This window comes from Leptodactylus fuscus, chromosome 7, assembly GCF_031893055.1.
Source record: "Leptodactylus fuscus isolate aLepFus1 chromosome 7, aLepFus1.hap2, whole genome shotgun sequence".
Lineage (NCBI taxonomy): Eukaryota > Metazoa > Chordata > Amphibia > Anura > Leptodactylidae > Leptodactylus > Leptodactylus fuscus.
In genome coordinates this window covers 59,811,052-59,883,140 of record NC_134271.1, presented here as the reverse complement: position 1 = coordinate 59,883,140, position 72,089 = coordinate 59,811,052, and the positions used below count along the sequence as shown (strand labels likewise).

Sequence of the window (72,089 nt, the reverse complement as noted above, 5' to 3'; positions counted from 1 at the left end):
GCTATTCTACACATATCTTTTGTATGTAAATTGCCTCAGTAGTGTTTGAATAAGTCCGCTTTTATTCATATGCTAATTAGATTCTCCGTGCACTCCGGAAGTCTCTTCATGCGCTGTATTCTGTATACACAGCACAGGCTGCTGCTGACTCCTCCTCCCTGGTCTCACACACAGCAGGGAGAGGAGCGCTGGCTGACAACTTCCAGTGCACGCCGGAGCCTAATTAGCATATGAATAAAAACTGACTTATTCAAACACTACTGAGTCAATTTACATACAAAAGGTAGGTGTGGAATAGCCTTTCTAAAGGGTATGCAAAGATGTGATTAGTTAAAAATGACTTTTGCCAATGATAGAGTCCCCTTAAGAGTGGGTTCACACTACCATTGTTAATGTCCGTTGCTGTCATCTGTCATAGGACACAGAGCCCTGTCTATCTGTGTCCGTTCCCACTGATACTAATGTAAACAACATGACAGACGCTGTCTTCCATCAAGTTTGTTTAGATTTGTAACAGAAGAAAAAGTCCTCCATGCACAACTTTTTATTCTGTCATAAAAGTTTAAAAAAAAAAACACGATGGAAGAAAGCTCCTGTGATGTTTCTTACATAGGGGTGAATGCAGACGAACACCTGGCCAAGGGCGTTCCGTCGGCATCTGTCATTTATTGTCTGTTACTCTCATCCTATGACAGATGAGAACAACAGACATTAACAACTGTAGTGTGAACCCACCCAAACAAATAGAAATTGATGGCAGCAACACCTCTCAAAAATGTTGGGGCAGTGCTGTGTCTTATTATTGTATGGCATGCCCTCTTCTTTTTATAACAGTCTGTAAACTTGGAAGTAGGGAGACCAATTACTGCAGTTTTGGGAGAAGATTGTTGTCCCTTTGTTGTGTGATGTAGGATTCTAGCTGCTCAACAGTCCTAGGTTCTCTTTTCTGGATTTTATGATTTATAAGGCACCAAATATTTTCTATTGGTGAAAGGTCCGGACTGCAGGCAGACCAGTCCAGCACCCTGGACTCTTCGTCTCCAAAGCCATGCTATTGTGATGGGTGCAGAATTTGGTTTAGCATTGTTTTAGTAAAATATGCAAGGACTTCCTTGAAAGAGATGTCTGGATGGGACCATATGTTCTTATAAAACCTCTATATACTGTTCAGCTTTTATAGTGCCCTTTCAATATATGTAAGGTGCTCATACTAATGCAGCCCCCCTACCATCATAGATACAGGCTTTTTAACTATGTGCTGATAACAAGTTGGATGACCCATTTCCTCTTGAGGACACAGCGTTCGTGGTTTACACAAAGAATTTCATACTTTGATTCATCTGACCACAGAACAGTTTTATATTTTGGGTTAGTTAATCTTATATTAATTTTGGCCCAGACAAAATGGTAGCATTTCTGGTCTGTGCTGATATACACTCAGTGGCCAAAAGTCATGGGAAGGCGTGTCCCAGTGCCGCCTGTGTCAGATATGACGCTCAAACAGTGTGAACATGGGATGATAATCTGTGCAAGACGCATGGGGCATGGCATTTTGGAGATCACCCGGGAATTTGGGTTACCGAGGTCAACAGTATCTCAGGTGGACCTGCAATATCGCAGAGACAATGCTGGCAGCCGAGTAAACAAGCGCACCGGTTGACCACGAGTGTTCGATGAACGGACGTCAGGTCACCTCCGCAGAGTCGTACAGGGCTATCGACGGTCTACTGTGGGTCAAATCACCGCTAATTTGAATGTTGCGCACCAGGACCCCATTTCTACCAGGACTGTTCACCGAGAATTGCACTGCATAGTCTTCAACAGTTGACGCCTGACCTGTATCCCTTTGCTGACGCCACAACACAGAGCTTAAAGACTGGTATGGGCCCGCAACCATTGTCTTTGGACCATGGAACAGTGGCAGCATGTGGCATGGTCTGATGAATCACGGTTCCAGTTGTACAAAGCCGATGGGCATGTGAGAGTGTGGCATATGCCCCATGAAGCCATGGATCCTGCATGCCAACAGGGACGTGTCCAGGCAGGAGATGGCTCTGTCATGGTCTGGGTCGTGTTCACATGGTCGCAATTGAGCCCCATTGTCTGGGTGCAGGGATCAATGACCAGTGCTCGATACATGCAACTTATGGCAGACCATCTGCACCCCTTTCTGATGTTGGAGTTCCCTGATGAGGATACCAACAGGACAATGCAACATGTCATCGCTCGTTTGTGGCACGGGACTGGCTTAATGAACACACTAGTGAGCTCACGACCCTCGATTGGCCTGCCCGTTTGCCCGACCTCAACCCCATAGAGCATTTATGGGATGCTGTGGATACCAGTGGCCACACCATGGACCCAGTGCCAACTACACAGGACCAATTGTGGGCTGCAGTGCAGACTGCATGGATCAATATCCCTCCAGAACTCTTCCAACACCTCGTGGAGTCCATGCATCATCATCTTACTGCAATTATCAGGGTTTGTGGAGGGGCGACCCTCTATTAATGGCACAACCAGTACGTTCCCATGACTTTTGGCCACTGGGTGTTTGTCTTCCTCTTTACATGATACAGCTTTCACTTGACTTTTTGGATTGTATGGTGAACTGTGTTCACAAAATTGATTTCTGGAAATATCCCTGAGCCTTCGCAGTGATTTCATTTACTGATTCATGCCTATTTTTAATGCAGTGCTGCCAGAGGGCCTCTGGACCATGAGCATCCAATATTGTTCCTTTTGCACATGGATTTCTCCAGATTTTGAATCTGTTGATGATATTATACACTGTAGATGGTGAGATATTCAAAGTCCTTAGAAATGTATGTTTAGGAAGGTTTTTCTGCAATGAACCATATTTTTTTAGGCATAGTTTTTCAGATTGGCGAACTTCTGACTATCTTTGCTTCTGAGGGACTCTGCCTCTCTAACATACCCTTTGTATACACAGTCATGTGACCATCTAGTGGCTTTTCATTACTACCACTTACTTTTCTAGCCTTTTATTAACTCTTTTTTGAGATGTCTTACTGCCATGGATTTCTAAGTACATTAATGTTTTCAAATAAAATGGAAAAATGTCTTTTATTTTCTGATATGTGTTGTATGTTTTATTGTGTGACTTTTATCTTCTGTTATGTGTTTTATGTGTTTGTTTTCTTTACGTTTTACAAAATTTCCCAGCCTTTTTGGAATTGGGGTTGTACAGTGACAGCAAGCAGGGAGTTAGAAAACCATAATAAATTGATACAGAAAGCAAATTGCATAACTTTTCAGCATACAAAGGATAACATTTATTTGGTGTAAGTGTGCAATCACACGGAGTAAAGTGCCGCGTGAAATCAATGGGAGCGTATACGGCGCTCAAAGTCTCACACGCCGTATACGTGCCACATCACGCGGCACGTTACTCCGTGTGAATGCACCCTAAAAGGGCAAATTTTATTGGCTGATCACAGGTCTGAAAGTAAACTCTTTTATAGGGAATAGAAAGATTATGCTTTAGAAGGATCATAACAGATGAGGAAGAATTGGTTCGACTTAAATATGAGTATACAGCAAATATCTGACTGACTGGTCAGAATGTGTAAATCCAGCCTGAGTCTAGTAACATGATAGCTGTTACATCAACCCAAGGCTTAGAAATGCTTCCTCTTATCTGCAGATGGAAAGGAGGGAGGAAAAAGTATAATGAATTGATTTGAAGCAAGGTCTTGTTGACTCAGCATTGACAATATAATACCACCCGATTGATCCATTTCCATCCTGTACAAATACAAGACTACAAACTGTACTGACTACATTTTGATTCATTTTTCCATTTATATTTAGAAATTTAGATAAAATAAAACAAGTAATCATGCCATTTTATGTTTCTTCCCAAGGCGATTTGTTGTGTAATAGATCATAAAGAATAATGTGTGATCTTATTGACTCATCATCGGCACATCAGGTTCCTGTTATTATGTTTTATATTGCAGCAGACTATGCTATTTTTGCCATCAGGAAGCAACAGAAATGTGTCAGAAAAGAGTCTTACAAAGGTGGCGAGCCCGTGGTTAGCCTGACATGTCTCCATTCTTGTCACTTGTTATGTACATCTCTTGCTCTAGTCAATATTTTGGCCAAAATATGCAAGTTTGCAAACCAACATCAAGTTTCCTAATGCCTCATGGTTATTTAACATTTTTTTGCAGGATGCTGCCAGGCCTTTTATTTTCACAGGGTGCTATTACTGTTGAGGGGCACATATTAAGGTGATGGGCACCCCGTCTATTCTAATTGTGTGGGGCAAGACCAATAGGCTGTTCTTTGGCGCTGTGCGCCTCACATTATCATGTGACAGTGCCGTTTATAAGTTTTAAGTTGTGTGCATTTGAAGTGCTTGTATCCACCTCCCTCATGGATTGTAGGTGTGTGAGTGGATGTTTCATTTGCATTTTATACCTATGGGCTTTTTTTTTGCACAGCCATGTATCATTTGATAGTGGGTAAGCGTGTTTTTTTTCTGCAGTATATTTTTGCATATGATGTCCTTTTTATACTATAGCTTTCCTCTTTGGTACTTCAGTTTCCTCCCACACTTTAAAAAAAAACAAAATACTAAAAGACACATTTAGAAATTAGATTGCAAGCCCCAGTGGGGACAGGAACCATTGTAAGTGATAACAGTCTCTGTGTATCTCAGTAGAGTATGTCGGTACTACATAGAGATATTGGAGTCTTCAACCTAAATCAGATCATACGATGGTTTTGGAATTATGTGTTCATTTGCACAAATGTTATTACTCCTTTGTCTGCATTCTGTATTGTGCTTCTATTTTGTTTGATCATGAAAATTCAATAAAACTCGATTACATCTTAATTTGATCGTATGATGAAGCATAATATCACACAACTGAAGCCATTGAAAGTAGTGGAAAAAGTCGAGTTTAGGTTGGTTGCAATTGTTTACTTACTGTAACTCATTAATGTAAAGTTAAATGTAACTACATCTGTAAATGAATCGAATAAGAACCTTCCTGACATCTGCCGTACATGTATAACGGATGTCGGGACTTTATACATGGTGCATGCTCATTTACACAGTGGAGGACCAGCATCAATGCCCACAATCAGACATTATTTCATTTTGGGTGGTTAACTCTTTAAATGCCTCTATCATATTGGGTAGGATCATCACATGATGTGTGATCTGGGGCAGCAGTTCTTTACTATGACAGCTAAGGGCATATTGAAGGCCAGTCATCACTACACTTCGGTTAGGGCTTCATAGAGCTACGATTGCCAGTTCTATTGAGGCTTGGTTACAGTTCTAACTAAAGCTGTGATCACGGTGTTTACAGCGCTGTTACGTGTGACATGTGACAGCTGTGAATATCCTGGAGCTTGTTTCCATATTACTTCTTTGTTCTCTTTGAGAATGAGCTTTCTTCATACTGAAAACCCTGTGATCCCATTATAAGGATATTAAACCTAAATAGATATTGAAATCCCTTCCCACCTTGAGTCATCCTCTTCATTCTTGTCCACTAGAATTATTATCTTGTCTGTTATATCCGTTTATTGGAAATCTGCTTTTTAAGTAATACAACCTCTATTATACCCTATCATCCGGTAAGGGGTGTAGATGGTGAAGACTCAAAGGGCTGACAGTAGAATTCTATAATGGTATGACTACTGACATAACGTTTGGGAAAATCTCTGCCCACATAACTAGTGACTAATATTAACATGTCATGCTGAGATACTTCTAGCTCGCAATATTATGTAATATTGCCTTTTTTACATGTTTTGCTACAAATATAGCATTTTATGGCCTTTATTAACAACAACAGATTACAATATTTGCCTCCCTAACATCTAGTAATATATCAGAACATCTAGTAATATACCAGCCTTTCAGAAGTAAGAACTAGTAATAATAATGAAGAGTTCTGTCCTACAACACAGGAACATCACTGATGACATTGGGCATCAAATATGCTTATGGAAATTGATTTACAATGATAAAGACCTTAGTGGTCCACTGTGACAGTATCTGTTATGGAATAACTAATATGCCATCATTTTTGCATTTTTATTGGCCATACTATGTACTATTAGCTTTGGTATGGTGAACTGGCTGACTAGATCATTGTAGCTGGTGATATTTTGGAAGCACCGTGATTAGCAATTGTTGGAGAGCAATGTGCCTGATTCTGTTATTGGTGTATTGGAATCTGCTGTTGTATGTGATAATGCTGGCTGTGTGAGGGATTTGTGACTGGTCCTGTTTCATAGGCACTGTACTAGGCCTGGTTCACATGTGCGTTTGGTATTCCATTTGGGGAATTCGCTTGGGGACCCCCCGAACGGAAAACTATACGCATTAAAAAGCAATTAGCTAAGAAACCACATGGACCCCATAGACTATAATCGGGTCCAGGGGCGTAACTACCGTGGTAGCAGCAGTAGCAGCTGCCACAGGGCCCGGGCCATTAGGGGGCCCGGTGACAGCCGCTACCGCTGCGTTTTTTTTAATTCCGTTACGGGCCCTATTCACTTGCCGATTCTGGCTGGGCCGGGATCGGCAAGTGACACCACGGGGGCCACAGAGGCTATCATTGTACTCGGGGGTCTTTGCAGACCCCCGAGTATAATGATCGGCGGACCGGAGAGGTAAGGTAACATAAAAAACAGTGTTACTTACCTCTCCACGATCCTGCCAGGCCTCCGTCATTCGTGTCTGACGTCTCTGACGTCACATGACCCAGGCCAGCTTCCCGGGTCATGTAACGTCTGACGTCATTAAAGCTGGACAAGAGCGGCGGCCGACAGGAACAGGTAAGCAACTGTCTCTGTTCTTTTAATGGTTTTAATCCCCCGGGTCTCCGATTATTATACTCTGGGGTCTTTTCAGACCCCAGAGTATAATAACTGTTTATAGGTGTCCACAGTGGGACATATGGGGACACTATTGGGGATAATACTGTGTGTAGGGGACACTATGGGGGATAATACTGTGTGCATTGGACACTATAGGGGTTAATACTGTGTGTGCATTGGACACTATAGGGGTTAATAATACTGTGTGCATTGGACACTATAGGGGTTAATACTGTGTGTGCATTGGACACTATAGGGGTTAATAATACTGTGTGCATTGGACACTATAGGGGTTAATACTGTGTGTGCATTGGACACTATAGGGGATAATACTGTGTGCATTGGACACTATAGGGGTTAATACTGTGTGTGCAGGGGACACTATAGGGGATAATACTGTGTGCATTGGACACTATAGGGGTTAATACTGTGTGTGCATTGGACACTATAGGGGTTAATACTGTGTGCAGGGGCCACTATAGGGGTTAATACTGTGTGTGCAGGGGACACTATAGGGGATAATACTGTGTGCATTGGACACTATAGGGGTTAATACTGTGTGCAGGGGCCACTATAGGGGTTAATACTGTGTGCATTGGACACTATAGGGGTTAATACTGTGTGTGCAGGGGCCACTAATGGACATAATACTGTGTGCAGGGCTTACTAAGGGACATAATAGAGTGCGGAGGAGGGGGTCAGTCGAGGTCTTCGGCATCGGTTTGGGGAGGGGGGGCCCCATGTCAAAAGTTCGCCACGGGGCCCCGCCATTCCTAGTTACGCCACTGATCGGGTCCATGTGGTTTCCGCTCAGTTTCTTCAAGCAGCACTTTTCTCTCCACGTTTCATGCAGAAACCACAAGGACACCATATAGTCTATAGTGTCCGTGTGGTTTCTTAACTAACTGCTTTTTAATGCATCAGGGACCAAGATGAACCAGGAGACAGCAGACTATCGGCTTTCACGTTCTGTCCCCCTGGTAAAAAGCTATTGGTGCCAGTACGATAGCTCTTCACTGTCAGAAGGGCGTTTCTGACAGTCGGTCAGGAACGCCCTTCTTCACAGCAGTGTCTATAGCGTTGTACTGTGAGAGTGGTGAGCAGTCCATAGACGAGTACAGGAGGGGCGATTCTCACCGCTCAGTGTCATGGCTGGGCGATAAGGAACGCTCCCCCTCCCACAGTACAGCGCAATAGACAGTGCTGTGAGGAAGGACATTCCTGACTGACTGTCAGAAGCTCCCTTCTGACAGTGAAGAGCTACGATACCGGCACCAATAGCTCTTCATTGTGGGCACAAAACGTGAAAGCCGATAGTGCGCTGAATTCAGCACACTGTTGGCTTTCTAGCATTGTATTACACCGCATGTGCCCCAGGAGGTGAAAGGTGCTCTTTAAGGTCTTGTGCTCCAGAGTTGTCTAAAGTTGGGTCTTCTCCTAACTATGTTGTGCGTTATGTCCTGTGGACTTCTGATAGGACTGTAACCTGGATTATGAAGAAAATGATTAACAAGTAAAGTCTTGGTCTCAATAGAGAGAATGTCTTCAGATTAAAAAAAAGAGTCTGTCAGGTCCAAAATGTCTTCCAAACCAATAATAACGCCTTTATTAGGTGCAGAAACACACCTATGTGGCCAAAATTTCCATTATAGCCAACACAGTGACCTCCCAGCATCTAAAGCAAACTTGCAGGGGAAGCATTGCCTGGCTACTTTCAGGCATTACAGGAAAAAGTGATGTTACTTGATAACCATCCATCATAAAATAGGAAGGGTTCAGTCTGAAAAAGAAAGTATTTCCCAAGAAGACATCCGATACCTTGGTTTTGGTCTTTGGTAGATATCAAATTGAGATTTTGTCAAGTAGCATATATACAAAGTTGAATTACCTTATTAATTTAATTGCGCTGCTTTCTTCTATGCTGGATTTAGAAGCAAATAATTAATGGTTAACCTCAGCGAGATGCTTAGTATTTAATACATGTTTGTGTATTGGCAAAAGACCAAACTAACAGGATTTTCCTTAGAAAACAAACTTTATTGAATCCTTAAAGTGGTTTTCCAGGATTAAAGGGATTCTACCATTAAAAAACTTTTTTTTCTAAGTAACACGTCAGAATAGCCTTTAGAAAGGCTATTCGTCTCCTACCTTTGGAAGTGATCTCTGCCGTGCCGTTCGTTCGAAATGCCGGTTTGTACCAGTATGCTAATTAGTTCTCTCGCAGCAATGGGGGCGTCCCCCAGTGCAGGAGATGCGATGGGGGCGTCCCCATTGCTTCTCGAAAACCGACTCCAGCGCTGCCTCTGTCTTCTTCTGCATCCTCCCCTTCCTTCTTCGGCTTGAAGTCGGACGCCTGTGCAGTACGCTCTGTTCGGCGAACTTGCGGTGTTGGCACTATGGCCGCGGGCATGCGCAGTACGTTCGGTGAAGTTCGCCGAACAGAGCGTACTGTGCAGGCGTCTGACGTCCAGCCGAAGAAGGAACATGACCAATGTTCCAGCGGATTCTGTGGCTGAGTCAGCTGCCGCGTCCGTGGTTGAAGCCTCCTTCCTGATTAGGACCATTCATCTGGGGATAATCAGGAGCGGAATGCCACAATGGAATGCCAATGCACTTCATCGGCATTCCGCCATGACTAGCCATGCAAAAAAGCAGAATTTCCTCTTCCTTTTCCACCGTGTGAACGGGGCCTCAGAGTAACTTTGCTAAGTATTGTACTGGTGTTCAAAATGTGTAGATCTGTGCTAAGGGGATATTGTCACTCCTTAGGGAGAGACCACCATATAGGTGTGTGGACACTTATTAAGCCTTTAGCACTCCACTTCGCAAAGGACCATGGGAAGAATATGCAAATCTGTCTTCCATGATGTAATTAGGAAGTCAGCTGCTGTTGCCTCAGTGTTGCAAACCAATAGAGGGCGCTCACTGGAATGTGCAAGCCTGTCTTCCCTGATGTAGTTAGGAAGACAGAACTCCAGTGAAATAACCCAATAAAGGTCCCTTTCGCATCATGCTCGACCTGTATCCTCAGTGAAAAAATGGCATTATTTAGGCTGGATTTAGGATTTCCTTGTGCCTCTCATAGAGAAAGTCCAGCATGGGCAGCAGCATTTGTAACAGTAAAAGCTGTGCTGATATAAACTCCAAGCAGCGCAAGAAAAGCAGTTAGCATCTTACTACTCCATGTTACTCCTTGCTTGCAGCACAGAGTGGTACGGTGCTTGTGTAATGGATTTTACTTTGAGAAAAACTTTCCAATAGTTATTCTGTTATTCAGTTTAGTTATTGCCATTTGTATTGAGAGTACAACCCCTTTTAACCTATGTAGCATGGACTGAAAAAGTTGTGCTGACCATCCCTCCCACACGTGCTGAAAGGACACTCTTCTGGCATATGTTGTTAAAGGGGTTATCCAGTTTCAAGTATTGATGGCCTATTTGGAGCCGCATTGTTTTGGTACAGGTGATCTGCAGGAGCCACAGGTATTTAAGGATAGGCCTTAATATTTGAAACCAGATAACCCCTTTAAATTGTGATGTAAACAATCTGTTTTCCATCATCGGATGACTGTGCAGAGCGTGGTGTAAAGACAACCTTCACAGAATGCAGATCACCTTAGCAAGCTCATAGCAGACACTAAACCAGCAGGGAAATCTATGAGATTTCCCTCTGGACATCCACGGAGCAGTAAATACTGCTGTAGGTAATGTAATACAGGGTCAGAAAGTTATGTATTGCATTGTATCTTGTACTGTTTAGATAGATGATTGATGATGTTGGGTAAACTCACATTTCATCTTCTTGGTAACTTACCATTTGATGTTGTCATATTAGGCATGGGTGTTGTCTGCAGATGATCAATAAATCCTTTGTATGCTGAAAACAAAGACATTTATTCAGTAAGAATTTCATCTTCTACAGATTAGTATGGAAAACTAAGGGAGAACTGGAAGCTACAAAGCCACCAATGCTCTGTACCAAGGACCCATAACAAGTACATGGTATTTGTAGCATTGGTGTGTTATTTGGTGCAAAGTAGCAATCTGCCAGCAGGAAGAAAACTGCCTCTCTAGTACCACCTATAGGTGGCTGCCTTATTAGCCGATGTGTGACCCATAGTAGAGGTTTTGGTCCTTATCCTTATAAAATGAAGTTCTGGTTAGCTCTGTGCCTTTGAAGGAGTTTCTGGAAGCTGCGGGTGCAGAGGCTACCGCAGGGTAGTCACAGTTTTTGCTTATCATTAGTAATATAGTGCGGTCTTCAGGCTGCGGTCTCTGGTTTGGCTGATATCTCTGAGTCATGTCATGACATTTGTCTACAGTGTAGTAACCTATAGGTAGCACTGGACAGTCGGTATTCTCTTTTTTGGAGGGGAGCAACTTTATATACTTTTCACAGGAAGGAATGCCTATAAGCAGATCTGTAACTTAAAGCTCCTGGGCCCCAATACAAAATCTGTAATGAGGCCACTAAATACTATGCGTCATTTAGAATAGCCGTACATATTGTATGTGGCAGAAGGACCTTTACGGCCCCCTAAGTTTCAGGACCTGGTAGCCACTGGGACCTTTGCAACCCCTATTGCTATGTCCTTGCCTGTAACATTTCCTATACTCACTGGGTCTCCATAAGGACAAACTGTACCTTCCAAGAACTGTCTTAGGTAGTAGATAAGACTGACCTCTATTTTGAGATACCCTTAGGCCTGTACTAATGGATGGTATCATGCTTGCTCATATTTAAAGGTAAAATCTGTTTCATACTCCTGAATGAAAGGTCTTACTAGGGCCATCTGGGTCACTTTTGCTAGATTATTCCCCTTGCGTCTTCTTCTCTGATTTTCTTCCTGTATAATCCATTCCTCCCAGATGGTCAGTCTTCTTCCATGGTTCATCCTTGGTCTAGGATGGGCCTATTTCATTTGGCTGATATAGTGGATCTGCGGACGCTGGAGACCAGACCCTTTGACTAACTTTCAGTGGAGTTGAATATTCACCGGACTAAGTGGCTACCACCAAATCACACACTTTACATTTGCTTTGTTTGGTTCCCTGAAGGCCGCCTGCCCCTTACAACATTTGAGAGATTATGCAATGCGGGCACCTCTACAAAGGGTATGATTTGTACCATTTATCAAATCTTTTCCTGTGCAGAGGGAATATCCCCCCCTACAGTACACAGATATATGGCTAGATGGGAGTAAGCTCTGGGCCACCCAATTTCCTTCACTCAATGGCAAATTATATGGTTGCATGCTGCAAAATCTTTATCCAGTCTGACATTCCAGAAGACGCAGTATAAGCTTTTCATGCATTAGTACCATACACTGACTTTGCTGCACTTCCTGAATCCCACAATTTCCCAAATATGTTGGAGATGTCTCTCTGCAGGGGGTACTCTCCTCCACATATTCTGGACCTGTCCGATGATATGTGATTTTTGGAGAAGGGTTAAGGGAGTCACAAACAGATTGTTTATACAGGGAGTCCCTCTTGATCCCTTGACATATCCACTCAATTTACCGCCTAGACAGATGGGCAAGAAGTCTGCTCGACTGTTCTTATACACTTCTCACACCATCCAAAACTCTTAATTGCCCCTGCCCCTTCAGACACTGACTTTCTTGCTAGGGTCAAGGATGTCTGTAACCTGAAATGCTTGACAGCCTCTCTCAATAACACTGTACCTGCCTTTGACGTCATCTGGGCCCCATCGGACACCTACTGTACATTGAGATATTTGTGACGTCTCTGCAACCACCTTCCCCGCCCCCACTCTCCTTCTCTCCTCTCCTCCGCTCTTCCTTTTTCTTTCCTGTTACTTCCTCTTGTGTCTGTCTCTAGTCTGGTTGCCTTATTGCATTATCTTGTTATCTGCGGATTGCTATGTACACTTCGAATTATGTAAAACTCCTGATACTTTTCCTTCCTTGTTTTTGTTAATGTTGAAAAATCTGCAATAAACAGTACAGTAAAAAAAAAAAAAGAAAGGTTTTTGTAAAGAGATTATACCCTTGTGACATTGTAGAGGTCTCTGACACTTCAAGTCTGCTACAGCCAGATGGCCCTCTCAATGGCCCTATGCAGTGGCGTAACTAGGAATGGCGGGGCCCCGTGGCGAACTTTTGACATGGGGCCCCCCCCATCCCAACTGACGCCGAAGACCTCGACCGACCCCCTCCTCCGCACTCTATTATGTCCCTTACTTGCCCCTGCACACAGTAGTAACCCCAATAGTGTCCCCTGCACACACAGTATTAACCCCAATAGTGTCCCCTGCACACACAGTATTAACCCCAATAGTGTCCCCTGCACACACAGTATTAACCCCAATAGTGTCCCCTGCACACAGTATTAACCCCAATAGTGTCCCCTGTACACAGTGTTATGTTCCTCTGTGGACACCCATAAACAATTATTATACTCTGGGGTCTTTTCAGACCCCAGAGTATAATAATCGGAGACCCGGGAAATAAAAACATAAAAAAAAAAAAAACAACACTGTTGCTTCTTACCTGTTCCCCGGCTCCTGTGCTGTGCTGTCCTCCTCTCGCGTCCTTCGTTAATGACGTCGGACGTCACATGACCCAGGAAGCATGCCGGGTTCATGTGACGTCAGAGACGTCAGACAGCAGTAGGAAGGAGGCCTGGCAGGATCGCGGAGAGGTAAGTAACAGTTTTTTATGTTCCCTTACCTCTCCGGTCCGCCGATCATTATACTCGGGGGTCTGCAAAGACCCCCGAGTATAATGATAGCCCCTGTGGGGCCCGCGGTGTCACTTGCCGATCCCGGCCCAGCCAGGATCGGCAAGTGAATAGGGCCCGTAACTGCCTATTGAAAAAAAACCGCAGCGGTAGCGGCTGTCACCGGGCCCCCTAATGGCCCGGGCCCTGTGGCAGCTGCTACTGCTGCTACCACGGTAGTTACGCCACTGGCCCTATGCCTAGAGTGCCAGTACACCACAATCCTATACAAAGCCTAGAAGTCCTGCATAATACAACCCATAAGAACTCCATTTCTGGATCCATCCCTATGCTTCATGTAAAAGAATCTGGGAAAGCTGGGTGTTCACAGTGGCTCTGCCTCAGTGGAAAAGGACAATCCTGTATCTTATTTATTTGGATTTTATTGAAGGAACAAGACTCCAAACTTCAACGTCAGAATGAGGTTTTCTTCAGGTCAATAAGAATGGATAAACTACAGATACTGAATGATGACAATTGTGTCTAAATGTTTGTCGCTTATCAGTACAGAGAAGGGTAAGGGTCCCGGAGCCTGGCCAGGGTGTGGCTGCAACTGAGGAACCAATGTACATCACGTTTTACATGCTTGAGTTGTGTCTCACTTTACAGAACAGGATTTTTATAGGTGTGCATTTGGCCCAGGGGTGTGGGTGACACTTACTATACTTCACATGTGCTGTCCCCTTATTTCTAGTTTTTGTGCATCTATAGTACAGTGAAATTTACTCCACAACTGAATGAATTATGAATGCAAGTGTACAATAGTACAGCTAAGAGTGCAGTGTCCCAAAAAACACCCACGAATGAGCATGGTGCATCTGCAGGCTGCTACAGCATACACAGTTATAGTATAACATAGAGGTGGTGAGTTTTGATATGGCCCACACTCACCATCCTGGCCTGCAATAGAATTGATAGTCGTTGGGTCAATCACAGTGCCAAATGTCAGCTATCACTGTTGTAAAGATACAGGGCAATGAAGACAATATAAAATATTGTCATTGAAGGATGAGTCAACCCATAATAACCACTTCACACCTGAGGCATTTTATGATTTTTGTTTTTGGCTCTACCCCTTCCAAACACCATATCTTTAAAAAAAATATATTTTTCTGCTCACATAGCCATATGAGGATTTAATGTTTACAGGACAAACTATTCTTCATAATGGTAACATTTATTATACTGCACAATGTTCTGGGAAGCTGGAAACAAAATTCACAATGGGGTGGAATTGGAGAAAAAGTGCATTTATGTGACTTTGTTACAGGCTCCGTTTTTATGGCATTCACTCTGCAGCCAAAATAACAAATCACCTGTATTCTATATTTTGGTACGATTCCAGGGATACCAAATTCATATAGTTTTAGTTACATTTTAACTCCTTAAAGGGATTCTACCATTGAAATGAATTTTTTTGGCGATCACACGTCGGAATAGACTTTAGAAAGGCTATTCGTCTCTTACATTTAGATGTGGTCTCCACTACGCCGTTTCTTAGAAATACTGGTTTTTACTGGTATGCAAATCCGTTCTCTAACAAGCTGTTACTGCTAGCACAGGCTTCGGGCCCGTATGGTACTGCTAGCACAGGCTTCGGGCCTGTATGGTAATGTCCCAGACCACGTGACGTCTGGGACATTACCATACAGGCCCGAAGCCTACTAGGAGTAACATCGGATCCCGGAGAGGTGAGTAAAATCTGCTTATTATGTTCCCTCACCGCCCCTGGGTCTCCGATTATTATACTCGGGGGTCTGAAAAGACCTCCCCCCCCCCCCCCCCCCCGAGTATAATAATAGTTCATGGGTGGGCCGCTATGGGGAATAAGAGTTGGGTGGGCCAAATAGTTGGGTGGGCAACTGTGAGGCATAATAGAGGTTGCAGGGTTCAGTGTGGCCCCTGCAACCTCTATAATGCCCCACAGTCTATTGTGCCATTGTGGGGCATAATATAGACTGCAGAGTCAAGTCACAGCTGGAATAAGTGGTCATGGCGGTCCGCACCCCCCCTTGCTGCTGCCTGAGGCAGACAATCAAAAGATGAACACTCCCATCCCCCCGGTATTAAGTCCAGGGGGATGGGGGAATCTTTTGATCGTCTGTCCCAGGAAGCAGAGAGGCTAGGTTCACCACTGTGGGTTGGAGTAACTTGTGTTCAGTGTTAGTGGTTTCATTAGTCCAAATCTCGGCCCACTTCTGTGTAATAAGATAATGTGATACCCGGTTCTGTATAATATGCTGATATACCTGGTGCAGTGTAATGTGATGATGTGATAGCTGGTGTTGTGTAATGTTCTGAAACCCAAAATACCAGTTTTTTCACTCTTTTATCATCATCATTGGGAAGGGGGAGATTGTGGGGACTGTACTTGCTGACTCTATTAGACACTTTAACCTTCATTCTGTATACTTCTTTCTTTGAGAGCACCACCCTTATAACAGACCGTTTTTATATGCAAGTTTTGGGTACTTAACTCAGCGTTTTCACTGAATAAATTCTGAACAAATACTGGAATATAATGCTTTAAAATTGTTCTTTGCTGCCATCTAGTGGCCATGTGTATATATAGCATTATAAACAACCCAATATTTGCATTTATAGTGTACTAGCTGGTACCCGCGACTTCGTCTGCGGTGATTGTAGCAGTGGGTATATACAGGCATGGGTAAGGTTTTCGTACTGTGTATAAGGTATGGGATATGAAATGTAAGTTTGTATCTTGTTTTTTCCGTAATTCAGAGAATACGGGAGACTTTTGTGTTGCAGTTACTTTGTATTTGAGCTGCTATATATACGGTGTTGTGAGAAACTTTACATAGTGACTTTGGGACAGAAGTATTTGAAGTTAACCCTTTCCTGCCGATGGCATTTTTTGATTTTCGTTTTTGACTCCCCTCCTTGTAAACCCCATAACTTTTTTATCTCTCCGCTCCCAGAGCCATATGAGGTCTTAATTTTTCCTGGGACAAATTTTTCTTCATGATGCCGCCATTATTTATTCTATATAATGTACTGGGAAGCAGGGAAAAAATTCTGAATGGGGTGGATTTGAAGAAAAAATGCATTTCTGCGACTTTCTTACAGGCTTTGGTTTTACGGTGTTCACTGTGCAACCAAAATGACCTGTCCCCTGTATTCTGTGTTTCGTTACGATGCCGGGGATACTAAATTTATATGGTTTTATTTACATTTTGACCCCTTAAAAAAAGGCAAAACTGTGTTAAATTTTTTTTTTTTTTTTTTTTTTTAAAGTCGCCATATTCCGACAGCCGTAACTTTTTTATACGTGCGTGTAAGGGGATGTATAGGGCGTCTTTTTTTGCAGGACCTGGTGTACTTTGTAGTTCTACCATTTTCGGGAAATGTTATTGCTTTGATCACTTTTTATTCAAATTTTTATCAGAATCAAAACAGTGAAAAAATGGCGGTTGGCACTTTTGACCATTTTTCCCGCTACGGCGTTTACCGAACAGGAAAAATATTTGTATAGCTTTGTAGAGCGGGCGATTTCGGACGTGGGGATACCTAATATGTATGTGTTTCACAGTTTTTAACTACTTTTATATATGTTCTAGGGAAAGGGGGGTGATTTGAATTTTTAATCCTTTTTATTTGTTTTTATATTTTTTTTTCCTTTTTTTTAAATTTTTTTTTTTTGCATTTATTAGACCTCCTAGGGGTATTGACATGGGTGGGCGGTGTCGCGGATTGTCAGAGCGGAGGGGGTCGGCAAACATGGCTGCTCCGGAGCGTTAAAGAGAACCTCCTGGAGTATCGTTAAGGGGAGGAGCAAAGTGGTAAAGTATATGTATATGTGATTGTGTGGGGTTAGGGGCGAGGCTGTAGAGGGCAATATGAATTTTGGGGCTTGCTATGGTCCAAAGTGTGTGAGATTGCAGAGATAGTGGTGTGAGTTTGGGTTTTGTGGGGGTCCTGGCACAAATGTATGTGCGCTATTGTGACGAAAAGTAGCCTATTGCGCAATTGGGTGTATTAACTATGTTTGTGGAAAATTTCAGCCAAATCGGTCAAGCGGGTTTTGCGTGATTGAGGAACAAACATCCAAACATCCAAACACACAAACCCACAAACATCCAAACTCACAAACTTTCACATTTATAATATTAATAGGATTTCAAAAGATGTACCAAATGTCAAAGCACAAACACCCTTTGTGCCCTCCACATAATAAAAGGACTAAAATGAGACGATAGTTGAATTTGTTACAAACACCTCTCAAAGTGTCACAGGTAGTAATGTCCCAGACACTTCTCAAAAACGAAGTGTATAATATCTGGGAACCCAAGAGTTAAGCGCCAAGTCTTGGGACATGCAACCTATTCAACATAGAGGCAATGTGTCATTTAGGAAATGTGCTTCATCGTGCTGAAAAATGAAGCAATACCTTTGTTAAAGCAGTTTGTAGTATTGATGGCCTATCCTCAGGATAGGGCATCGATAAAAGATCTGTGGGGATCTTGGTTGTCACTTGGACCTAGACAGTGTGACTTTCAGTAACGTTTACTTACCGTGAGGCCCGCTGTTCATTCGCTGTACAAATTGTAGGTAGGGCACTAAGAACATCAATACTAGGCACTAGTATAAATAGGATCCTTGAGATGGGACAACTCCTTTAAGTGGTAAAAGTTTCATTTAAGGGGCGATGCGTGGTTGTACAGATATAGTGATTTCAAATCAGGTCTATCTTTTTGAAGCCCCCTGTATATTAGGTTACAGTGTTAAGGAGTTGTTCAACTCCTTTTAAGAAAAATGTATTTGCTGCAAATAGGGAGAGTAAAATAAAAATTAAAAAACAGCTAACTCGCCTCGCCTAGCTCCTCCTTTCCTAGTGGCTGCTCCTTGTCTTTTATTTACAGGTTCCAGTTGATGCTGGCGGTGGCGTTCTGTTTAAAGTCAGGTGACTGCTGCAGCCAATCACAGACCAAAGCCTGACCTTTGCATACATGACATCTAGTAGTGTTGTGGTAGTAGTGGTGTTACACATGCACTTACAATGGAGTAGCAATACCAAACTGAGCCTCCAGTATAACCTTCACTAGCAGTGCCATGTCCCGACCAGTCAGAGCACATGAGATATTAAAGGGATTCTATCATTGGCTCTAGAGATTTTTAACTAAGCATATATTTGCATAGCCTTTAGAAAGACTATTCCAGACATACCTTATGTTTGTTAATCCTCTCAGCCGTTTTGAAATTAGCCTGATTTTATTGATATGCTAATTAACCACCTTGGAGCATCGGAAGTTCAGCTGCTGCTGCTGATGATGATAACGCATCATCCTTCCTGCTCTCACCTCCCCCTTGTTTATATACAGCAGACAGTTCTCACTGAGCTTCTGGTGCTCTGTACTGGTTAATTAGCATATGAAGTTGCATAGCAAAATAAGAAAGACATCTTTGGAAAATGTAGAAGCTTCCCTTACAAGGTCATTAGTCTGATACCACCTTTCCTACTGACAGACTCCATTTTCAGCCCAGTTAGACACAGCAATTTAACAGGCAATTATCATGAAGCCCATGTTTCCGATAATCAGCGTGTCTAATAGTGCCGCTGATCATGCAATGAGTGTTTGCTTGTTCATCAAGTGATAAGTTACTTTTGGCAGGACAAAAAAATCATTGTTGTCTGGCAGCACAACACCATGTCTAATAAGGGCTCTGCTGTCGGCAGACAATGAAAGTATAGCAGGGGGAACAATAGCATTTGTTCCTCCTGCATTTTCTCTGTATTGACCTATGTAGTCCTGCCAGCATATAACAAATGCTATTATATATGACTTTAGTGATATATCTGTTGATAATATGCCTGTAACAAGTTAGTAAACTAGCGGATTAAGTGCAGATTTACAACAGATACCTCCACATTCCCTATAACAAATCTTGTTCCTTAAAATCTTAAAGTTACTATCGAGCTCATGGCTACTGAAAATCAGCTCAGGCTGGTTCACAAAAAAAGCTGGGTAGAAAGGGACATGAAGAAACCCCATTTCCACCATGTTCAAGTAGGGATGCTTTGGACGCCACCAAGGTTTCCACTGTGCTCAAGGTTTGAATCTCTATATCAGTGGATTGATAGAAAGCTCACAAATATAGAGTCCTATAAATACAACATATTTTACAGTTATTCCTATAAATACATTGTATTTTAGAGTTACATGTAGCTTTAAGGGAACTTTTGGACCCCTGTCTACTTGATCGCTTGGGACACTTATCCCCCTGTTCTGTGGATAGGAGATAAGTGTCCATAACGGAACAACCCCTTTTTTTATTTTTACAAAATTTTACAGAAAGTAAGTATATGAATAAGTGTAATAAGTAAGTATAAAAATATAGTAAAAATGGAACATAATGAAAACAATTACAGAGTAAAGAAACAAATCAGAACAAGTTGTCACACCCATGGTCAGAGACCGCGTGGCGTGAGGTTGAATGAGCTCAGATAGCTGACATACAAATGCAAAGTAATATTCATAAAGAGTTAGCAATTAACGGGTTCAATTTAGAAATTTGAGTAAGTTCTCTCGGGGGGTGGGAGGGGAGAAGCTAGGACGTAGCATGAGACCACCTGAAGAAAGAGAGGAGGGGAGGGAACAACCTCTTTAAGACCAGTCAAACACATTAGATTTTGGACGACCATCATGTGGCCCTCTGAATGAGGGATCATTTGTAAGAATGATACTATAATCAATCAACATTAAAGGGAGTCGATCATTTTAACCAGTCGACCTTTTAAACTAATGCCACGTTGGAATAGCTTTTAAGGGTGCGTTCACACGGAGTAACGTGCCGCGTGATGTGGCACGTATACAGCGTGTGAGACTTTGCGCGCCGTATACGCTCCCATTGATTTCAATGGGAGCCTGGATCGTATACATTATTTTGCGGCCGTGATTTTGCGTAGCATATCCTTGCATAGCCTTTAGAAAGGCTATTTCACACCTACCTTTTGTATATTAATTCCCTCAGTAATGTTTGAATAAGTCCATTTTTATCCATATACTAATTGGCTTCTCAGTGTACAGGAAGTTGTCAGCCAGCTCTACTCTCTATGCTGTGTGCTGTGTATGAGAGCAGGGAGGAGTCAGCAGCAGCCTGTGCTGTATATACAGAAGACAGTGCACGAAGAGACTTCTGGGGTACACGGAGAAGCTAATTACCGTATATACTCGAGTACAAGCCGAGTTTTTCAGCACAGTTTTTGTGCTGAAAAAGCCCCCCTCGGCTTATACTCGAGTCAAGGTGGGCGGCCACTGGGATTTCAACGTGGCCACATAAGCTCAGGCCCGCACCCGACGTGTGTCTGCGTTCCTGCCTGCTAGCAGAAGGACCGTAAGTACTTCTGCAGTTTGAAATGAATAGCATCACCAAGCTCCTACCACTACTGGTTTCCTGCAGCGGCAGGAGCGTGGCGATGCTGCAGGCCCCAGTCCCCGGCATCTGCTGTTCTATCACAGTGGATGCCGGGTCTGTAAGTATAATGGAGGTCACTCTGCTGCAGAGCGGTTGCCATAGCAATCGGGTCTCTGCTGTAAGGCCGGGTTCACACGGAGTATTGTGGCTCGTCATTTGGTACGTAGACGCTATTTTGCAGCCATGATTTTGCGGCAGCCGCAAAATAGCACCACGTGTACGGTACCGGCTCCCATTGAAAACAATGGGAGCGTATACGGCCCGCAAATCCTCCCGCGGCATCTACGTACCAAATGACGAGCCACAATACTCCGTGTGAAACCGGCCTAACTCTTACAGCGGAGATGCCGCAGCTAATGCCTGCTCAAAGTCCTCCTCCCTCCCCCCCAAAAAAAGTTTAAATTAGCCTTGGGGCCGATCTCCACCGGCCCTATACCTTTAGATTTGTAGGCCAGCTCCTGCGCGGTGAGATCACATGAGCTGACCTATCTGGTGACAGCTGGGAGCCTAATGAAGGCTCCCAGGCCTGTCATAGCAATATTACTATTGCGGCTGGTCATAATGTAATGTATAGAATCTCCCATAGACGGCCATACACTTCTATAGCCATCTATGGGACTTGCATTCAAATGATTGCAGGTTCAAGTTCCTTAGGGGGGCTAATAAAATAGTGAGAAAAAAAAAAAAGCTTTAAAAAAAATCTAATAAAAAATACAATAAATAAAAGTTCTTTCCCTAGAATACAAATAAAATAGAAAATTACTGTGAAACACATAGACATTAGGTATCCCTGTGTCTGAAAGTGCCTGGTCTACTGAATATAGGGTATCTGCAGTGCTCCTGTTCCGTCGGGAAGGGGTTAATAGGAACACTGCAGATACCCTATAATCAGCCAGGTTGAATTCCAAGTGGGGGGGAAAAAAACCCAGTCCTCCAGCTCAGGGAAGGGGCAGACAGATGACCAAAACACCCCCTCCCCTTCTCCAGCATCTACTGTACCCAAAAATTCAGGCCATTTTAATTTTTGAAATTTTCAAGTAGATGCTGCATCACTTTCGACTGCCCCTTAGCTCATTGTGTTCATTCCCGTCTTCTTCTTCTTCATATCTTCTGCAAGCATCAGATGCAGCACTGTAACAGACTACCGGAAAATTGCGGCCTGGGCAGAACCAACTGCGTGTGCTCCTCATTGCATTCTGCCGTTGTTGGCATCCTCTGCGGTCCCCTTCTGGTTGCGACTGAGGTCATGTGGCCCAGACGTCATTGCTGGGGCCTGTGATTGGGCCTCAGCGGTCATGTCATTATGCATGACCTCAGTCACAGGCAGGGAGAGCCCTAAAGAAGATACTGGGAGCGGTTGGAGTTCTAGGAGAGGTGAGTAAAATTATTTGTTATCTTTCCAGTACCCAGTTGCTTTCTCGGTGCTGTGGGGCCCATCTGCAGTGGGCCCCGTACCACTCTGGTCACACCCCAAGCAACTGCAATCATTACTCTGCCCGTTACCAGACCTCCACTACCTATTTAAAAAAGCAATGGTGGTTTGATAAGACCTATTAAAGGCACGGGAGCCCACCAAGGGGATTCACTGGTACTCTAGTGGGCCAGTCAGACCCTGACATTAAAAAATACCATCAAACCTCATTATTAGACCAATCCATAACATGGTGGAAGAATGATACCTCCAAAGTCTGGGCATTCTTACTCCAAACTTCAAAATAGACCTCCGCCCTCACAACTCCCTTCTCTAGACAGTATTATAGTTACATGTAAAGCCTGGGAAGCCTACCCCAAAGTAGTCAGACCCGAAAAAAAAAAACAAATAACACTAAGATTGCTATCATTGAAATATATCCTTACCACTTTCATACCACTTATTGATTTACAAATTGGGAAGAAAAAGGTGTAAAAAGTCTAGATCTTTATGACATAATCATGCTTCTTCCTTACTTTGAACTAAGAGACAAAATATCAATTTCCAAGACAAGATTTCTTCAAATTCTTGCAGATTTGACATTCCCTATCCTCCAAGCAAGCCTCACATTGTCTATTTCCCAAAATAGCATGCCAATTCTTTTCCAACTCACAATCAAATGAATCTCCACCTTTTACAAAGAACTGACCATTCCAGCTCAAGAAAACAAACCCAAACTTATCCTACAATGGGAAAAAGATTTTGAGAAATCATATCCCTACAATAGTTCAAAGCTCAAGGCTCTTAACTGGACCCATTGGCACCAATATCTCCACCACTGGGGCACATACCGGGAAAACCGACCGTGCGATGAATTCATTGTACTGTCAGCTTTCTAGTGGTATATAAAACTATATATTCACGAGAACATGAATACTATCAGAATACTAAGAATGTGCCTAGAGCATGATACAAGTCTCAATTTGTAGCTGCCGTACACATCACCACCTTCAGTATACAGCCAAGGGACAAAGTTACACAAAGTGACAAAACATTCCACTTTTTAGTATCGTGTCCACACTGAAAACTACAGTTGTGTCCAGTCTAGACAATACTCTTGAGTTTATCACATCTGCAGGGCCAATAACATTGTTGCCTCAATAAGTGTTTGTTACAATGTATCAGTGCAGTTAACACATTCACAGAGTGTTGTCCTAACTGGCTACAACTGTAACAAACTTTTAGCTGTTCAAAGTATAAGGCCCGATTCACATCAGCGTTACGGTTTCTGTTTGGGGAGTCCTCTTGGGGACCCTCTGAATGGAAATCTACATGCATTAAAAAGCGGTTACCCATAGACTATAATGATGTCCATGTGGTATTCCGCTCGGTTAGTTAGTAAATATGGAAATACTCCTCAGAAAAAAAGGGGCAAAAAAAAAAGATGGAAATAATAAATTCCCGCAGAATATATTAGAAGGCTGCGTGAATTGGGATCTAAGACGATGAAATCATCTTTATTGGCATATAGACTGCAGGCTCAGCTTTTCTGCACATCTGTGAATGCTTAAACATTGGAGGGGACGGCGGCTACACCCTGAGTGATGAAGAGGAGGAGGAGGAGGAGGGATGGACTTCACTTCATTTCACTCCTACCCAAAAGCCAGAGTCAGCAGCAGCTCAGAAAGCTCTGGAACAATGAGGGTCATTTACCTGGCATTTTTTATACTCCTGGTACAGGTAAAAGATAAATGTGGGTAGAATGGGGGTATATGGGGCACTCCATGTGTACATACATAGCATGTCTGGCGGTAGTTGGGTTGTCTTAAGGATAATATTATTACATAGCCAGGCTGTCTTCCAGGATGCTTGTAAATCCATCCCAACTGTAAAAGTTTATGTCGCCATATACTAGTTCTGTACTGTACCATACTATAGTTTTACTTTCTTCTAGTATGAAGTTGAGTTTTGATCTTGTAGGTGTCTCTTGTGGTCTCAGCGGACCAGGAGCAATGTGAGCCAGGCTTCAGCGAAGAACGTTATGTTTTCACTGTGACACGTAAACTCCTGGAGAGAGGCCGAGCCCTTGGCAAAGGTAAAGAAGTCCTGCAGATCTGTTACAGTGTGAACACACTCCTATCTTGTGTTATAAAGGGATGCTATGATAGGACAGCTCTTCCTCACAGTGTAGGACATTATGCCATCAGCTGGTCAGAGGCATCTACTGTCTGTCCTCATGATCTGCTGTTGGTTGCGTGAAATGTTTGCTGTAACATAGTGACTCTGTTTTAGCAAATGGTAAAGTGTCTTTCATTTAGACAAGGCTATTCAGGCACCATAAAAGTTATATTAAACTACTCCCCAGCTCGGAAACTGACACTGATAAAAAAAAAAATGGCCTGGGCGCCTGCGCAGTAGCCGTAGTAGAAGCCGCATGCTACTGCGCAAGCGCCCAGGCCATTTGTTTATATCAGTGTCAGTTCGCGAGCGCCGGAGGAGGACGAGACCGGAGGACACCGGAGGAAGAAGAGGCGGGGATGAAGAAGACACACCCTGAATGCCCGCCCACCGTGCACGATGCGTAAGTAGATGACATTCTTTTTTAGGGTTTTATTTTAAAACTGGGGGGTAGTTTAATATAACATTTACAGTGCCTGAATAGCCTTTTTAAAGGCTATGCACTCATATGTGGGGCTCTAGCAGCATGATTTTGCTGATAGAGCCCCTTTAAGCTTGTTCTATAGCACAGTCATAGCCTTATGCACAGCACTGTAAACGATAAGGGTCTCCTTTCTATTCTGTTGATTGGTGAGGTTCTAGGGGGTTGCACCCCCATATTAAAGTCCCTGAACATTGCTGCAAATGCAATCTGTTGTTCCCTGTTATCATTCATTTCAGTCATGTACCTATAGGGTAAGTTGTGGGAAGCCCACCCACTCCTTTGTCACCTGTATCCAGTGCCAATAACTTTTAGGATCATGACTGATATTATAAGCTCTCTTAAAAGCTGCATGTTTTTAATGTTTCTTTAAAGGGATTTTCTTATAAAATGGCAGCATATCTTTAGAATATGCTATTGCAGAGGATCCGAGCTCTTGGTGCTGCAGCCCCTTCTTTCTCAGGGTCCAAGTATTTCCTGTACAACAGTGCACTAGCCAACTAGATTTCTGGAAACTGCAACCAGCTATATTCATATATAATCTTACATTGGACCCCCACCAATCATATTGTAACATCTAATATAGCAAGAGATATGCCATCACTTCATAAGATGGAAAAATCCTTGTAAGTACTTTACATCTGGATAGCACAGTAATAAATTCCATAGACTCTACAAAAGGAATTCAGTCTCAAATTTCAGTTTTCCCTGGACAGAAAACATTTCAGGTTGTTGGGACTTGACAGTCTGACCCCTGGAGCTAGTTCACTTCTACATTACAGGCTTTGTGGGTAGTACATAGGATTCCAGTATAACTTACGCCTGAGAACTAGCATGAGTTATAATAAATGTCTGCCCAAGGCATCCCCAGCCTAACCACTCTCTGCCTTGCTCTGCCCACTTCCGTAGAAAGTGTCAAATGAGTCACAGAACAGGAGATGTCTTGCATCTTTCTCACATCTATGCCAGAAAACAGACACGTTAAAGAATTTTCCCACCACCACCATATTTTCATCTATGTATAGTGTGGGGGAGGTAGCTCAGTACCAGCAAAGGTGTGGATCCAAACAGTCAAAGGCAGGGACATGAAATATGCAAACAGGTTTATGTAGAAAAAAACCGTGGAAAAATAAATAAACCTTCACTTCAGGCACAAACTAAAATATAGCCTTAACTTCAGGCAAAAACAAAACAAAATCCTGCTTGTCTGAGTGACTAACTAAACAGAAATTATAACCTAACTATACGCGTGGTTTACATTCAGCCACACGAACAAAACAAGCACAATATTGTCTCACCGGACTCAGGGTTACAGGACAGAACCATACACCTCCTTTCACTCCCTGGATCTGCACTGGAATGCAGGAGCTGCAGCCTTTTATGGCCCAGTAATGAGCCAAGGACACCCACCTGGGTCTGAGGCCTACTCAAGACCCGACCTGGGCCACACTTAAGTTAATAACCTGCAGGAGATATAGCATGATTCCAGCACCCTGCCTGTCACCTTCTGACAATAGATATATATATTTTTTTCTTTTTAGTAAGTTTTACATCCTGTGCTGCTAATAACCGGGCGCTGTATCAGGCTGATGACACCCGCTTCCGGATATACCCTGATGGTAAAGTGATGGTAAAGAGGCAACTCGCCCTCCATGATGGATCTGTCAGTTTTGTGTTGAATGCTTGGGATGCCAAAGGATTGCGCCACTCTGTGCCCATTTTTGTGTGGAATGAAAAAGAACAGGTAATGTTATAAAGTACTTGAAGATGGATAAGAATTCACAAGTCCATTAGCTGTAGAAAATATTAGGACTATATAAATCTGCCACTGGAATGACTGCAAAGTTGTCAATGAGGGATTGAGCTTTAGGCTAAGGCCCCACATTGCAGAAACACAGCTTTTTTTGTTGCAGATTTTGCTGCGTTTTTTTGAGCCAAAGCCAGGATTGGATTGAGCAGAAGTTAGAAGTATATGAGCTTTCTATATATTTCTTATTCCATTTGTAGCCATTCTTGGTTTTGGCTCAAAAAAATGCAACAAAATCTGCAACAAAAAAGCAGCGTTTCCGCAACGTGGGGTCTTAGCATAAGTCGTCAATAAGTGTGAAGGAAGATTTCTCCAAAGTAACAGTTACACAATATATGTTTAACTATTGTCAACTATACCAACCTGTCATTATATGGGGTGAAGGGATGTTTGAATCCGTTGTTTCTCCTTACATAGTCATAGAGAGAAACTATTGAGGTCAATGGTAATAGTATATATTTACAGTATATGCTGTGAGATCTTCCTGGCGGCAAATTATATTTGTGAAGAAAAGCAGAAATTTTAAATTATAGTTGAATGTGAAAACAAAAGTGCAATTTACTGCTTTTTCTTTTTCCCCATTTAAACCTCTAGGCAGCGGATCCCTCTGTTGGAAGGTCCTAAGTGTCCACCTGTTCTTGTTTGCTTTGTGTGTAACCCCGATTTCCATTTTATATGAATAAAAAACTGTTTTGATACAGCCGTGTCATTATCACTATCAGGATCTGTTCAGTCTGAACCAGACATTGGGAACGTGAACTGACTTGTTTTGTACAGAGACTTATTTTAATGCTCCTAAGCCCCATTGCAAAGTATGTAACATGTACCCCTCCCCCCCCCCTTCCTTTCACCATGTGTGATCTATAATATGGCTGGAGAGAGAGGCCATTGGGCCCCTCTGAGGCTCCAGGGCCTGGTAGTGCCCACGACACCCCTGACAGTATGTACCAGTCCCCTAACACACCTCTTCTATCAAGTCTAGAGCTAGATGCAAGGTTTGTGTGGTGTGTTCAGATATCTGGGGAGCGCACCTGACCTAATAGCATGACTGTAACAACCTGCTATTCACTACTTGTCCCAGATGATGGATCCATTTAGGATGAGGGCCCCATGTTACAGAAATGCAGTTTTTATTGTTTTGTCTTTTTTTGTTGCAGATTTTGCTTTTGCTCTGGCTAAAAAAGCCCAGAGTGGATTGAGTAGAAGGAAAAAGAATAAGTACTTCCTCCATATCTTTTATTCCTTTGGAAACAATCTTGGCTTTGGCTCAAAAAAACTACACCAAACAAAGCTGTTTCTGCAATGTGGAGCCTCAGCCTTAATGGGGTTGTCCGGGATAAATAATAAATGAATCCCTAAACTAAACCCCATCCCTCCCGGCCTAACCTGTAATTGACCTATATACCGGGCGCAGTCATGTGACCACCGCAGGCACATTTGCTCATGATCCGTTGATGTTCCACTTCCGCATGTGCAGAAACAAAGCATTGCTAATATACTCGCCATACCCATCATACTTACCTCTCTTCTGCCATGAAGCGTCACTTCCTCCGCTTCTGCTGGCTCCTGCGCAATAGAGCTTTATTGTACAACCGCCGTTGTGGGAACATATCCTTGACTGATAGAGTTAACAGGTTCCTAGTTCAAGGCAAGAGCTAGGCAGCGGATTACTCACAGGAGCCCTGGACAGAAAGTGGCAATAGCTAGGCAGCAAAGAAGTGTCAGGTAATAATTACATGTAACTGTATATTGGACTAGAGAATGAATTTTACTGGTTGACCATAAGCACCATAGTCCAACACTGGGGTTGGCCTCAGAAACATTAGTTCTGCAGGACTCTAGAATTTTAGGAATTGCTAACCATGTGGATCATGTATGTGAAGATTGATCAGAACCGTCTCTCTCTACTTGATGGACACTTAATTTCTTAACAGAAGATTTGCCCAAATTTTAAGTCTCATGCAGGCAGTCTGTACTGTATAAACCGTGAATACGGTTAAAGGGATTATACCATTAAAATGCTGCGGCCACAAGAAAATGGCTGCTTATGCTTACTGTGTGCGCAGTCTGCTCTACCCGAGGCCTAGAAAATTGACCCCCAGCACCGGAAGAAGAAGCGTGAAGAGGCCATGAATCCTGAAGAAGATGGAGGCGGCGCTGGAGAGTTTTCTCGCAGCATTGGGGATGCCCCAGTGCTGTTTGAGCGCTGGGGCCGCCTCTAGTGCTGCGAGATAACTCATTTGCATACCAAAGAAAACCATTAGCCATCAGATCTTACCGAAAGGAATCACCCTTGGTTTCACTGTGCAGCCAAGATGACATGTCTCCTGTATTCTATGTTTCGGTACGATTCCAGGGATACCAAATTTATATGTTTTTATTTACATTTTAACCCCTTAAACAAAATCCAAAACTGTGTTAAAAAATGTTTTTTCTAAAAGTCGCCATATTCTGACAGTCGTAACTTTTTTATACGTCTGTGTACGGGGATGTCTAAGGCATCTATTTTTGCGGGGCCGGGTGTCCTTTTTAGTTCTACCATTTTCAGGAAATGTTATTGCTTTGATCACTTTTAATTCAAATTTTTATCAGAATCAAAACAGTGAAAAAATGGCGGTTTGGCACTTTTGACTATTTTTCCGCTACGGCGTTTACCGTACAGGAAAATATTTTTATCAATTTGTAGAGCGGGCGATTTTGGACACAGGGATACCTAACATGTATGTGTTTCACAGTATTTAACTACTTTTATATGTGTTCTAGGGAAAGGGGGGTGATTTGAATTTTTAATACTTTTTTTTAAAATATATATATATATATATATATATATATTTTTTTTACATTTATTAGACCCCCTAGGGGTCTTGAACCCCAGGGGGTCTGATCACAAATGCAATGCATTACAATGCTAATGCATTGCAAAAAAATCATCATTTCTTTTGCAGGCTGCATAGACCAGCCTTCAAAAGCAAATCACTGCAGACAAACCGGGAGCCTTTACAAAGCTCCCGGCTGTCATGCTAACGTGACGTTGGCCCTGGAGCTTGCTCCAGGCGCCGGCGATCACTGGCGAAATGGTGGCGCCCATACGCCACCGGGAAAATGGCTCCTCCGGCGCCTTTGATTGTGGTGCTGGAGGAGTTAATGTTTCCAATCGGTCCGGGGACCGATCGGAGACATAAGCGCCGGTTGTCTACTGCGTAAAGCAGTAGACACCTGGCGGATATGGCGGCCGCCCGGCTCCCGGGCAGCCGCCATAGTTACACACCCGGCATGTGGATATAGTACAGCGGATGTCGGGAAGGGGTTAAGGCTGAGGCTCCACATTGCTGAATCACAGCTTTTTTTGTTGCAGATTTTGCTGGGGGGTTTTTGAGATGAGGCCAAGAATGGCTACAAAGGAATGGGAAACTGAAGCAAATGTTTGAAATATTGTGTTCTGTGGTTATATCCAGCCATAGAATATCTAGTTCTTGTCTAAGTGAAGACTATGGGGATGGTCATTGCAACTGAATCCTTCAGCAGACACCTCATTAAATAAAAACACAACATCCAGAATGTGGTTTAAGCTGGGATTGGCCACAGCGACTTTTATTGATTTAACATAACTAATGAGAAAACTTCAAACAAAAAAACCCAAAACATCATGCCCCGCCTCTTCCTGCATGTCTTCACCCATATGTTGCCGCTACCGGACAGCGGAAATGTGGGCAAATCTTCCTTACACCGGGGCATGAACCTTAAGCCACGCTGTGACAACTGAAACAAAAGAAAAGAAAGCGAAAGCCAGGAGAAAACACAAAAACCAAACACCGCACGGGTAGGGTGGGAGCGAGTTCCTCTCACCACGAAATGGTAGAAGGTGCTAGGCTCCGCCCACATACCTGTGTTATATGGCTATAGCTCTGCCTTAGACTCCGCCTACACCACGCCAACATCACCGCCTAAAAGGGCGCCAAAACAGGCCGAGACAGGCAAGGTGAAGGTGAGGTCAACTTTAAATAAAAACTATATCTTGTGCTGCTGCATTAACCCCTTGAATACCACAAACCCCCATAGTCTCAGCCCTTCTCGCTAGACTCTTCAAGGGCTACCAAACCATCAAGACACATAGAATGTAGTTTTTTCTTTAACTTGTAGCTGCTTTATATTAATATTGGTGCACTAAGAGAATGAGTTCCCGTAGGAAGAAGAAAAGCTGCAGGTGACCAAAGAGCCAGCAGGACTATCCCCTGGGGAACCTACCAGTCAATACAATGTGGATATACAGGTTCTGGTGTGGGGGCAAGGCTGGTTTTAGACAAAGTGTGGCCCTGGGCAAATGAAACAGCAGGGCCCCAAATGCTGATATACAAACACTACCATCGTCTTCCAGTGGCAACTCCTATAATAATGCCTCCTTTCTGACCACAAAACAGGCAACTGGAGCTGGTCGTCGGTTACATAGCACTTTTTGATCACGTATGGTGTTCACCATGTTGCATACAAAATGTGTTACATACTGTATATCAGTGAAGTCCTGAGTTTGAATCCGACCAAGGTCAACATCTGCAAGGAGTTTGTATGTTCTGCTGGTGTATGCCATGATTTCATCTGAGTACTCCAGGTCCTCCCCCACTGACAGGGAACTTACATTGTTAACTCTGTGTGACTGTGACTGACAATGTCTGAAAAGCGCTGTGGAATATGTTGGTGCTATATGAGTAGGAGAAATAAATAATAATAGCACAGGTGAATGCGGGAATATTAAACATGTAATTAGATTTATTTCTTTACATTATATAGATGGTGTACATGTTTGTAACTGGATTTTGTTGGTTACTTGAAACGTTTTTATTTTTTAACATGTTAAAACATTTATTTTATTTTTTTTACCTCATAAGATCATGGGGTCTGATCCCTGATCGAATACACTGCAGTACTAATGTAATATGGTGTATTCTGCCTGACAGCCAGCCAATCAGGATGGAGAAGTAAATTTGGCAAACCAGGGAGCCTAGCTCAGGTCTGGGATGCCATAGCTGCATATCCGCTCCACCAATCACAGTATCACAATGGTTAATAATTTCTTAGAAGCTGCAGTTGCCCGTGATGCCTCCATCTAAGTGGGTTAGACAGTTGCGTCCACAGCGGAGACCTGCTGCTTACGGTGCTAGCTCAGCCCCTGACCTGACGCCATGTCGGTGCACTACATGTACCGCACTGAGTGTTAAGGAGATTCGCTCTGCACCATGCAAGTATTTCTGGATAATATAGTCATACATCAGTATTAATGGCTACATATACAGAATATGCCATAAATGCTTCTCTCCTCTGGGATCCACATCTACATAGAGATCAGGACTGCAAGCTACTGTGAGTGGGCCGAACATGCGCAGTTTAGTCCATTTACTTGTAAGGAGTTCCAAGAAACAACTAAGGCTGCCTGCTAAGCAAGCATAGCCCTCATTCATTCCCTTAAAACCACGTTCCTCTGTGAGAGGATCAGAAGATGGTTCTGCCAGAATGATGGGTACAGACTGAACACTTTCCAGAGAACCTGAACATTTTGGGAAATATGTAATGAACCTGAAATGACGGTTTGCTCATTTCTAGTTAAGACTGAAAAAATAACATTAACCCCTTAGAGACACAGCCCAAAAGTGACTTAAAGGGGTTGTCCCGTCACAAGGATCCTATCTATAATGCTTATTAATGTGAATGTAAGACTTTTCCTAAATACACTGCTTCAGCAAAACTGCTTTGTTTGGCCACTATCTCACTTTATTCATTTTTTTGTGGCCACAGCCCTGACCTAGCTGCTCCTGAGTCAAGTGATGTGTCAGCCTGCTCTGAGGGGGGAGGGAGGAGGGGCTAAGTGCACGGGAGCGAGCCTGGTGGGAGGGGGGGGGGGGGTAGTTTACCCTTTGGGGGAAGGGGCCGCCAATACAGGGTTAGACGCCGACACAGGTGAAGCCTGCAACATCGCTATGCTCCTGCCCTGCATGAAGCCAGCAGCGGCAGAAGCGATGCTGTTATTCCGGGGGGGGGGGGGGGGGGGCAGAGGAGCGGAATAACAGCATCGCTTCTGCCGCTGCTGGCTTCATGCAGGGCAGAAGCATAGCGATGTTGCTGGCTTCACCTGTGCCGGTGTCTAACTCCTCGGCATCCGCTGTAATAGGCGGATGCTGGGGACTGTTAGACGCCGGCACAGGCACATCGCTATGCTTCTGCCCTGCATGAAGACAGCAGCGGCAGAAGCGATGCTGTTCCACTCCACTCCGGGGTCACACATGCAAAGCCAAGCGGCGAGATGCCGCCGGCCCTGCGTGCAAGCTCATACACCAGTCTAACCTTCACAATGCGAATACAGACCCGCAGGGTGTCGGGTCTGTATTTGCATTGTGAATAGAGATGAGCGAACAGTGTTCTATCGAACTCATGTTCGATCGGATATTAGGCTGTTCGGCATGTTCGAATCGAATCGAACACCGCGTGGTAAAGTGCGCCATTACTCGATTCCCCTCCCACCTTCCCTGGCGCCTTTTTTGCTCCAATAACAGCGCAGGGTAGGTGGGACAGGAACTACGACACCGGTGACGTTGAGAAAAGTAGGCAAAACCCATTGGCTGCCGAAAACATGTGACCTCTAATTTAAAAGAACAGCGCCGCCCAGGTTCGCGTCATTCTGAGCTTGCAATTCACCGAGGACGGAGGTTTCCGTCCAGCTAGCTAGGGCTTAGATTCTGGGTAGGCAGGGACAGGCTAGGATAGGAAGGAGAAGACAACCACAACAGCTCTTGTAAGAGCTAAATTCCAGGGAGAAGCTTGTCAGTGTAACGTGGCATTGACGGGCTCAATCGCCGCAACCCAGCTTTCCCAGGATCCTGAATGGAATACACTGTCAGTGTATTCCCGTATACCCGATATATACCCCCGATACCCGTTCCAACGGTGTGCCCCCCCACCTTCACCCCAGAAATACCCTGCAAGTCCCCTAGCAATAGAATTGGGGCTATATACACCCACTATTTTTGCTACTGCCATATAGTGCCATTGTCTGACTGGGAATTCAAAGAATATATTGGGGTTACGTGCACCCACAATTTTTACTACTGGTATACAGTGCCAGTTTCTGACTGGGAATTCAAAGAATATATTGGGGTTATAAATACCCTCATTTCTTGCTACTGCCATATAGTGCCAGTTTCTGACTGGTAATTCAAAGAATATATTGGGGTTATAAATACCCTCATTTCTTGCTACTGGTATATAGTGCCATTGTCTGACTGGGAATTCAAAGAATATATTGGGGTTACGTGCACCCACAATTTTTACTACTGGTATACAGTGCCAGTTTCTGACTGGGAATTCAAAGAATATATTGGGGTTACAAATACCCTCATTTCTTGCTACTGCCATATAGTGCCAGTTTCTGACTGGTAATTCAAAGAATATATTGGGGTTACGTGCACCCACAATTTTTACTACTGGTATACAGTGCCATTGTCTGACTGGGAATTCAAAGAATATATTGGGGTTATAAATACCCTCATTTCTTGCTACTGGTATATAGTGCCATTGTCTGACTGGGAATTCAAAGAATATATTGGGGTTACGTGCACCCACAATTTTTACTACTGGTATACAGTGCCAGTTTCTGACTGGGAATTCAAAGAATATATTGGGGTTACAAATACCCTCATTTCTTGCTACTGCCATATAGTGCCAGTTTCTGACTGGTAATTCAAAGAATATATTGGGGTTACGTGCACCCACAATTTTTACTACTGGTATACAGTGCCATTGTCTGACTGGGAATTCAAAGAATATATTGGGGTTATAAATACCCTCATTTCTTGCTACTGCCATATAGTGCCAGTTTCTGACTGGGAATTCAAAGAATATATTGGGGTTACGTGCACCCACAATTTTTACTACTGGTATACAGTGCCATTGTCTGACTGGGAATTCAAAGAATATATTGGGGTTATAAATACCCTCATTTCTTGCTACTGGTATATAGTGCCATTGTCTGACTGGGAATTCAAAGAATATATTGGGGTTACGTGCACCCACAATTTTTACTACTGGTATACAGTGCCAGTTTCTGACTGGGAATTCAAAGAATATATTGGGGTTACAAATACCCTCATTTCTTGCTACTGCCATATAGTGCCAGTTTCTGACTGGTAATTCAAAGAATATATTGGGGTTACGTGCACCCACAATTTTTACTACTGGTATACAGTGCCATTGTCTGACTGGGAATTCAAAGAATATATTGGGGTTATAAATACCCTCATTTCTTGCTACTGCCATATAGTGCCAGTTTCTGACTGGTAATTCAAAGAATATATTGGGGTTACAAATACCCTCATTTCTTGCTACTGCCATATAGTGCCAGTTTCTGACTGGTAATTCAAAGAATATATTGGGGTTACGTGCACCCACAATTTTTACTACTGGTATACAGTGCCATTGTCTGACTGGGAATTCAAAGAATATATTGGGGTTATAAATACCCTCATTTCTTGCTACTGCCATATAGTGCCAGTTTCTGACTGGGAATTCAAAGAATATATTGGGGTTATAAATACCCTCATTTCTTGCTACTGGTATATAGTGCCATTGTCTGACTGGGAATTCAAAGAATATATTGGGGTTACGTGCACCCACAATTTTTACTACTGGTATACAGTGCCAGTTTCTGACTGGGAATTCAAAGAATATATTGGGGTTACAAATACCCTCATTTCTTGCTACTGCCATATAGTGCCAGTTTCTGACTGGTAATTCAAAGAATATATTGGGGTTACGTGCACCCACAATTTTTACTACTGGTATACAGGGCCATTGTCTGACTGGGAATTCAAAGAATATATTGGGGTTATAAATACCCTCATTTCTTGCTACTGCCATATAGTGCCAGTTTCTGACTGGTAATTCAAAGAATATATTGGGGTTATAAATACCCTCATTTCTTGCTACTGGTATATAGTGCCATTGTCTGACTGGGAATTCAAAGAATATATTGGGGTTACGTGCACCCACAATTTTTGCTACTGGTATATAGTGCCAATTTCTAACTGGGAATTCAAAATGCGCAAGGCTCCCGGAAAGGGACGTGGACGAGGCCGTGGGCGAGGTCGGGGGAATGGTTCTGGGGAGCAAGGTAGCAGTGAAGCCACAGGGCGTCCCGTGCCTACTCCTGTGGGGCAGCAAGCATTGCGCCACTCCACAGTGCCAGGGTTGCTTGCCACATTAACTAAACTGCAGGGTACAAACCTTAGTAGGCCCGAGAACCAGGAACAGGTCTTGCAATGGCTGTCAGAGAACGCTTACAGCACATTGTCCAGCAGCCAGTCAGACTCTGCCTCCTCTCCTCCTATTACCCAACAGTCTTGTCCTCCTTCCTCCCAAAATTCCCAAGCTTCACAGAACAATAACCCCAACTGTCCCTGCTCCCCAGAGCTGTTCTCCGCTCCTTTCATTGTCCCTCAACCTGCCTCTCCACGTCACGATTCCACGAACCTAACAGAGGAGCATCTGTGTCCAGATGCTCAAACACTAGAGTCTCCTCCATCTCCGTTCGATTTGGTGGTGGATGACCAGCAACCCACCCTCATCGACGATGATGTGACGCAGTTGCCGTCAGGGCATCCAGTTGACCGGCGCATTGTGCGGGAGGAGGAGATGAGACAGGAGTTGGAAGAGGAAGTGGTGGATGATGAGGACACTGACCCGACCTGGACAGGGGGGATGTCAAGCGGGGAAAGTAGTGTGGATGTTGAGGCAAGTGCAGCACCAAAAAGGGTAGCTAGAGGCAGAGGTCAGCAGCTTAGGCGAAGCCAGGCCACACCCGGAATCTCCCAAGATGTTCCAGTTCGTACCCAGCCCCGAAAAACTCCCACCTCGAGGGCACGTTTCTCGAAGGTGTGGAGTTTTTTCAAGGAATGCGCCGAGGACAGATATAGTGTTGTCTGCACAATTTGCCTCTCGAAATTGATTAGGGGCTCTGAGAAGAGCAACCTGTCCACCACTTCAATGCGCCGTCATTTGGAATCCAAGCACTGGAATCAGTGGCAGGCAGCAACGGCAGGACAAAGGCCGCCTGCCGTTCACGCCACTGCCACTGCCTCTGCCACTGCCTCTGCCTCTGCCACTGCCACTGCTGACTGTGCTGGCGATGCACTCCAGAGGACGAGCCAGGACACCACTTCATCTGCCTCCGCCACTTTGTTGACTTCTCCCTCATCCTCCCCTGTTCCTGTCTTATCTCCTTCTCCTGCACCATCAAAGGCACCATCAGGCGCTTCTTTACAACAACCCACCATCTCTCAGACATTGGAGCGGCGGCAGAAATACACTGCTAACCACCCACACGCGCAAGCCTTGAACGCCAACATCGCTAAACTGCTGGCCCAGGAGATGTTGGCGTTCCGGCTTGTTGAAACTCCCGCCTTCCTGGACCTGATGGCAACTGCGGCACCTCGCTATGCCGTCCCTAGCCGTCACTACTTCTCCCGGTGTGCCGTCCCCGCCTTGCACCAGCACGTGTCACTCAACATCAGGCGGGTCCTTAGTTCCGCTCTTTGCACAAAGGTCCACTTGACCACCGACGCGTGGACAAGTGCATGCGGACAGGGACGCTACATTTCACTGACGGCACACTGGGTGAATGTAGTTGAGGCTGGGACTGCTTCCCAAACTGGCCCGGTGTACCTCGTCTCCCCGCCTAACATTCCTGGCAGGGACACGAGAAGAACACCCCCCTCCTCCTCCTCCTCTACCGCCTCCTCCTCCGCCACCGCCTCCTCCTCCGCCACCGCCTCCTCCTCCGCTGTTAGATTGACCCCAGCTACGAGTTGGAAACGTTGCAGCACTGGCGTTGGTAGACGTCAGCAGGCTGTGCTGAAGCTGATCAGCTTGGGGGACAGACAGCACACTGCCTCCGAGGTGAGGGATGCCCTCCTCGATGAGACGGCAATATGGTTTGAGCCGCTGCACCTGGGCCCAGGCATGGTCGTTTGTGATAACGGCCGGAACCTGGTAGCAGCTCTGGAGCTTGCCGGACTCCAACATGTTCCATGCCTGGCCCACGTCTTCAACCTAGTGGTGCAACGTTTCCTAAAGAGCTACCCCAATGTTCCAGAGCTATTGGTGAAAGTGCGGCGCATGTGCGCCCACTTTCGCAAGTCGACAGTAGCCGCTGCTAGCTTAAAATCTCTCCAGCAACACCTGCATGTGCCACAACACCGGCTTTTGTGCGACGTCCCCACACGCTGGAACTCAACGTTTCAGATGTTGAATAGAGTGGTTGAGCAGCAGAGACCTTTGATGGAATACCAGCTACAAAACCCTAGGGTGCCACAAAGTCAGCTGCCTCAGTTTCTCATCCATGAGTGGCCATGAGAGACCTTTGTGACATCCTACGGGTGTTTGAGGAGTCCACAAGGAGGGTGAGCTCTGAGGATGCGATGGTGAGCCTTACAATCCTGCTCTTGTGTGTTCTGAGAGAATCCCTGATTGACATCAGGGATAACTCAGATCACACAGAGGAGTCAGGGATAGCATCCGATCCGTCACAGCTGGAGAGTAGGTCCACACATCTGTCCGCTTCATCGCGTTTAATGGAGGAGGAGGAGGAGGAGGAGGAGGAGAGTTGTCCGATGATGTGATGGTGATACAGGAGGCTTCCGGGCAACTTCGAATCGTCCCATTGTTGCAGCGCGGATGGGTAGACATGGAGGATGAGGAGGAAATGGAGATTGAACTTTCCGGTGGGGCCAGAGGAGTCATGCCAACTAACACTGTGGCAGACATGGCTGAGTTCATGTTGGGGTGCTTTACAACCGACAAGCGTATTGTTAAAATCATGGAGGACAACCAGTACTGGATCTTTGCTATCCTTGACCCCCGGTATAAAAACAACATCTCGTCTTTTATTCCGGTAGAGGGGAGGGCCAATCGCATCAATGCTTGCCACAGGCAATTGGTGCAGAATATGATGGAGATGTTTCCAGCATGTGACGTTGGCGGCAGGGAGGACAGTTCCTCCAGTAGGCGACCAAGTTCTCACCGGTCCACACAAACGAGGGGCACACTGTCTAAGGTCTGGGACACCTTGATGGCACCCCCTCGCCAAAGTGCCGCCACAGAGGGTCCTAGTGTCACCAGGCGTGAGAAGTATAGGCGCATGTTGCGGGAATACCTTTCTGACCACAGCCCTGTCCTCTCCGACTCCTCTGCGCCCTACACGTATTGGGTGTCGAAGTTGGACCTGTGGCTTGAACTTGCCCTATATGCCTTGGAGGTGCTGTCCTGTCCTGCCGCCAGCGTCCTATCTGAGAGGGTGTTCAGTGCAGCCGTCTGTCAGCTGAGAGTGCCGACCGGCTCACTTTGATAAAAATGAACCACCACTGGATAGAGCCTTCATTTTTGTGCCCACCTGTGTAAAGCACCCCAACATGAAACTCCATGTCTGTACTCAACCTCTCCAATTCCTCCGCATCCTCATACTCATCCACCATAAGCGTTGCACAATTCTGCTAATACTAGGCTCCCTCCAACATGATTTCCCCCAACTCTGCTGGTTAGAGGCTCCCTCCACCCTGATTTCCACCAACTCTGCTGGTTAGAGGCTCCCTCCACCCTGCTTTCCCACAACTCTGCTGGTTAGAGGCTCCCTCCACCATGAATTTGCCCAAACTGGGCTGGTTAGAGGCTCCCTCCACCATGAATTGGTCCAAACTGGGGTTTTTAGAGGCTCCCTCCACCATGAATTTGCCAAAACTGGGCTGTTTAGAGGCTCCCTCCACCATGAATTGGTCCAAATTGGGGTTTTTAGAGGCTCCCTCCACCATGAATTTGCCCAAACTGGGCTGGTTAGAGGCTCCCTCCACCATGAATTGGTCCAAACTGGGCTGGTTAGAGGCTCCCTCCACCATGAATTGGTCCAAATTGGGGTTTTTAGAGGCTCCCTCCACCATGAATTGGTCCAAACTGGGCTGTTTAGAGGCTCCCTCCACCATGAATTGGTCCAAACTGGGGTTTTTAGAGGCTCCCTCCACCATGAATTGGTCCAAACTGGGCTGGTTAGAGGCTCCCTCCACCATGAATTGGTCCAAACTGGGTTTTTTAGAGGCTCCCTCCACCATGAATTGGTCCAAACTGGGGTTTTTAGAGGCTCCCTCCACCATGAATTTGCCAAAACTGGGCTGTTTAGAGGCTCCCTCCACCATGAATTGGTCCAAATTGGGGTTTTTAGAGGCTCCCTCCACCATGAATTTGCCCAAACTGGGCTGGTTAGAGGCTCCCTCCACCATGAATTGGTCCAAACTGGGCTGGTTAGAGGCTCCCTCCACCATGAATTGGTCCAAATTGGGGTTTTTAGAGGCTCCCTCCACCATGAATTGGTCCAAACTGGGCTGTTTAGAGGCTCCCTCCACCATGAATTGGTCCAAACTGGGGTTTTTAGAGGCTCCCTTCACCATGAATTGGTCCAAACTGGGCTGGTTAGAGGCTCCCTCCACCATGAATTGGTCCAAACTGGGTTTTTTAGAGGCTCCCTCCACCATGAATTGGTCCAAACTGGGGTTTTTAGAGGCTCCCTCCACCATGAATTTGCACAAACTGGGCTGTTTAGAGGCTCCCTCCACCATGAATTGGTCCAAATTGGGGTTTTTAGAGGCTCCCTCCACCATGAATTGGTCCAAACTGGGGTTTTTAGAGGCTTCCTCCACCATGAATTGGTCCAAACTGGGGTTTTTAGAGGCTCCCTCCACCATGAATTGGTCCAAACTGGGTTTTTAGAGGCTCCCTCCACCATGAATTTGCCCAAACTGGGCTGTTTAGAGGCTCCCTCCAGCATGAATTGGTCCAAACTGGGGTTTTTAGAGGCTCCCTCCACCATGAATTGGTCCAAACTGGGGTTTTTAGAGGCTCCCTCCACCATGAATTGGTCCAAACTGGGCTGGTTAGAGGCTCCCTCCACCATGAATTGGTCCAAATTGGGGTTTTTAGAGGCTCCCTCCACCATGAATTTGCCCAAACTGGGCTGGTTAGAGGCTCCCTCCACCATGAATTGGTCCAAACTGGGCTGGTTAGAGGCTCCCTCCACCATGAATTGGTCCAAATTGGGGTTTTTAGAGGCTCCCTCCACCATGAATTGGTCCAAACTGGGCTGTTTAGAGGCTCCCTCCACCATGAATTGGTCCAAACTGGGGTTTTTAGAGGCTCCCTCCACCATGAATTGGTCCAAACTGGGGTTTTTAGAGGCTCCCTCCACCATGAATTGGTCCAAACTGGGGTTTTTAGAGGCTCCCTCCACCATGAATTTGCCCAAACTGGGCTGTTTAGAGGCTCCCTCCACCATGAATTGGTCCAAACTGGGTTTTTTAGAGGCTCCCTCCACCATGAATTGGTCCAAACTGGGGTTTTTAGAGGCTCCCTCCACCATGAATTGGTCCAAACTGGGGTTTTTAGAGGCTCCCTCCACCATGAATTTGCCCAAACTGGGCTGTTTAGAGGCTCCCTCCACCATGAATTGGTCCAAATTGGGGTTTTTAGAGGCTCCCTCCACCATGAATTGGTCCAAACTGGGCTGTTTAGAGGCTCCCTCCACCATGAATTGGTCCAAACTGGGGTTTTTAGAGGCTCCCTCCACCATGAATTGGTCCAAATTGGGGTTTTTAGAGGCTCCCTCCACCATGAATTGGTCCAAACTGGGCTGTTTAGAGGCTCCCTCCACCATGAATTGGTCCAAACTGGGGTTTTTAGAGGCTCCCTCCACCATGAATTGGTCCAAATTGGGGTTTTTAGAGGCTCCCTCCACCATGAATTTGCCCAAACTGGGCTGGTTAGAGGCTCCCTCCACCATGAATTGGTCCAAACTGGGCTGGTTAGAGGCTCCCTCCACCATGAATTGGTCCAAATTGGGGTTTTTAGAGGCTCCCTCCACCATGAATTTGCCCAAACTGGGCTGTTTAGAGGCTCCCTCCACCATGAATTGGTCCAAATTGGGGTTTTTAGAGGCTCCCTCCACCATGAATTTGCCCAAACTGGGCTGGTTAGAGGCTCCCTCCACCATGAATTGGTCCAAACTGGGCTGGTTAGAGGCTCCCTCCACCATGAATTGGTCCAAACTGGGCTGGTTAGAGGCTCCCTCCACCATGAATTGGTCCAAATTGGGGGTTTTAGAGGCTCCCTCCACCATGAATTGGTCCAAACTGGGCTGTTTAGAGGCTCCCTCCACCATGAATTGGTCCAAACTGGGGTTTTTAGAGGCTCCCTCCACCATGAATTGGTCCAAACTGGGGTTTTTAGAGGCTCCCTCCACCATGAATTTGCCCAAACTGGGCTGTTTAGAGGCTCCCTCCACCATGAATTGGTCCAAACTGGGTTTTTTAGAGGCTCCCTCCACCATGAATTGGTCCAAACTGGGGTTTTTAGAGGCTCCCTCCACCATGAATTGGTCCAAACTGGGGTTTTTAGAGGCTCCCTCCACCATGAACTTGCCCAAACTGGGCTGTTTAGAGGCTCCCTCCACCATGAATTGGTCCAAATTGGGGTTTTTAGAGGCTCCCTCCACCATGAATTGGTCCAAACTGGGCTGTTTAGAGGCTCCCTCCACCATGAATTGGTCCAAACTGGGGTTTTTAGAGGCTCCCTCCACCATGAATTGGTCCAAATTGGGGTTTTTAGAGGCTCCCTCCACCATGAATTGGTCCAAACTGGGCTGTTTAGAGGCTCCCTCCACCATGAATTGGTCCAAACTGGGGTTTTTAGAGGCTCCCTCCACCATGAATTGGTCCAAATTGGGGTTTTTAGAGGCTCCCTCCACCATGAATTTGCCCAAACTGGGCTGGTTAGAGGCTCCCTCCACCATGAATTGGTCCAAACTGGGCTGGTTAGAGGCTCCCTCCACCATGAATTGGTCCAAATTGGGGTTTTTAGAGGCTCCCTCCACCATGAATTTGCCCAAACTGGGCTGTTTAGAGGCTCCCTCCACCATGAATTGGTCCAAATTGGGGTTTTTAGAGGCTCCCTCCACCATGAATTTGCCCAAACTGGGCTGGTTAGAGGCTCCCTCCACCATGAATTGGTCCAAACTGGGCTGGTTAGAGGCTCCCTCCACCATGAATTGGTCCAAACTGGGCTGGTTAGAGGCTCCCTCCACCATGAATTGGTCCAAATTGGGGTTTTTAGAGGCTCCCTCCACCATGAATTGGTCCAAACTGGGGTTTTTAGAGGCTCCCTCCACCATGAATTGGTCCAAATTGGGGTTTTTAGAGGCTCCCTCCACCATGAATTTGCCCAAACTGGGCTGGTTAGAGGCTCCCTCCACCATGAATTGGTCCAAACTGGGCTGGTTAGAGGCTCCCTCCACCATGAATTGGTCCAAATTGGGGTTTTTAGAGGCTCCCTCCACCATGAATTGGTCCAAACTGGGCTGTTTAGAGGCTCCCTCCACCCTGCTTTCCCACAACTCTGCTGGTTAGAGGCTCCCTCCACCATGAATTGGTCCAAACTGGGCTGTTTAGAGGCTCCCTCCACCATGAATTGGTCCAAACTGGGTTTTTTAGAGGCTCCCTCCACCATGAATTGGTCCAAACTGGGGTTTTTAGAGGCTCCCTCCACCATGAATTGGTCCAAACTGGGGTTTTTAGAGGCTCCCTCCACCATGAATTTGCCCAAACTCTGCTGGTTAGAGGCTCAATCCACCCTGATTTTCAAAATAAATGTTGGTGCCAACCTCAACTTACTACAAGGGCCAAATTCACTGCTGGTGACAAGCTCTCCTCACTGCAAGTGCCAAATACACATGTTTCAAGGTGTTTTCCTACTGTCAGAGAGGTGGTATTGAGTGTGTAAAGTGTGTAGTTGTTAGGCTGTGATGTTGGGGTAATAGAGGGTCTTTGGTGTGTTAGATGCCCCCAGACATGCTTCCCCTGCTGTCCCAGTGTCATTCCAGAGGTGTTGGCATCATTTCCTGTGGTGTCATAGTGGACTTGGTGACCCTCCAGACACGGATTTGGGTTTCCCCCTTAACGAGTATATGTTCCCCATAGACTATAATGGGGTTCGAAACCCGTTCGAACACACGAACAGTGAGCGGCTGTTCGATTCGAATTTCGAACCTCGAACATTTTAGTGTTCGCTCATCTCTAATTGCTATTGATACCGACAAGTTGGAGTGCAGATTGCCGGATGATAAATTGGTGGAGTTGCGGGAATTGGTGAGGAGGGCGGTACAGGAGAGGAAACTTTGGTTGCGTGATTTACAATCCTTGTTGGGTCATCTGAACTTTACTTGTCGCATTATGCCCGTGGGTAGGGTGTTTTGCCGACGCCATGCTGCTGCTACAGTGGGTGTTCGGCGTCCGTTTCATTTTGTGTATTTGGGGTCGGACTTGAGGGATGATCTGTTGGTGTGGGATGGGTTTCTGTCTAGGTATAATGGTCGGTCATTGTTGCAGGGGCGGTGGTTTCTAATCTGGATTTGGAACTGTTTACAGATGCATCAGGGGCGCATGGGTTTGGGCCTTATTTCAGAGGGCAGTGGTGTGCGGGGGAGTGGCCTGTGGCGGTCTAATGGGTGGGTGCGGAATCTGGCCTTACTTGAGCTTTTCCCAATTGTGGTGGCGTCGTTTGTTTGGGGTGACCGGTTGCGTGACCGCCGGGTCCGCTTCCTTTGTGATAATTTGGGGGTGGTTTAGGCCATTAATTCTCAGTCTGCTCACTCTCCACCTGTGGTTCGTTTATTGCGTGCTTTGGTGTTGAGGGGGCTTGAGCTTAATGTGCATTTTGTAGCGGTGCATTTGCCGGGGGTTTCTAATGTAATAGCGGATTCCCTTTCTCGTTTCCAGTGGGACAGATTTCGGGAGGTGGTGCCGGAGGCGGAAGACGAGGGTCTCCCTTGCCCGGAGGAGCTGTGGTCCCTGGTTTGAGCATGGCTATGTCACTGGTGAGGCGGTCTCTGGGGGATTCGATGTGGTCGGGGTACACTAAGATCTGGTCTGAGTGGGAGGAGCTGTTGCGGGAATTGCATGGGGGGTGGTTCCTGATGATTTTGAGGCGTCTGTGCTGGTGTTTGTGGGTTCGGCTTTTAGTTCTGGGGTTTCTCCGTCGGGGTTGTCCCAGCGGTTGTTTGCTTTGGCTTTTTGGTTCAAGTTTAAGGGTTTTCGTGATTGCACTAAGTCTTTTTTGGTGCGTCAGGCGGTTAAGGAATTTCGGCGTGGGTCGTCGGTCAGGGACCGCCGGTGCCCGTTGTCCTTCACGGTTGTTCGGGATTTGGTGGGGATTTTGGGCCGTGTGTGCGTGTCGGATTATGAGGTTGTGTTGTTTAGTTTAGCCTTTTCGTTGGCGTTTTTTTGGGCTTTCCGGATTTCTGAGTTGGTGTCTCGTAGTTGTGCGTGCCCGGGTGGGCTGCTGCTGGGGGATTGCCGTCTCTCAGGGGAGGAGTTGGTCTACTACATACGTCGGTCTAAGCCTGACCCGGAGGGTAGGGGCTTGGCGGTCCGCTTGCGTAGGTTGCAAGTGTCGGTGGTTTGTCCGGTTGGGTGTTATGAAGCCTTTCTGCGTCTGCGGCCGGGGGGCGGTTCCTCCTTGTTGGTTCATAGCAATCTGCCTTGTTTGTCTAAGTTTCAATTTGTGCAGGTCTTGCGGAAGGGTCTGACGGTATTGGGGCTTTCGCCGACGGATTAGAGTTCCCGTTCCTTCCGGATTGGGGCTGCCACTGAGGCGGCGCACTGGGGTTTGCCTGCTGAAGTTATCCGACGCATTGGTAGGTGGGAGTCGGATCATTTCCGTTTGTATGTGCGGCCACATCTGCTATGAGCTGTTGGGGTGTTGTGGGGTGCTGGTTGTATGGTGGGGCTGTTTTTTTTTTAATGTTTTGTTGTTGTGTTTCAGGTTCGTCCCCGTGTTTGGTCTGGATCGCTGGCCATTCTTATGTGTACTGGGGAGGAGTTGATGCCGATGCTCGTCCGTGAGGTCGACAGTTGGGCTTCGCGCAGTCGGAGGTGCAGATCAAGTGGATCGGGGTTAGGGGATTGCTGTGGTTCCGACTGTTGGGTGAGCTACAATATTTTGTTGATATGGATAGGGCCCCCGATGTGTTAGTCATTCACACAGAGGGTAATGACTTGGGTCTGAGGGCGGCCAGGGAGGTGACCCGGGACATTAAACTAGATCTCTTGTTGTGGGCGACTTTTCCCGGTCGTATTGTGGTGTGGTCGGACATTGTGGCTCGCTTCGCGTGGCGACATGCTCGTTCACTTGGGGGCATTAACAGGGCTCAAATCAAGCTTAACCGGGCGGTGGGTCGTTTTGTGGCCCGGAACGGTGGTGTGGTAGTTCGGCATCGTGAATTGGAGGTTGCGTCGCCCGATCTGTTTCGGCCTGATGGGGTCCATCTGAATGTCATTGGTATGGATATCTGGCTGTTGGGCATTCGAGAGGGTGTTGAGCAGGCTGTGCAGGTGTGGGGAGACGAACGGGTGTAAGGTGTCACTGCCGCTCGTCGTGGCATGGTTAGGAGGGGTCTTTGTAGGCAAAACACAAGTAGGTCGCACAGCCTGACGTCACAAGATCCTGACAGGATTAACAGGTAACGTGGGGGCTCCGGGTAGCCTGGGGTCACTGGCTACACAGTAGACATACCTGCACCCCTCGCCGCGGGGGGTGCTGAGGGGAGGGGGGGGGGAACGAAGATCACAGAACCCTTTGTTTGCGGTGGTCATGTTTGACCACCGCAAACAAAGGGTTAAAACCTCCAGGGAGCGCAGATCCGACCGGAGGTAAGTGGAACCAGGTGTTAGCTGACGTTAAGAGCTAACACCCGGTTCTGATGCTGAGCAGGCGGGCCATGACGTAGTATTACTTCATGGTGCGCAAACTAACTGGTGCCCATGATGTGATATTACGTCAGCAGTCGCTAAGGGGTTAAAAAAACCCAAAACTATCTTGTTAATACATTGATTTTCAATTCAAATGATAAAATTCTTCGTCTTCACTTTCATCTGTCACTAAGTACAGTTATAAATGTGAGGTTCTTAGCGCACAGTTTGCTGAATTGTGCGAGCCCATCTGCCCCGTCACGGCGACCTCATTCAGATGGGTCCCTACACTAAGACTAATTTACCTATATAATAAATGCTGTACTGCCTCTATAGGCAAGACCCCAGAGAGCAAGTACTTATAGACTGCACTGTAACAGTGACTATATAAGAAGATTATCTCCTGTCCTGTATAAAGTGTTAGTATAGGGACCCATCGAAAAACACTAAGTGGTCGATGGGATGTACAGTGTGTGTATAACATTACTATTGATAAGACATCAGTATTACTACAATGGCCTTGGCTGTATCAAAACTCCAGTTTTACTAAATAACCCTCTAGATTTTATAGTGTAATATTTATTTGCATTATATATATATAGAGAGAGAGATATTTGCACAAACCTATATTTATATATATATTTCTAGAAAATTACATAGATCAACAAATCAACAAATCTTACATATAATGTAAAGTTGTGCTCAAAGGTTTACATACCCTGGCAGATTTAGTTATTTTTCAGAGAATATGAATGATAACACAAAACCTTTTCCTCTACTAATTACTAACATGTCTTTCAGTCTTTACATATTCATGCCTATATAACCACACCATATAGATACACTAAGTGGTCGATGGGATGTACGGTGTGTGTATAGCAACACTATGGATAAGACATCACTATTCTCTAATTAGTCACGTCACTATATCACTAATAAATATATATATATATATATATATATATATATATATATATATATATACTGTATACAGATATAATCACACAATGTACACCTAGTGTATATACAACTAATTATGTTACTTACAATCTCTAATTATACATTTATATAGATAAGTATGAAGAAACCTTACACATAACGTATTATATAGAAACCTTTTACTGCCACTACTTATACATATAAAATACATATTCACAACATAAGTACCTCTATATACATTATTACTGACATGACCTACAATCTATTAATATACATACATACCTACATACTGTATATAGAAATATTTATCACTAACATTACTTACAATCTCTGACTATACATATTTTCAGATATTTACTGACACCGTACTCACTGTATACGAAGGGAAATATTGTTGAAAGATACTTAAACGAATCTATAATTGTGCATATATAAATATATATATATACTCCCTGTACACGTATTGTAAATGGAGGTAATTACATACAACCTTTAAATACACATATATGTCTATATATACATCCAGTCGTCCTCCTCTGCATACTGTATGGAGTGCACCTATAGGAGAATACACAAGGGCTCGGATGAATTACATGACAATAAAGAATGGAGAAGAATTGCTCAGCATTTACATGATAGGGAATAGAAACAATGGATTTTATACATAACTAAAAGAATTATGAGCTCCGAAAGTCCACAACCCGGATTATTTATTAGAAAGGAACATCGGAACCTCAGGGAACCCAAACACTGAGAAATCTCTGGAACATTTATCGCCATTTATCATTCGAATATCCTCAAATTAAAAAGAAATAATATAAAATTTCTCTCCCTATCTTATCTAGAGTCTGTCACTAGGGAAATCCTCAGAGTGATATCTAGGCCTGCTCTTAGATTTCACTCATCATTTATGTAAAAAAAAATGGTGTAAATGTTGATTTATCTGGTGATCCACTGGCCCCGCCCACAGCAATGCTTCGCCATTATCCGTAAACGTAAGCAGAGTAAAAACGCCAATGTCTCCTGTATGAATGGAGCAGCGGCCGAACATTTGTTATGTGAGAGAATATCTGTGCTACTTACCTGGACTGGACCTCTACAATCTATCAGACTCAGGACATGTAGGTTGTGATATGGAACTGATGATGTCATGTGCTTTGTGAGGTCATAATGGTTGTCATTGCAGCAGGGGCCTCGGATTGTCCTCCAGACCAGAGGCTCGTCCTAATAGAATGCCCGTCAGTTTATGCTCATAGATGATAATATAGTCATATGTATAAAGCGCTATCTTCACAGTGATGGCAGCGTTATTCACTGATGTGACCAGTGGCCTTTTCCCTGCAGTGCCAGACATTTAACCCCTACTGGTATAACACCAGTCTTCTATTTATTACTTTGTGGAGCTCTGAGGTCAATAGTCCCAGAGTATGAGATTATTCACTATCTATGGTTTATACTGATTGACATAGTGTATACTCCGCAGTAATATCCTTAACCTCGCTACCTGGTATACGTCCATTTGATTCTGTCATTTATATGAGCATTGTTGTAATAATCTAAATATGTGATGGAGTGGCGTATACACATATGTAGGAACTTTTATAGATATGTGTGCAGATACAGTGGTGGCCAAAAAAACTGCACCATTTCACAAAATGTAATGATTTTAGCAAAAATTATTTCTTGTCTTTCTCCATTTCTATCCTCTTCTCTCCTGGATGACGAGTATTTGGCAATTTTGTACATGTACATTTTGTCCAATTTCAGTTGATTTTGTAGTAGGAGGTATACATATCATCTGCAGGGACTCAATTTATACACATCACATACATTTGACAAAATCCACTGGTGGTGCATTTTTTTTGGCCGCCACTGTATATATGGATATATCGAGATACTGTTTCATATAGTCACACTCCAATACATCTCATACCATATGTTACTGGTATTTGCCTATTCATTTTGCTTATGGCTCAATTTTGGTATGACATCTGTCCTTACCTATATGTTCTGCATATCCTTGGAAATATATGTAATTTCCCGATTTCCCTATACCTGGGCCATACAAACATGAATTTGCTATATAATGTTTCTAACTTATAGAGCAATGAAAAGGACCCATGAAAACACAAATAATATTAGAATATACCCATATGAGACTCCATAGACTGTACCACATGCGCATCGCCCATCGTCAGTCTAAGAGGAGTTATGCCAGTCAGACTACTGCGCCACATATCTGAGTAGTGTATTTTCAAGGAAATTCATGATTCATTATGATTTACCTTGTTTTTTATATTGTTCTGGGGAAGGGGAAAAGTGGGGATTTCCATCTTATAGCTATTATCCACTTATCTACTGACATTGTTTGGTATTAGTTTCTTTTTTTGATTAGGTTTTTTTTTTTTTTTTTTTTTTTTTATTTCTTGGGGGAAGAAATGTGGAGCACATAATGCTGTGTACGGGGCCACTGTGGAGTATATTATACTGTCCCAGTATTGCTTACACGCTGGGCGCTGCTCACTCACCATATTCTTGATAACTGCAGTTGTGGGTACTAGAGATGAGCGAACAGTGTTCTATCGAACACATGTTCGATCGGATATCAGGGTGTTCGCCATGTTCGAATCGAATCGAACACCGCGTGGTAAAGTGCGCCAAAATTCGATTCCCCTCCCACCTTCCCTGGCGCCTTTTTTGCACCAATAACAGCGCAGGGGAGGTGGGACAGGAACTACGACACCGGGGGCATTGAAAAAAATTGGAAAAAGTCATTGGCTGCCGAAATCAGGTGACCTCCATTTTAGACGAATAGTGGATTTCAAATCCGGGTCATATGAGAATGTGAACTTTGTGACTATGAGACAGGGATAGCTGTACAGGCAGGGATAGCTAGGGATAACCTTTATTTAGGGGGGAATGTTATTAAAAATAACTTTTTGGGGCTCTATCGGGTGTGTAATTGTGATTTTTGTGAGATAAACTTTTTCCCATAGGGATGCATTGGCCAGCGCTGATTGGCCGAATTCCGTACTCTGGCCAATCAGTGCTGGCCAATGCATTCTATTAGCTTGATGAAGCAGAGTGTGCACAAGGGTTCAAGCGCACCCTCGGCTCTGATGTAGCAGAGCCGAGGCTGCACAAGGGTTCAAGCGCACCCTCGGCTCTGATGTAGGAGAGCCGAGGGTGCACTTGAACCCTTGTGCACCCTCAGCTCTGCTACATCAGAGCCGAGGGTGCGCTTGAACCCTTGTGCACACTCTGCTTCATCAAGCTAATAGAATGCATTGGCCAGCGCTGATTGGCCAGAGTACGGAACTCGACCAATCAGCGCTGGCTCTGCTGGAGGAGGCGGAGTCTAAGATTGCTCCACACCAGTCTCCATTCAGGTCCGACCTTAGACTCCGCCTCCTCCGGCAGAGCCAGCGCTGATTGGCCGAAGGCTGGCCAATGCATTCCTATGCGAATGCAGAGACTTAGCAGTGCTGAGTCAGTTTTGCTCAACTACACATCTGATGCACACTCGGCACTGCTACATCAGATGTAGCAATCTGATGTAGCAGAGCCGAGGGTGCACTAGAACCCCTGTGCAAACTCAGTTCACGCTAATAGAATGCATTGGCCAGCGCTGATTGGCCAATGCATTCTATTAGCCCGATGAAGTAGAGCTGAATGTGTGTGCTAAGCACACACATTCAGCACTGCTTCATCACGCCAATACAATGCATTAGCCAGTGCTGATTGGCCAGAGTACGGAATTCGGCCAATCAGCGCTGGCCAATGCATTCTATTAGCCCGATGAAGTAGAGCTGAATGTGTGTGCTAAGCACACACATTCAGCACTGCTTCATCACGCCAATACAATGCATTAGCCAGTGCTGATTGGCCAGAGTACGGAATTCGGCCAATCAGCGCTGGCTCTGCTGGAGGAGGCGGAGTCTAAGATCGCTCCACACCAGTCTCCATTCAGGTCCGACCTTAGACTCCGCCTCCTCCAGCAGAGCCAGCGCTGATTGGCCGAATTCCGTACTCTGGCCAATCAGCACTGGCTAATGCATTGTATTGGCGTGATGAAGCAGTGCTGAATGTGTGTGCTTAGCACACACATTCAGCTCTACTTCATCAGGCTAATAGAATGCATTGGCCAGCGCTGATTGGCCGAATTCCGTACTCTGGCCAATCAGCACTGGCTAATGCATTGTATTGGCGTGATGAAGCAGTGCTGAATGTGTGTGCTTAGCACACACATTCAGCTCTACTTCATCGGGCTAATAGAATGCATTGACCAGCGCTGATTGGCCAGAGTACGGAATTCGGCCAATCAGCGCTGGCTCTGCTGGAGGAGGCGGAGTCTAAGGTCGGACCTGAATGGAGACTGGTGTGGAGCGATCTTAGACTCCACCTCCTCCAGCAGAGCCAGCGCTGATTGGTCGAGTTCCGTACTCTGGCCAATCAGCACTGGCCAATGCATTTCTATGGGGAAAAGTTAGCTTGCGAAAATCGCAAACTGACAGGGATTTCCATGAAATAAAGTGACTTTTATGCCCCCAGACATGCTTCCCGTGCTGTCCCAGTGTCATTCCAGGGTGTTGGTATCATTTCCTGGGGTGTCATAGTGGACTTGGTGACCCTCCAGACACGAATTTGGGTTTCCCCCTTAACGAGTTTATGTTCCCCATAGACTATAATGGGGTTCGAAACCCATTCGAACACTCGAACAGTGAGCGGCTGTTCGAATCGAATTTCGAACCTCGAACATTTTAGTGTTCGCTCATCTCTAGTGGGTACTAAAGCTGTATCCCTTTCAAGTATCTGAGATATTGCTGTAGCACCCATAACCGTCACTATCAAGAATTCACTCTAGGGAGTGGGGTGGGGGCCCCAGAAAAAAAATTGCATCGGGGCTCACAAGACCTTAGTTACACCACTGGATAAGGTCCTTATCTCTCAGTGCATTGCGGCAATGAGTCTTAAAGAAGGTCTGTGTATTGCAGGCCAGGGGGAAAGTCTGGATTATATAGCAGCATGGAGTATGGCTATGGAGTAGCTATTAATTTCAATTTGCCTGGAATAGTTAGCCATATTGTTAGTCTATCTCGTGATTTGTTTGTGACTGTAGGTAGATGTGTCCTTAGATTAGTAGACTATGTTGTATACGGCACTCAGAGTAGTCATCAATTGGGCGCCATGGTAGGGTCCCAACCCGTAATCAATGAATAAAGAACTTCAACACTCCATTGATATTTAATTATCTGTGATCAAGTTATTCCACAGACTAAATAGTAAATGGGTTTTGGCCTATGACGGTCTTCATCAGACTCAGACAATTGGTGAATATACATACACCTGCAAATTCATTTTTGTGATGTTCCCAGAGGAAGGTTCCAGCATTCAGAGGTAAATTCCTCAAATGGATACATACACTATGTGATCAAAAGTATCCAGACACCCCCCAAAACATATGTTTTTCATATTAGGTGCATTGTGCTGCCACTTACTCCAGATCAGTGACCTCCCTAGACATTAGACATCATGAGGGAGCAGAATGGGTCGCTCCTCGGAACTCACGGACTTCGAATGTGGTCAGGTGATTGGGTGCCACACATCACACAGGTCAATGCCAAACAACGCCTTGCTTGGTGTAAGGAGCGTAAACATTGGACGATTGAACAGTGGAAAAACGTTGTGTGGAGTGACGAATCACGGTACACAATGTGGCGATCCGATGGCAGGGTGTGGGTATGGCGAATGCCTGATGAACGTCATCTGCCAGCGTGTGTAGTGCCAACAGTAAAATTCGGAGGCGGTGGTGTTATGGTGTGGTCGTGTTTTTTATGGAGGGAGCTTGCACCCCTTGTTGTTTTGGTGGCACTATCATAGCACAGGCCTACATTGATGTTTTAAACACCTTCTTGCTTCCCACTGTTGAAGAGCAATTCAGGGATGGCGATTGCATCTTACAACATGATCGAGCACCTGTTCATTCTGCATGGCCTGTGGCGGAGTGGTTACACGACAATAACATCTCTGTAATAGACTGGCCTGCACAGAGTCCTGACTTGAATCCTATAGAACACCTTTGGGATGTTTAGGAACGCCAACTTCATGCCAGACCTCACTGACCTACATCGATACCTCTCCTCAGTGCAGCACTCCGTGAAGAATGGGCTGCCATTCCCCAAGAAACCTTCCAGCACTTGATTGAACGTATGTCTGCGAGAGTGGAAGCTGTCATCAAGGCTAAGGGTGGGCCAACACCATATTGAATTCCAGCATTACCGATGGAGGGCGCCACGAACTTGTAAGTCATTTTCAGCCAGGTGTCCGGATACTTTTGATCACATAATGTATGTGTGGTCAAGGGAGAGTGGATCCATGAAGTGTCCTCAGATTAGGGGACAACATTAATGCTGGAAGGGAGTTCAGGGATAGGGTGACAGTGTCAAAAGCAGCCACATTTTTAAATAAAATTAATTAAATTTTGTTCCAGAATCACATTATCTATTAAATTAGACAAAGTTGTGGCCATTTAAAGGGTTTGGGCCCCAAATGAAAAATCTGTAACAAACTGCCACTATCAAAGGCCTGCAAAATGCATCCAGATTTGCATACAGACAACTGTGATACAGCCGATACTGAAAATATCAATCATGGCTAAAGAGGAGACACTATTCACCTAATTCAGAGGAGAGCTGAAGTATTTGCACCTGCCTGCAGGATATCTAGCACATCAGGCTGTATGTTGCATGTGCCAGCTGATATGTGTAAAAAGATGATTCTTTCTGAATTGCTTCATTGATTTGTGGCCTGAAAGGTAGGTTTCTGCTTCTACAAACTACCACTACATGGCATTGGTTTATTTAGTTATTGGATTGAGAGGTATTATGGACCTGACACACTCCGGGGCTGGTCTTACACGACCGTAGTTTAAGTCCGCAATTGAGGGTTTTCAATTGCGGACCATTTGTGGACACATTATACTCAATGCGGCCTCTTACACCACCGGATATTTTTATTTTCACCGCACTGCACAGACTCGCCCATAGAACTCTATGGGCGAGTGCGGCAGGTCACGGACATCTGCGGAGTGTAAGTTGATGATCAGGACCGTAAAAGCATTACAGTCGTGTAAGACCAGCGCACTGCTTTTGGGGGTAATTCATGGACACCCCACCTGATAACTAATAAATCGAAGTTAAAGATTGGGAGTAGTGGGTAAATAAGCAACTATTCGCACCTGGGGTCAATGATCTGTCTCTACAGCTATCAACACGTCAGCGGGCAGGTAGACAAAAAAAAGTGTGTGTTGGTAAATGTTAACCAAACCCCCTGGGACACGAGCTTTACAGTACAAAGGTCCAAGCTCAGGACAGGGCATATTCTGCTATGAGCAGGCACCGGCTGCAGCTTATACATCAGCACCTGAAGGGCAATCAGGTAATTGTCTAGGAATTGCTTAATACAATAGCTGTATGTTCTGGGATTTTCGTGAGCATTACTGGATCACACCCCTCCTCCTCTGTGCCAGTGAATTTCAGCAGTCTGTGTCATCCGGCAGCAGGAAGTGCTTTGGCTGAACTTCTAGGACACAAGTAGGTATATAAAGAAAACAGCTACTGGGAACGCAGCAGAGATAACAGAGAAGTTAGGCTTTGAAGTCTTCTTGCAGAAGATATTCAGTGTTTTCTGAAAAAGTAATTCCATAAAAGGGATCATAATGATGTGAATTCCTGTTGCTGAAGGAAGACACCTCTTCTAAAGGCCTGCAGAATACTTCAAGCTACTCCAGACTAGTTACATATCAAGGAATTGCATAAAAGACGATTTCCTAATATAATAATATTCATGTCCTTCACAAGTCACACGTCAGGGAGCAGCATTGAATTCAATGTCAGTAAATGGGACTATTCACGTGATCATTATTTTGATGGTCCATTGTAACGGGCTATCAAAATATAGGCTATGTCCTATTTTTTTGCCAATTTTCACGAATTTCCTCCATGTATGGGGAATCCGTGAAATTAGTGCTCCTCAAGTGCAAGATGGCCGGGAAAAATGGCTATTTTTCACCTCGATCTTCTGAATGTAGCCCAAGTCATAAAGCAACAGAGACGTGGGAAAGGTAATCTCCATAGCTGCTCATCATCAGACACATAATAAGCAGTCTTCTCAATATCATGTGTATATTAACTCTTCGTCAGATAGTTAGACATTCACAGCATATTGGTTGGATATGACAGAGATCTCTATTTGGTGGGGTCTGACTAGTGGAGTTGTCAAATGCCATGGACTAGGGGTGAGGCCTACGTGAATGGAAGTATTGCTGAAGGGGTTAATGATTTATCAGATATATATTCTGTAATGCTTCTCATTGCTTTGTGAATGCTTACGTAATTATTATTTATACAGTTATCTAATACATTAACATGGCCTCTACTCTGGACTCTACTTACGTAGGTTTAGAGTTTCATAAAATGTTAGATATAAATAAGAAAGAATAAGTCTTCTATTTCTTGCATATCTTAAAGGAAATGTCGGGAAGCAGCGACAGCCTACTAAGTACACACGTCCTAAATACAGCCCAGGGAATTCCAGCAAAAGGTCTGACCATTACTTTGTCCAAACTGGATGGAAACCAAACAAGATGGGTACAAGTCAGTAGAAGGTGAGTATTTTGTCCGCACTATGAATATCTCATGTAAAGCTACAATCTCTACACCAAATATAAACAGATTACAGGTGCAGATCCTATTAGGCGGCAACATGGACCACATTATATGCAAATTTAAAACCCCAAAAATATGTCCACCAGGTCACCAATAAAGCAAAGTAAAGCAGCCTGTCAGTACTTTTATATGTTTTTTTGATAACAGTTTGAAGATGTAATTTATGCATACCCTTGCCTATGCTTTATTCCCCCATTGTAGAGAAATGTTTTATTTCATTATTTTTCTTGAATTGACCATGGAAACTTGGACCTTCCTTTTGCAGTGTCACAAATGAGGACGGCCGCTGTCCTGGACTCCTGCGAGGAGAACCACTTACTACTGGAACTTTCCAGTTACGCTTTGATACCAAGGACTACTGGAAACAAATGCAGCAGGACAGTTTCTACCCTTATGTGGAGGTACCTGCTCTTCCTGTAATGAAGCACAGGGCCTTTTAAGAACAGCATTTGGGCCCTTTGCTCTGCAAATCATATGAACTGTACTGTTATTTCACTTATCTCTGTAACACCCGATACCGCATCTGTTGTTGGGAGTTATCATATTGCTATAGAAAGGAGCCAACGGTGTAGCTCGGCCCTGGGCCCCAATACATAGTCTGTTACAGGACCCCCCATCTGCCAAGGATGTTGAGGCCCAGGGGCTGGGAGTGACTGTTACTATGTCTCACTGTGACAAGAGAGATTATGTTTACTAGTGTGTCAGAATGTGACATCCCTGCAGGATGAACCTTGGAAAATATCTGAGGGCCTATACAGCTGCAAACGACTCCTAAGCCAGTAAAACAGAATACTACCGTTATTACTGTTGGCAGAAAATATTAACAATCCATTTAAAAATTTCACTGATTTCAATATGATTTGATCTTTTGTCCAGGTCGTGCCTGTTTTTACCAAATCTGTTGCAAATCTGCTATTTTGGCAGTCACAACGCAGGGTGGGTCCATTCATAATAACAGACTTATGACAAATGTTAAATTTCCATTATGTCTATGGCTATTGGTCGGTCGCCAGATATACTGTCAGTCATTACTGTCAGTTTGTTTGTTTGTTTTTTCTGTGCATGCTCAGAAAGAAAAAATAAAATAAATACAAAAACGGATAGTATGACACGCACACTAACTGATCTTAATGCGTGCATTTTTGTTTTGCTCTTTTTAACAGATCTATTAAATCAGTTCATGTCCATTATGATAGGTGAATGCAAATAATAATCAGTTTCCCTATTTTGTTATCCTACAGGTTGTTTTCACCATCACAGATTCAAAACAGAAATACCACGTGCCGCTCCTGCTGAGTCCATTCTCTTACAGCACCTACAGGGGAAGTTAATAGCACAAGTTTACAGTTCTTTATGTTATCTTGGCATTGTCTATATACATCATTAAACCCATACCAGCTGTTTGAATTAAGAACTTGTACATGTGTATCTGATGTCAGTAGCAGCTGAGCTGCAGTAATGGCGCCTGGCCACTATGCATAGTATGGAGCTATATGCTTCTGGCTCCATGCACTGTATAATACGGGTGTCGGAAGCAACCCTGAACAGCCAATCTACTTGGGGGCTAGCTAACTGTCCCCCACCAATTAGATCTCTATCGCCAATCCTAAGTACATGCCTTAAAAAATCCCGACCCTTCAATACTGTCTCATACTGATAAAAATATAGCTCTGAACATGAAGATGACATATCTTGTGTTTCTAACTGGCTGGTCTAAATGTTTCTTTTTGGATTTTTTATGTAGTATAAAATATTCAGATTATCAGCAATACATCATCCTGTGTAAAGGGATGTGCTGCTGACAATCAATGCAGATCAATGGGGGAGGGGGGGGGGGGGTGATCACCTCCCAATTCACTTAGCATTGGCCTGTGTAATAGGCCAATGCAAATAAGCACCATTCTGAGTGTATAAAGCCAATTGACGCTCATTCTAGGCCTGTATCAACAGGTCGCATAGGGCCTTAAGTCATTGAGAACAAATTACTTAGGACAAAGGACATACCTGTGGCTACTTTCTAGAAATAAATGCACAGCACTGTTTTGTTTTTGTTTTTTTTGTAATATCTTATAGAATATGAAGTCTTTACACTGTAAGAAAGATTGAGATTTTGTTTAAAAAATAAATACACTCTGTAACTTCCATGTGCAAATGTGTATCAGCTAGGACAGTGCCGATCAGATGATTCATTGGTTTGTTTTTTTCCAGTGGATAGGCCTGTATAGTTTTAAGTGCTGGCTGCTACCAGGCCTGCTGGCCCTTGCCCAAAGGTCTGCCCAGGTACCAGGCTCTCCAGAGGTTTAAATCCCAACTCTTCAATAGGGATTCCAAAGGCCCTCATCTTGGCTTCATATGTCCGGAGCAGGTCATTGTGTGCCTGAAAATGTGATGCAAAGGAAAGATTTAAGAAAACTGAAAACATTTTATGTATAGATATTTTGACACAGTACAGTACATAGGACCAACACTTCAATCAGGAATGTGAAGTCAGACATTCCGATGCGGATCCCACACATTGGCCGCCGTCTACCATACTTTTTATATTCATATTTCTGTTGTACTGTCAAATCTGAGCTAATAGATGCAATTTGGCTCACTAAGGCCCAATGCACTTTGACCAGAATTCTGTCCGGAGACCTGGATACCCAGGAGATAGTGATCTATGACACTAGGAGTCCCTGTCTCCTTGAGGCTCTGCAGTCCTATACTATATATAGTACGGGACTGTAAAGTTGTGGTAGACCATAGGGAGTCTGGGTGTCAACAGTAAGTTAGGGGATGAGTGTGTATACTTGCTTTAACAGTTTTCCTACTGTTATCAATCCTTACCTTGCATACTCTGGCCAGTTCATACTGCAAGTCTTTAATGGTGTTATTCTTGGTGTCCAATACATCCTGTGTGAAACAAAGTATAAAAATAATGTTAACTCAAACATAAGAAAAATACTAAAGGTTTATTCTTCACATTTCTGAACAAATGTCTCATACCTCAAGCTTGCGAGTAACAGTACTCAAAGAGACAGGGTCCAAGTTAGATGCTGCAAGCACCTCATTGAGTTGTGCTTCCTTCTTCTCTAGAGTGTCTCCCAGAGCTTGTAACTTCCTTTCCAGTAGTAGATTCTTAAAGCCGTTCTTTTGTTGAACTTCCTGAATTGCTGCTGTAAACTTATTGTATAGCTCATCTCGTTCGCTCTGGATCTATAAAGTATGAATGATCAAAATGAACAAATGAAGCACTAAGATGATGAAAAATTGCAAGAGCATACTTATTGAGATCTTAACAAAGATCATGTGATCTGAGGACGAGCTAGAGAAAAAAAATTTCAATTGTGTCAATCAGTGGAACAGCGTCTATTAAAGAATGCAAAGAGCTGCAGTCGGTGGAAATGGTGACAGGTCCTCTTTATAAGAAAGAATAGTCTTATATATAGATTTAGCCAGCTTACAGATATACTGACCATATCTGAGCTAACATGGGTGACAAAAAGTAGCTCCTAGCTTGTATATGACGTTATTATTGATGACTTACGCTTAGGACAGGTCAGCAATATAAGATGGGACATTAGGCGATCTCATATTGATGGGCTATCCTAATTATAGCTCAAAATGATCAATAGTGAGGTATATGACAGTTCTCACAAACATATGATGGCAGACTACCATTAACATTTCTTGGCTCAGGAGCTCACATTCATCCAATACGCACCTTTTGGAACCTTTGTACTAATACTTCATGCTCCCATTTCAGATCATTTAGCTCTTTCTCTGTTGATTTCAGACGTGATTTTGTACTCTGTAGAAAAGTGCAAGACAATTATTATAATCATTTATTTATGAGCTGTCACCATACTGAACAGAGATGCTTATATGGGGGACAAGAACAGAAATGGATATACAGTGATTAAGGCCTCACTGCTCCCATACATGTATACAGATATATTAATGTATAATTTCTGTAAGGTGAAGAATGTAGTTGGCCAGGTAGAACACTGTACAGATTACAAGGGATGTGCAGTAAAACGGTTAAGTTCAGCTCTTATTTTGCCTCTTTGTATTTTGAAGCCTTAGGTGATTCTACACCTGAAACCTGCAGAAATATCAATTGATTAAAATATATTGGTATGCAGGAGACTGTTGACTGTTTCACATCAGTGTGTGTCTGCTGTCCCACAGACAAATGTAGGCTACTGTAAATGGCAGTAGACATTATGTTGATAACATGCAGTACACAAATTATACTACACCCCACATAATACTGCAATTACATTTTCAACTAATATCTGAAGAAATACTGTTGGTTTAGCTTTATCCCGAGGTTCTCTCTCTAGATAACTGCCCAATTTACCGCCCCCTAAAACTGGCCCTGGTAAATTATGCTCCACTGCTTTAACCACTATAGACTATGAGAAGCAGCGATTTACTAAAATTGTATCTGTGTATACCATCATGAAAACTGTGTGAGACTGAAAAAAAATTAATGTATCATAATAAACCCTGAAAATCCATTAAACATAAACTGCATTGGAAGTAGACAGATGACCATAGCACAGCATGTACTAACAGTGGGATTTCCTCCAATCCAGGCACCCTATTGGGACAATCACAAGGATATTAAGCTGCTGAATATATGGACATAAATTCAGAGGGATTGCAGCGTGAAATGATGTAACCAAGTGAGAAGACAAGAAAAAACACATTAGAGCTGCACAGTCACAGTGAATAACATAGGTGGAAACACCTACGGCTAGAGCAGTCTTGTCCTTTTCATAATTTGATAGCTGTCTCTGTAGTTCGGCTACCTCCTCGCGGGCCTTCTGTAGGGGCTCAGTGAGACGGCGGTTTTGTAGCTGGAGGTCTGCCATCTCTTTCTCTAACCGGTCTTCTTTTTTTCGCATCTCTTCCATCTGCTCCTTTAATGTGGGTCATATAAAAGGCTTTTACAATGGAATCATTTCACTACAATGCAAAAATGCCAAGCAACAAGCTAAAACTATGAAGTATAAATAGTGGAAAACTCTTTTTTAAGGTGTGACATCATCTATGTCGAAACCTGAAGTACAAATCAAAAATATCTGCACTATCCCTAGGGGTAATGCAGCCTGAAGCATTTATCACACCAGAAAGGTGATAAAGTTAGATGAATGGGAGTCATTCATCTGGGCCCTGGTCCCTCAATCCCCCAGATGAGGAACTGTGGCCAGGAAGACTTTTGAACCAAAAAGCGGCCAGGTATACAACCTGCTGCTCCATTGAAGATGGATAGTTCTGATGTACTAGGCTGCTTCTGTCAGAGCCACAGTGGAAGATTTTTCATTGGCTTTACAGCAGAAATCAGGTGCATTAACCACCAGTATTAATAAATTCCCCCTAGACTTTGAATGGAGCAGCTGGACACCTGTTCAACCAACACTCCTTACCAAATTTTGCCTAGCTACTAAGGGAAATGGGGAATCAATATGGCAGATTAGTGGACCCAGTGGGCAGACCTTCACCTATCTAGCACATGTCAACAATTAAGTGGATAGGTGATAAATAATTTAGGCTGAAATTGTCCTTGAAACGCTAGTTAACCCATTACCTGAAGCTATGGTGTCCTTGTGGTGAGAACAAGCAAGCTGAGATCTACAAGTCTGTTCTTTTTAGGACATTATCCTGGAAAATTGACATTTATATAGTTCTACTACGGTATATGTCAGTCTCCTACTACTATGGAGGCTTCCTTGCTTTAGATACCTTAAGTGAGTTAATTAGAGCCAGGTTATTGAGAGTGATGTCATTGTAATAGTTCTTGATGTCACTGAAAGCCTTCTCATGGTTCTTCATCAGAGTGTTGATTTGTCCATTCTTCCTCTCCTCAACCTCATGAATTTCAGTCTTTCTACGGAGCTCAAGCTCATCTCGCAGCACGCTCATCTTCTTATCGTATTTGCATTCAATTTCTGCATGTGAGAAAGGTCACAGCTACAATACTTCAACAGTGAAGATTGATCAATAAGTGGTTTGTAAAGGAAGCGATCTGAAAATATTAGATAAATCCTTCATAAATCAGTTATTTTTTTTTTACCGATGCTGCTGCGTACTTTCCACTGTGTCCATTGCACACTGCCCTACTCATAGTGGCACCTGTCCTGAGGATAGGTCATCAACAAGAGACCATGGGGAGTATAACACTCATAAACATAACGCTGTGAACTTGCCACTGTTTATGTTGCACGCCATTTTACTCACAGCAGCCATGCAATGTAATTACAGGCTCAGTTTATTCACTTCCAACACTTGCAACAAGGCTGTAATTACATTGCACGGTTACTCTGGATCAGACAGCATGCAATGGAGTGGTCCCAGTTGCACTGAAGGGGACACATACTTTAACAGCCACAGCTGACCTTTTACTTGTCTCTCGAAATCATTCCTCTGGCGTGTAACCTCCTCATCTTGTTTCTAAAATAAACACATAAAAATATATAAAAAGAGACAGTTATAACAGGGATTATGGAATTGTAACTAGGGGAATTTAAACATTGTACGTCTAGGGCTACATTCACATTTGTATTGGAGATCTCAATGTACATGCATTACCTTTACATTCCAATATATTGTTTTACTTATTTTCTCACCATTTTGAGGTTCTTCACCACCATCTCATTGGCCAGCTCCTGCTCCTTGATCTCTACCCGCAGACCTCGCATATCTTTGTGCAGCAGGCTTTCCTGTGTGTGATGCTCTTTCTGTGCCAACTTCATTGTGACGCTACCCTCTGCTTTCAGCTCTGAGATGTTGTTCTGATGCTCATATAGCAGATGTTTTACTTTTTGCTTGTATACCTGAACCAAGGAAATGAAAAATTGAGGTGATAAGATAAGATAATCCTTTAATAGTCCCACAGTGGGGAAATTTCAGTATGTTACAGCAGCATAGTAATACAGGTACAGGATAATACACAGTAATATATTACGGAAGTAGACACACATAAGCTGAGAAGAGAAGATATACTAGGAGTCCATAGCAGCTAAGGAACGGAAGAGAAAGAAGGAAGACTTCATGGTCATCGTCATAATCATTAGTTCTCTGTGCGGAGTGATCTTCACTTGGTCTGATGTAGATTATACAGCCTGGTCGCGGTTGGAAGGAAGGACTTGCGATAGCGCTCCTTCTCACACTTGGGGTGAAGCAGACGGTCACTTACAGTGCTGCCAAGTGCCATCAAGGTCTCATACATGGGGTGGGATTTGTTCTCCCGCATGGAGGTCACCACGGACAGTATCCTGCTGTCACCCACCACCTGTACTGGGTCCAAAGGGCTCCCCAAGAGGAAAAGGGGACCAAAGGTCCATTGAGGGAGAACCGCGCACACTGGTATGTTTAAGAAGATGGTAAACCAGGGTCCAATCACATAGGGTTTATTGGGTAGTTAAAAATACAGCATATAGCACAACGCGTTTCGGGCCTTACACTGGCCCTTTCTCAAGTGCAAAAAACGAGAGCAGGTCCCGTCAGGTCAGGGCTCCCCAAGACAGAGCTGGCCCTCCTGATCAGCCTGTCAAGTCTATTTCTGTCCCTGGTTGATATACTGCTCCCCCAGCAGGCCACACCGAAAAAGATGGCTGAAGCAACCACAGAGTTGAAAAAGGCCCTAAGAAGTTTCCCCTGGACTCCGAAGGCCCTCAGCCTCCTGAGCAGGTAGAGTCTGCTGTGGCCCTTTCTATGCAGTGCCTCCAGGTGATCAGCCCAGTCTAGTTTATTGTTGAGGAGCACACCCAGATACTTATATGTCCTGACTATCTCAATACATGTCCCTTGGATCTCCACCAGAAGAAGGTGGATGATGGCGTCATCTATCCCAATGCCCGGCCGATAGGCAAACTGGAGGGGGTCCAGAGCGCAGCACACTAGAGGGCATAGGTGTGTCAGGAACACCATTGGACAACCATTGCCCCAAGTACAAAATCAGGCTTAGATTAGTTGTCACTGTAACCAGTACTGCTTGCCATTAGACACATGTCTGTCAAAAATCTGTTGAGTATTCTAACAGTTAAAGAGGACATTTCACCACCTCCACCAATTCATGTATTTAGCATATGTTAATAGGTGCTTTTCCAATGATTTCAGCACAGTTGGAATTTTTTCTCTAGCCCCCATCATTCCTAAGTAAAAAGCACAGTTTTGATGCCTGACGTGCTATTTAAGCTCCGTAGTGTCAAAAGGGCATTGTCAGGGAGGAGGGGGCGTGACTCAGAGTTCCAATCAGAAGCAGCCAGTGTCAGAGATCAAAATCACACCCCTTGCCTGCTCCTGCTTGACACCGCCCACATGACAGTACAGCACCTAAATAATATATGAGGCACCAAAACTAACAGCAGTGATTGCTCAGGAATGGTTGGGGCTAGAGAATACAATTCCATCTATGTCGTAATCAGTGGGATAGCGCCTATTATTTGATGTAAAGAGTTGGACTTATTGGCGGCCATGAAAGGTCCTCTTTAAGCTGCAGTCCTATCATGTAAGAGTGCAGCTAGTTTACATACATCAGATTTTGGTGCAGTATCTTGTTTTAGGCCGGACTTCCCAGAATGTATATTACCAAAGTAAACTATAGGCAAACCTTGCTCTAGCAGTGACTATCGAAAGCTTTAAACTGTGAAGTGTGCAGCAGTGTGAATCCAGCTCTGGAGCACAATACATACCAGTTAAGTAGCAGATGGGAGTTTTATGTTTTCAGATACAATGAAAAGAATTTAGATCTTTATGAGGAGTTTGGTCAAGAATAATGTCCTGAGGGAGGAAGAGATTATGATAAATGACGTGCTGGCTTTATGGGCATAGGATTAGATGCTGCCTCAGGGAAGTTTTCTAGAAAATGCTGACTTAATGGCAAAGGACTCTTTGTCCCTGCTGTTTCCCAAGACCCAGCACAATCATCAGCAAGGTAAGCAGTGTAACATCTTTGTATGATATGGCCTTTGCTTTAGGCAGCAATTGAGATATTATAAAACATAGCCAGCAGAATTGGAAGACTTTTATAGGCCCAGACCTTGAACGACAAGAGAAACAAGGATATGCCAGTATTTATCTGCCACAATTATTATTCATCACAATATCTACCTGAAGATGCAACGAATGAAGGCCATCATTCATTGCAATATCTGACACAGTACTGTGCACGAGTTAATGCAGAGAAACCTCTCTAGAAGACCACTCTTTTGAGGCTGATTTGTTTCAGTGACCAATTTTTCTCCCTTTATATGCAATGAAAGATGGGACCATCTTGAACAAGGAAATGTGCAAATCACCAGGGAGAAAGAAAGATTTGGGTCTCCCTATGGTTATGTATGTAGGTTAGGGTGACTGGTTCTTGGTAATATGCAGAAACATAAAATTCATGATTTTTGGCTCTTTCATCATTTAAAGGGGTTGTCTCATCACAAGGATCCTATCTACACTGGCAGGAGCGATGCTGCTATTCCGGAGGGGGGGGGCGACTGGTCTCACTGTCTACGAGTGTGCACGCAGGGCCAGCGGCATCTCGCCACTGGCTTTGCATATGTAACCCCGCCCACCAATGACGCAACAAAGCCGGAAGACAGAAGATTTTACAGCAACGAAGACTGGTGAGTATGCGACGTGGGAATACCTCTTTAAGGGTTTGTAAGGACTGTACCTGCTTGCTGACTCTATTAGGACTAGTTCACACAGGGACATGGAGGAGGATTTTGACAGTGGAATCCACGTCATAATCCACCTCCATACAATGTTAGTCTATGTAGACTGCTAGCAGATTTTTCTGCTACCAGAGAAAAAGAAGCGACACGACCTTTCTTCAGGCGTTTTCCGCCTGACGAAAGCAATAGAAGTGAATGGGAAGTGTTTTTACCTCGCGTTTTTTTGCGAAAAAAGTATTGCGGGTTTTTTTTACAAAAAAACATGCAGGAAAAAACGCAACACATTTTTTGTGGCCTGTTCTCTTAAAGGATGGGAAAATGGCCTGGAAGCGGTTTTTACAAAAAAAAAAAATGCTCCACAAAAAGTGTGCCACGGTGCCAAAATAAGCCACACGTTATTTACGTGTGAACTAAGCCTTAGACACTTTCACAGAAAAAGTATAGACAATGTAGGTTAAAGGACTACATCAATAAACGATCACTTTTCTGTGCAAATTTGGGTGGCTGGTTCAAAGAGGTTTCACTATGATGTATTTATGTCAATTAACATTAATCCTTTTCCTTCAAAACAGTATCAGTTCTTCTCGGTATACTTGCACACAGTAGGGAGGATGTTCAAAAAACCTTGGAGAACTAACCACAGATTTTCTGGGGATGTAGGCTTGCTCAAACCCCTACTGTCTCTTCATGTAATCCCAGACAGACTCAATGATGTCAGGGATGTTCAAGGGTTATGTCATCACCTCCAGAACTCCTCCACCAACAGGTGGTCACACCAAATATTGGATTTAGATTTCTCTTTGGTTCATTTTGTTAATTGGCACCCCTGAGTTCTTAGAGAATCATACACAGTGACAGACAGACTCTTATCTTATTTAAAATTTCAGTAATGTCTGTTCTAAAGGAATGGAGAATATGCGGTGCTAATATTCAAAATGGTACAGAGAAAATGCAACCATTTTTGGGAGACCGCTCTTGCTCTTGTAGTTCAATACAGGAGCCTACTGCGCAGGCATCGGAAGTTGGACCGTGTCAGAAGACAGAAGAGGCGGGGCTGCAGCTGAAGATGGAGGCGGCGCTGGAAAAAGCTCTCAGGGCAGCAGTGGGGACGTGCTCATCGCCGTTTGAGCGCTGGGGCCCGCCCTCATTGCTGCGGAGAAGTCATTTGCATACCGGTTAAAACCGGTATTTCTATGGAACGGCGGGCCGGAGACCACGTCTAAAGGTAAGAGACAAATAGCCTTTCTTAAGGTTATTCCGACGTGGTAATTAGAAAAAATGTTAGTTTAGTGGTAGAATCCCTTTAACCTCTGTCATGGGAAAATTATTTCAAGAGTGTCTAAGAAATGCTACTTTGGAGTATCTCAGTTAAAATAAACTGATAACACAGTATCAGTATAGGTATATGAGGGATGGGTACTGTCAGACTAATTTGATCAGCTTTTATGAGGTAGTCACTCGTAGACTGGACCTAGTTAATTCCATGGATGTAGTATATCTGGATTTTTCAAAGGCGTTTGATATAGTACCAATTGAAAGGTTGGTATATAAAATGAGAATATTGGGATTAAGGGAAAGTATTTTAACTGGGTGACAAATAGGACACAGATGGTGGTTGTTAAAGGGGAGTTATCCAGGATTTTTTTTTTTTTTTTTGTTAACCTTCCCTGGCTTAACATAAAAACATTTTTTTATCCTGGGCAACCTCTTAAATGCTACATACTCTGAATGGGTTACATTCATCAGTTGGGTACCACAGGGGGTCAGTACAAGTTCCTTTTATTTTTAATACATTTAGTAATGACCTAGTAGAAGATTTACAGAGTAGAATCTTAATTTTTGCAGATGATACTAAGGCCTGTAAAGTAGTCATAATAGAACATATAGTAAGAGGTTCTTTAACTCCCTAGTCACTCATGCTCATACCTTGATTTCCACCTGATGTCTCTCCTCTGCCTCCTCCATCTCACGGTCCTTGTTACGGAGTTCAGATTTCTTCTCCTCCAGCTGTCGACGGGTGATCTCCCAGAAAGTGTGGATCTTATCTCGTTCTAGCTGGAAGTAGTTTCTCTCCTCTCGTTCTCGGTCCAGCTCTTCTCGCAGACGCACTATGTGCTCCTCCAGCTAAGGAAAAACACCATAAGGGTGGGTTTACATGATGTTTTTGGAGTCCAGTTTGAGGCCTTTTCTCAAAATCTGGTTTAAAAAACACCCCATATTGCCTCCCATTGTTTTCAACATTTCATTCTTCAGCGTGCTGAAAAAAATAGAAGTGCCCTAATCTATCTCACCGTGGCTTCAACGTCGGAATCTACACTGATGTTATGGCTCAATTAAAGAGACTGAACAATGTGTGCAAACCTGCAACAATATTTGTTAAATTTTCCAAGATGTATTCTGCAGAAAGTGCAACGTGAACTTCTAAAATATTAACTACTAGCTGGTACCCGCGACTTCGTCTGCGGTGATTGTAGAAGTATGTAAATACAGGCGCGGGTAAGGTTTTCGTACTGTGTATAAGGTATGGGATATGAAATGTAACTTTGTATCTTGTTTTTGCTGTAATTCAGAGAATACGTGAGACTTTTGTGTTGAAGCTAATTTGTATTTCAGCTGCTATACGGTGTTGTGAGAAACTGTACATAGTGTCTTTGGGACAGAGGTATTTGAAGTTAATATATTTCGATATACGACATTGTATGCTTTGTTATTTTCTTTTTTTTTTTTTTTTTTAATGTAGATTGTGAGCCCCACATAGGGCTCACAATGTACATTTTTCCCTATCAGTATGTCTTTGGAATAGGGGATGGAAATCCATGCAAACACGGGGAGAACATACAAACTCCTTGCAGATGGTTTAATGCCCTTGGCGGGATGATTTGTTATTTTCTGCCAGTAGTGTGTTGACATTTTTTTGTTTGTAAAAGTCGCCATATTCTGACAGCAGTCACTTTTTTATTTGTCTGTGTCGGGGGATGTGTTTTTTTTGCGGGGCCGGGTGTAGTTTGTAGTTGTTGCATTTTCGGGAAATGCTATTGGTTTGATCACTTTTGATTGATATTTGTATGATAATGAAAATGGTGAAAAAACGGCGTTTTTGGAATTTTCAGTATGTTTGCCGCTACGGCGTTACGCGTCCAGGCAAAATATTTGTCTAGCTTTGTAGAGCGGGCGATTTCGGACACAGGGATACCTAACATGTATGTGTTTCACAGTATTTAACTACTTTTATATGTGTTCTAGGGAAAGGGGGGTGATTTGAATTTGTAATACTTTTTATTTTTCATTTTATTTTTTTTTCCCTTTTTTTTTGTTTTTGCATTTATTAGACTGCCTAGGGGTATTGACATGGGTGGGCGGTGTCGCGGATTGTCAGAGCGATGGGGGTTGGCAAACATGGCTGCTCCGGAGCGTTAAAGAGAACCTCCTGGAGTATCATTAAGGTGAGGGGCAAAGTGGTAAAGTATATGTATATGAGATTGTGTGGGGGTTAGGGGCGAGGCTGCAGAGGGCAATATGAATTTTGGGACTTGCTATGGTCCAAAGTGTGTGAGATTGCAGAGATGGTGGTGTGAGTTTGGGTTTTGTGGGGGTCCTGGCACAAACGTATGTGCGCTATTGTGACGAAAAGTAGCCTATTGCGCAATCGAGTGTAGTAACTATGTTTGTGGAAACTTTCAGCCAAATCGGTCGAGCGGGTTTTGCGTGATTGAGGAACAAACATCCGAACATCCAAACACACAAACACACAAACCCACAAACTTTCACATTTATAATATTAATAGGATATACCACATGTACATATTATACAAGAACAAAATGATATTACAACTACACCGCAAAGGCCCCACTAATAAAATGGAAGAAAGTGAATTGCCCTAAAATCAAGAAATATCTGTCTCATTCTATGTTTAACCTGTTCCTTGCTCATTTCTTCCGTGGCCAGTCCATCCACCACTCCAGGGCTTTTCTTCCCCTTGGCAGACTTTTTCTTGGGTGAAGCTTTCTTTTTGGGTGGCTGAAAATCAAAGTACAGCATGTCACATTCAGTCCATATCACTGCAGAGCATCTATATAAGTAGACTTGCTTCATTGAAATCTTTGCTATTTCTATGCTAAGAAGTGATTCACAGCTATATCTGTATGCAGTCATAGAGGGAGACTTTTAAAAAAAAAAAAAAAAAAAAACCTGTAATTTTATTGATTATGTAGTATTATATACAATAACAAAGAAAAATAATGACACAACATGCAGCAAAATAGCACAACAGCGCTAAATAAATACATGAGCACAATTATAACAACAAACGGGAGGTAGGGGAGACTTTCAATCACTGATAGGATCGCCTTCTTGTCTTTTCAACATAGAAAAAGCAAAGATTTCATAGGATAAGTGACTAGGTATACTAAATATTTCCCCTATATATTAGCGCAGCTCCTTCTGTTCTATAGCTTGATGTCTGCAGGTTGGGCATGTGATGGATTCTCTTTATAGTGTACCACCAGTAGTGATGTCCTGTCTCATCTGACATCAGAGGGCTGAAGAGACACTGCAGTACACTGGGTGGCTATGACACATACCCTATACTCTCCGAATAGTGTAGTGTTGTAAGAGCACCTATACCTCCCACATTGCAAAGACATACATTAGACTGAAGTCAATACAGTAAAATATCATTAATCCAGCATCTAGGGTCAGATAGACATCACATTATTAGACTTTATGGATGTCCATAAATTCTCAGCTACGAATATAACATTATATAAGATCTACATTAGACTGCATTGTCCGGGATATTAGATTAATCGCACTCTCTATTTCTCGACATCTTTTATTCACCACCATTACGCTAGTGGCCATATATATTGCGGTTCTCCTGAAAAGTCTGTTAGATTTACTAATACGGCATAATGACAATATCATATCATTACATTATCTGCTCCTGGGAAAGCTGGATGACATGTCTACTCTCATGGTCATGTAGAAGCGTTTTCACCCCAGGTTCTAGGACTACTATAGGGTCAGTGTGAGGATATAAGCAGTATAAAGCTTGTAGCCCCCATTTATAGGAAGGGGCACTGTACTCAGCCCTGAGCCCCTACTCACCATTTTGGTCCCTGTTTCCTTCCCTTGGATACACAGTAACACAGTCGCCTGGCAACAGAGTCTCGCGATACTTTTCCTTAGCACTTCCGGTTTCTCAGTGGTTGTTGTGGAGACTTTGCTCACAGTAGCCGGGCCCGAAGGAGGGGGCGTGGCCTGGAGCTAATCGTAGCTACACCAGGGTCGGCCTGTAGATGGCAGCACTGCAGCGTCACTGCTCGCTCATAATACAGAATGTGCTACATTACATTGTACAAGAGCTTCCTAAACTTACTCACCTGTTACCTCCTACCCCAGTGGTGCACATTGTTCTTTGTTTACATGGCTGCAGTCATGATGTCCCCATCTACCCAAGTGACCACTGCAGCCTATGACTGGTCTCCGCGGTCTTGTGACACCTGCAGTCGCCATGTTTGCTGACACCGACATCACTGCAGCCAGATAAAGATTGACAGGTATGGAGGGAGACTGCTAGAGTGGCAGCGCTAGATCAGCGAGCGATGTAACGTGTGCGTGTAGGTTCATTCGTGTTTTATACCATTCCCTCCCTCTGGTCAATATTATTAGGAAAATCAGAAAATCCCTTTAAGGCTAAGGCGTAGCAAGTTACAACCAAAAAGCGCAGTGGAAAAGACTGCGGCGGAAACACATGGTGATTCTTTTCCACAGAACTTTTCAGAGAGCTTTTTTGTCCTTATACAAATACGGAAAACGACAGCATTTCCATAGGTATTACTGACAAAAATACAATATTTTTTGAAATTGCAGAATTTCCACTGCGGATATTTTTTGCAATGTGCGGATGGGATTAGTCAGAATGTCATCTACTTTGCCGGTACTGTAAAATGCTGCAGTTTTCAAAGCGGCACTTCCGCCACGCCATTGTGGCATTTACGCAATGTGAGGCCCTAGCCTCA

General features: G+C 44.1%; 2 protein-coding genes across 2 annotated transcripts; one reads left to right on the top strand and one right to left on the bottom strand.

The window, feature by feature from the left end:
• Positions 1–24,100: 24,100 nt before the first annotated feature.
• LOC142213594 (5-hydroxyisourate hydrolase-like) lies at positions 24,101–57,803 on the top strand. The gene is made up of 6 exons (XM_075281974.1): positions 24,101–24,198; positions 24,439–24,553; positions 26,659–26,861; positions 56,212–56,348; positions 56,675–56,810; positions 57,651–57,803. Exons 1-6 carry the CDS (start codon positions 24,157–24,159, stop codon positions 57,738–57,740), a joined length of 723 nt encoding a protein of 240 aa, XP_075138075.1. The 5' UTR covers positions 24,101–24,156; the 3' UTR covers positions 57,741–57,803.
• A 695-nt stretch (positions 57,804–58,498) lies between these two features.
• DRC4 (dynein regulatory complex subunit 4) lies at positions 58,499–71,284 on the bottom strand. The gene is made up of 11 exons (XM_075281972.1): positions 71,176–71,284; positions 69,985–70,086; positions 67,995–68,192; positions 63,027–63,233; positions 62,796–62,850; positions 62,143–62,348; positions 61,152–61,319; positions 60,116–60,202; positions 59,398–59,607; positions 59,239–59,304; positions 58,499–58,786 (listed from the first exon to the last, which is right to left on the bottom strand). Exons 1-11 carry the CDS (start codon positions 71,176–71,178, stop codon positions 58,637–58,639), a joined length of 1,452 nt encoding a protein of 483 aa, XP_075138073.1. The 5' UTR covers positions 71,179–71,284; the 3' UTR covers positions 58,499–58,636.
• Between the last annotated feature and the right edge of the window lie 805 nt (positions 71,285–72,089).

Bases quoted from the DNA above. Each gene is read 5' to 3' on its own strand.
- LOC142213594 (XM_075281974.1), top strand. From the start codon at position 24,157: ATGAGGGTCATTTACCTGGCATTTTTTATACTCCTGGTACAG. The intron at 24,199-24,438 runs GTAAAAGATAAA...TTGATCTTGTAG, and splicing joins TTTTTATACTCCTGGTACAG to GTGTCTCTTGTGGTCTCAGC. The intron at 24,554-26,658 runs GTAAAGAAGTCC...TTTTCTTTTTAG, and splicing joins AGGCCGAGCCCTTGGCAAAG to TAAGTTTTACATCCTGTGCT.
- DRC4 (XM_075281972.1), bottom strand. The intron at 63,234-67,994 runs GTATGAGCATGA...TCCTTGGTTCAG, and splicing joins GACATCAGGTGGAAATCAAG to GTATACAAGCAAAAAGTAAA. The intron at 62,851-63,026 runs GTGAGAAAATAA...TGTTTATTTTAG, and splicing joins TGGTGAAGAACCTCAAAATG to AAACAAGATGAGGAGGTTAC.